This window comes from Embiotoca jacksoni, unplaced genomic scaffold (assembly GCF_022577435.1).
Source record: "Embiotoca jacksoni isolate LCO1_2020_lvr unplaced genomic scaffold, fEmbJac1.0.p SCAF_3, whole genome shotgun sequence".
NCBI lineage: Eukaryota > Metazoa > Chordata > Actinopteri > Embiotocidae > Embiotoca > Embiotoca jacksoni.
The window spans coordinates 3,851,801-3,923,666 of NW_027185381.1; the positions used below are offsets into that span (position 1 = coordinate 3,851,801).

Below are 71,866 nucleotides of genomic sequence, written 5' to 3' on the forward strand. Positions count from 1 at the left end.
TACCGTGCCATTACAGGTCTCAGATGGGTTTCTTTTGCTGCTGATCTTCTGAATGTTCAACAGTCTGTACAGTTTCCTTAGAATGGTATGACAAACAGAGAGGAACCAGTGAGCAGCAATTATGGGGACAGAAAAAAAAAGCCTTTTCGTTGAAAGTGGTCAGAGGAGAATGACCTAACTGGTTGGAGCTGACCAGAAAGGCTAAATGGCTACTTCCAGCGGGGTAAATAACCAACTGGTTTCATGAAGATAACAATGAGTTCAGTGGCCTCCTCAGCCACCAGATCTGAATCCAGTATACAGCTTTAGGAAGTAGTAGAATGGGAGATTGGCAGCATGGGATGTAGCAGACAAATCTGCACACACACACACACACACACACACACAAACATTAAAGCTATCATTAAATGTAAAAAACCCAAAACAAAACAACAAAAAAACTTAAAATGTTGCACTTTGTGAAATTATCAAATAAATTTCCCCTTAAATTCGAATTAAAATATCTTAAGACATCGACAAAAAGGTTAATTTATTCAGTGATTGTGAAATTTCCAGGATGGTTAGAATGCTATTTAGTTAATTTCACATTTTCAATTTTAAAACATAAAATAAAGTGCAGACTAATAGATACCTCAATGGCACCAAACTAATATGTAAAATAAGTATAATGTTGTTTATGAAACATTCTTAGTTTGAATGTAAATACAGTATTACATCTTTTTTGAGGTTTAGTGTGTTTTCTACAGTAAATAAAGATCATTAGAATATAAAATGGAATTTTATGAGTTTTAAACCAAATCCCCTGTGGGATTGAAGAGGAACTTTCAGTACAAAAGCCTTGGACTCTCTGAAGTTAAAACATGTTGGAGGGACATTTTTTGCAGTGTACAGTGATCAGCGCATGGTTCAACTGAGAAACCCCCCCCCCCCCCCCCCCACACACACACACTCATGAAGAAAACAAAACCAGGCAGGAATCATTAGAGTCAAAATAAGGGACCATCATCTGTGGAGGTACTGATGTACCTGAGAATCAATATATTATGCACTATTTTCTTTAGTCAGTATTAGATACTCAGTTACTGCACCCATTTTTTGAGAATACAGTATAAACATGTGCAATTTTAATCAAACTCATACAATTTAAGTGCCACTATAAAGTGCTGGCAGTGTTCCCCATTATCCAACCCTGTTTCCAAAATGGTTGGGATGCTGTTACCCATATTTAATTAAAAATATACCAAATGTTGACATTGAGAAATGTTAGTTTAAAGAAAATGATATGCTCAATTTGAATTTGAAGCCAGCAATACATTGGGACGGGGAAACAAAAGACTGGAAAGTTGTGAACCATCTCCTTAAACATCTCACAACTAATTAGGTTGATAGGCAACAGGTGAGTAACATAATTGTGTATAAAAAGAGCATCCCAGAGAGGCAGAGTATCTCAGCAGTGGAAATGGGGAGCAGCTTACCGCTCTGTGAAAGACTGCATGGACAAATGTGCAACAATTTAAGAATAATGTTAATCAACATAACAAATAATTTGGGGCTTTTATCGTCTATGGTACATAATACTACTAAAAGAGTCCAAGAATCTGGAGAAATGTCTGTATGCAAAGGACAAGGAAGTGAATTTTGGGCCCACTGCATTAAAAACAGACACAATTTTGTCGTGGAAATCACTGCATGGGCTCAGGAACACTTCTGAAAACCATCGTCTGTGAACACAGTTCATCGCTGCGTCCACAAATGCTGGTTAAAACTTTACCATGCAAAGTAGAAACCATTTATAAAAATGATCCAGAAACACCGCCGCAATCTTTAATTCCAAACTCATTGAAGTTGGACTAAGTTGAATTGGAAAACTGTCCTGTGGTCTGACAAACCAAAATTTGAAATACTTTTTGGAAATCATGGACATCGTGTCCCCTGGACTGAAGAGGAGTAGGACCACCTGAATGTAGTGGTTGTTGAGTAGTTGTTATTGTGCTGATACACGGCTGGGGTCATTGCTGAGTGGTTTCCATGGTGTTGATGCATGGATGGAATAACTGCTAAGATGTCACTTTAGTACTGAGTGAATGTTGATGTTTTACTGATACATCAACATTCAATTCAATTCAGTTTCATTTGTTTATCACTAAATACCAATTTAAATTGTGTAAAGACACTTCACAGGGACTACAGCCTCTACAGGGCAACCATGCTGCGAATAAGCTGGCACACGATACAGACAAGATTGATTGTGGATAAAAATGGAGAGAGTCAGCATTGATAACATTGATTGTAGAGCAGAACAGATACGTGGCTGGGGTGGAGGCTGAATGGTTGCTGGGGTGTTGATAGGTGTCTGCGGTGATTGCTGCATGGTTGCAGGGGGGTGGCCACGTAGTTGCTAAGGTGTTACACGTGAATTTGGTGGCTGCAAAGTGGTTGCTCTGGTGTTAAAGTGGATACCGTAGTGTTGGTACATGACTGATGGGGTTGCTGTGTGGTTGCTATGGTTTCAACATATAACTGGGATGATTGCTGGCTGTTGATACATGGCAGAGTGGTTGCTGAAATTTTTGGGGTGGGTTTTAGTATTATCAACTATTGCCAGTTGTTTTCCAACATCCTGGTTAGGTGTTACTTAAGCAATATTACAGGAGAGGTTGTGCTTTCAGTGATGCTTATGGTCCTGACAGCATCACTGTCGTGCCAACATTGATGTTAAAGCACACCCTCTCGTGCAATATTGTGAATATTCAACAAGTTACCAACTAAATAAAATATGAAATCAAAATGTTTTCAAATTGTGGGGCAATTTGCTTTTTGTTGCTAACTTTTTGTTAGTGTGATCTCCGTTTCACATGGGGTATGACTAACAACTGGAAAACAATCTGTTGCGTCAGCAGACGCGAAAGTAATGTATGCAATACCACTTCTGGAAGTAGGCCGACCCTTAGCAACGACCATAGCAACAGAGACGAGATCTGGTCCGTTTTATCGCTTTCTAGAGTTGGTTTCTCAAACTGAATAAATACAGCACGTAGAAACACTAAACTGCTCAGCTATAGCTCAGTCTGGTTGTAAGTAAGATATCCAACAAACAGAGATATTAACGGTTTTCACGTAAAATATGTGGAAGAGCTGGATGGTGATTACATTCCAAACAAAAATGTGTCTCTTTTAGTTGTCCAACAGGAGGCTGAAAATAAATCTCAGCGTGATGGAGGTCACACTGAGTTCCTGAGGGAAACTCTTCTGGTCAGTCAGCGGGTGTCCATCGCTGTGTTTTATGTTAATCAGATGTATGAAAGGTGGAGTTTGTGTGATTTTTTTTTTCAGATCCAGAGTGTTTGTCAGGAGGTCAGAGCACAGCTGCTGTTTTTCTCTGTCAGTCAGAAATCATTGCCGCTAGTCAGACTGAACATCTGAACCTCAGTCTGCCTCTCAGGACACGGAGAGGAGGCAGAGATGACATCACCTGATTCCAGGTGACACTCTGTGTTCAGTCAGGTTTTTTTTTGTAAATTATCGCCTTGGGGAAAAGGAGCAGCTTTAACCAGTTAGACAATGTGATGTAAAAATGATGATCATCCTCTGCAGGACTGATTGGACTTCATGTAGCTGTCTTCAATAACTAACCATAAAAACACAATGGAGAGTCACGTTGTTGTATATCTAGCAATTTGAGGGTTTCAATGACCTAAAAATTAGTGGTCTTTTTAGGCTAAATTCAACTTTTTTTTAATTTTTATAGCAGTTATCTTTAAATGTAACCGTTATTAGTTCAGAAAAATATTATGAATGGATTCAGCATATTTTGGCCAGTGTGTCTAATGTACTGTAGATACATTCAAAGTAAACAGCTGAATCAGTAAAAATAAATGTATCTGAGAAAGAGATGGATTTTGCTTGGAGATAGTTTTCTAGGACAGGAAAAAAATCTGCTCCATTAGACCAAGCAGTGCTGAGGTAACAGCTTGTCTCAGTGAAAACCAAAATCTGTTCAGTTTCCTTCACAGTCTTGCTCTGCCAGTCAGTATTTTCAGAGTGCCGTTTTATTACAGTTATTTTCTCACTGCTGCTGCCCCTTAGTTTGCTTCAGGATCCAACAGATGCTTCACCAACCTCCTCCTCCTCCTCCTCCTCCTCCTCCTCCTCCTCCTTCATCACATCCCTCCATCTTGACCTCCCTGCCTGTGGCTGAGAGTTGAAGAAGCAGAGAAAAGAAAAGAGGAGAGAGAATATTTACTGCTTATTATATGATATTTTTCCTTTTTACACGCCTGAACTTGCTGCAGAGGAAAGTTATTCTTCGCTGAAACTGAACTTTCAGGAACCCTGTTGCTCTTTGGTTTGAGGTTCTAGTTTATATTTTAATATAATGGTGTATATCTGATTCATGATTCACAGCAATAAAAAGGTGATAGACTGTTTGACAGAACGATTAAGTTAGCTGTTGAGAGACATAACAACAGAACAAGTGGGACTGATATTATTATTGCTTTTTTCTTTATTGCTTTCTTTTGGATCCATGTTCCTGCTGGTGTCACAACAAGTGATCACATCACTTCAGTTTTCAGTTTGCTGTTTGCCTGCAGCATTTTAATCCCTTATTTTTCTATAATTGAATTAGATCTTTTTAATCTTTCCTGCCCTGTTTGTCTGTTTGTTACATTTCCAAGAGTTCAGCCTCCTTCGCCTAAAACACTGCTGCTGCCTGGACTGTCGTCGGTCTGAAGGTGATGAGGTGATTTTTAATTTGAGGTCTTGTATTCTGCAGTAAAGATGGATCAGCTGACGAGTGGCGCCATCCAGACCTTGAGGGACGACGACGGAGCAGCATCGGGTGTGTCTGTCTCTGGAAATACTTCAGAAATGGCCATTTATAATTTAGTTTAGATGCAGCCTGATGCAGACATTAGTCTAATTTTCAAAAATGATAAACGTCAAACACAAATGTTTCATAGTATCGTAATGAACCCATCAGTCCTGAAGAGAAAATCCCGGTATTTTTCAGCATGGCATATTTCCCATAAATGATTTGTAACTTTATGCCTCATGCTAAATTTGCACTTCCCTCCTCTGTTGTATTTTGTCCCAGATGGAGATTCCTGTTAGCTAACAAAGCTAGAAAATGAATATATAATTATATATCAAATAATTTCAATCATGATTCTAATCAAACCAACAATTAGATTAGAGATAGTTTTCCCACTCAAAACATTGGCCATTATCATTGATTGGTGGTAAACTGAAAATAGTAGCATTGTAATCAATTCAATGAAATTGCATTAGCTCCAACTTATCCAGTCAAGATCTGCCTGTTAAACAGCTCAGAGAATTTACCTTAACATGGCACTGGGGTGAAATACTCTGCAATTTCACCTTTAACATTATTGTAAAGTCACAAGTTACATTATGCCTGTGTTGTTGTTTTTTCCCCCTTTAAAGCCACATAATAATGATAAACTTTGTTTGTATAGCACCTTACATGCAGGAAATGCAGCTCAAAGTGCTTTACAGCAGGAAAATGACATGCAGTGTTTCACTTAAAAACAGATATAAAGGAACATTTGAAAAATATAGAAAATAAATCAAATGCATAAGAACAGATAAAATGCATACAATTAAAACACAAGACATAACAAAACACATGAGCCTGAAAAAGGACCTCTGGCAACTCCCACGGAGTCACTGGTACCTTCTCAGTGAGAACTAAAGCCTCCTCAGGGAACCACTTTCAAGGACTACTGAAACCTCTTCAATGCAGTGTTAAAACTTAAAGACTCTTTAAGGAGATTACCCTTTCTATGGACCACTGGCGCCACCTGACAGACCCTTTAATGACTTATATAACCTTTTCAAGGACTTGCAGGATCTGTACAGACCATTGGGATTTCTTCATGTCACACAACCATTATGTAACCTCAAGATGTGTTTGTGTTGGGGAGGCAGAGATAATGGAGGCGGCATCCATCAGTCATCACTCTCAGAGAGATGAAGAAATAATGTTTTCTGTTCCTAATCACTCAGACGATATATACCTGACAGCACCGGGCTGCTTGATTTGACTCGACGTGTTTTAATTTCCGGCAGCAGAGATGTCATCAGCTCCGCCGCTGTTTATTTTTACATCCTCTGATCGCTTAAACTGATCATATGAGGCTGTAGCACTGATTATATCCAGAATATATTATTATTTCATGTTTGCGACTGAGAATTATTTTCCAGAGACCTAAGAACATCAAACAATCATAATCAAGCAAGCACACAATCGGCATATAGACACATCATAACTAACGGCAGGTAAAGACAATAAATAACAGAACAATTAATCATCAAAACATCAGGTAATGGTACGTTACAGGAGCAATTGCATTTCGGTGCTGAAATTTGAATGGGAGCAGATGTGATGTCGTTTGGAAGCTTTAACAATAGGGCTTTATACAATCTAATGAAATGAAAATGTCTTAATGTGTGAAGAAGTCTATCCAACGTTGTTTGTGACTGTGCAGAATACACAATCTATAAATGTTCATATGCAGAGAAGTTAAAAAATAAATAGTTTTTATGGTTTAAAAAAAGACAGAAAATAAATATGTTTTAGTCTGTGCAGGAAGCCTGGTGTAATATTTAATTTTGGGGACAGATGTTGGATATCAATCTGCTGTCCAGCCAAATTTGGAAGTGAATGCAAGACTTGGCATGGGTGACATAGAGACCGTCTTTAACTTGTAATGGTTAGATAATCAGTGTCACTGGTGGAAACCATGTATTTAGTCTTCTCTGCATTTAAAGCTAACTGACGATTGGAGAGAATCAAATGTAAACTGCGGGTGTATAAAATTGTGACATCTACAAAGAAATTGACATTGAAGAACTGGGCAGGAAGGATGGTATTTATATATTTTGAATAGTAATGGTCCAAGAATAGAACCTTGTGGCACTCCATTAGTTAGGGTAAAAGGGCTTTACTGAGTGTCATCAGCTGAGTCTGAGCTCTTTTTCTGTGGTATGAGTTGAACCAACTGAGTGGGATTTCACAGAGATCCAACAGTATTTGATGCCTTTACAGGATCAATAATGAGAACAGCACAAAACTTTATTTGATCCCGGAGCAGGTTTTTTCTCAAGTACTGAAACTGCAGCTGTTCTTGCGCTGTAAGACGGGCAAAAAAACAGACTGATGCATTATCTATATAGATGTATCAACAAAATCTTTTTAAGGACAATTATACCACAGACATTATAAAAAGAAAAGATGCTCCAGTTCCACAAAGATCCTGATGTAGTTCAAGTTGGCACATTTTGGTACAAACATGTTTGAAAACAGGACACACTGGAAATCGATGAACATCATACACATTGGAAAAACCTTTGTGGAGGTAGTTTATATATCCTGTGTATGTATATTAGGATTGAAAACATTATATGTAATATTTTAGGAACTTATGATCAGTATCAGCAAAACCTATTATCGTAGTATACATTTCCACCCTGTCGCGACACTACTGTATATGCGTGATTGCGAAACTGGCAATGTATACATCATAAGGCTGTTCATAAAGGAACTCTGTTTGATCACATGACACGAATGGTGGGTTTCTTAAAGCAGAACTAAAGGCAGCCTGCCTACATGTGACCTGTACTTACCTACGGACTATTGTCTGTTCTAGGAGTGAATGATAGTTGTTTTGTGTGATGTATTGTTATCACAACAATGGGTGTTTGTTAAATGTATGGACATATGGCCAGTCAGCTGGCATCCATGTGTAGACCTATGCTTAGTCAGGTGACACCTGGGGCACAACAATTGTACCTATGATAGGGGCGTGACTGATTGTGAAAAGTACGTTCCACCACATGACTGTGCAACGGGAACGTATGAAGGCTTTACGTTTTTCTCAAGAAGTTGGAGAACTTTGCAGCCCAGCAAGCTGTGAACTTCTCACCATGCTGCATGTCCAATAAAGAAGTCTTCTGAATTAATCTTCGACTCCATCCTCATCTGTGACCTGTCTCCCGAAATTGACCACCACACCTTCCAATGGATTTAATAATATAGATTTTCTATAGAAAATGTATCCTTCTCCGTCAAAGATTCTGCAACAGAAGCCCACTCGGGTTGGTCATTTTCCATTAATTTTTGATAAACTTGATCCCATCCACCTTGTTATTTTATTTTTGTTTTCTTTGCCTCTCCACCAATCATTAATGAAACACACTCACACCTGTATCTACACAGAAAATTGCAATTCACTAATATACATGCATAACGTACAGTACGTACCACAAACCCCTCCCCCCTTTCTCTTTCCTTATTCTTCATCGATTCACACTAAAACTTCACACCAGACTGGTTGTTTAGTAGACACACACACACACACACACACACACACACACACACACACACACACCGGCTACACTAACAGCATATTTACAAGAACACACACAAAACACAACACAACCTGTAACTGGCCTGTATTGACTGCTCTTGTTGTCCTTGTGTTGTTCCGTTAGCGGATTGTCTTTTGTGTTGCAATTAAGAAAAGAAAACAGGGCATTATTATGCGCGTTTTTATTCAAGTAAGTTCATTTTTTCAAAAATATTTCTGTTTAGCTGATTGTCAGGAATTCAATGTCTTCTTTTTCTGTTCCAAGGACCCTTAAACTATTTGCAGCAGCTCTTCTGAAAGAGAGTGTTTTAATCTACTACGCCGGCCACTGTGAGCCTCTGCAGGTTTGACTGACTTAATCTCTCTGCTGCCGCCTGCTGGTCAACTTTATACATCACAACAAGAAAAACACCACACACGGGAGAAGGCACTTAATGTCAACAGATTCAGAGTCCTTTAGTGGGAAATCCACTAGATTTTGAAAGCATACATGGGCTTTTAAATTAAAACAAGAAGAGTTTAGTTTCATGGGTAAAAACTTAACAGTAAAAATAGGATAATGCAACTGTTTGACATAAATGAGGGACTACAATAAAATGGCAGTGATGGAATTAGTGCTGTGAAAGTTCACATCGTACTGGAATTGAATTGCTTCTTAATGGAGAGGAATGAAGAATAGCATCTAACACTAACCAGCCGAGCAATGGAGCTGTAAATTTATGATTTTATATGGATAAGATAAAAAATAAATCACATATTCAAAATGTATTTAAAAATGATATTACTAAATAGTGTTTTCTTTTAATTAAAGCTTGACATTGGTATTAAAATATTTTAATTGCTATTAAATTATTTTTATAAACAAGGTGAAATTGAAGTTTAACAACTTTTTATATATCTGTTTTCAGTTTCTACTGATGCTGCCAGAGAGGAGATAAATCACTTTTATGTTTGTTAAGGTCTTAGTGTGTGTTGTTGTGGACTGCATCATATTGAAATGTGAAAACAAAACCTGAATCTATAAGCATAATAAAGTAGAGGCTTTGTACTGGATATTATAAGACTATACTGGTTTACATAGTGTAGTCAAATTAAAACTAAATATAGAATAAATATGTCAAAATAAAACATCCAACATGAAATAAAAAACTGTTTCTTAAAAAACAAGCCAATTTCTAAATATTTCAAAAATCTTTCATGATATCAGAAAATATTCTTCTTTTAAATTTTTTATTTTGCAACAACAAAGCAACTTACACATTTACTCAAATTCAAAATACAAATTTAGACTGTCAACACATGAACACATTTATACAGTGGGGCAAAAAAGTATTTAGTCAGCCACCAATTATGCAAGTTCTCCCACTTAAAAAGATGAGAGACGCCTGTAATTTTCATCATAGGTACACTTCAACTATGAGAGACAAAATGAGAAAAAAAATTCCTGAAAATCACATTGTCTGATTTTTAAAGAATATATTTTCAAATTATGGTGGACAATAAGTATTTGGTCAATAACAAAAGTTCATCTCAATACTTTGTTATATACCCTTTGTTGGCAATGACAGAGGTCAAACGTTTTCTGTAAGTCTTCACAAGTTTTTCACACACTGTTGCTGGTATTTTGGCCCATTCCTCCATGCAGATCTCCTCTAGAGCAGTGATGTTTTGGGGCTGTCGCTGGGCAACACGGACTTTCAACTCCCTCCACAGATTTTCTATGGGGTTGAAATCTGGAGACTGGCTAGGCCACTCCAGGACCTTGAAATGCTTCTTACGAAGCCACTCCTTCGTTGCCCGGGCGGTGTGTTTGGGATCATTGTCATGCTGAAAGACCCAGCCACGTTTCATCTTCAGTGCCCTTGCTGATGGAAGGAGGTTTTCACTCAAAATCTCACGATACATGGCCCCATTCATTCTTTCCTTTACACAGATCAGTCGTCCTGGTCCCCTTGCAGAAAAACAGCCCCAAAGCATGATGTTTCCACCCCCATGCTTCACAGTAGGTATGGTGTTCTTTGGATGCAACTCGGCATTCTTTCTCCTCCAAACACGACGAGTTGAGTTTTTACCAAAAAGTTCTATTTTGGTTTCATCTGACCATATGACATTCTCCCAATCCTCTTCTGGATCATCCAAATGCTCTCTAGCAAACTTCAGGCGGGCCTGGACATGTACTGGCTGAAGCAGGGGGACACGTCTGGCACTGCAGGATTTGAGTCCCTGGCGGCGTAGTGTGTTACTGATGGTAGCCTTTGTTACTTTGGTCCCAGCTCTCTGCAGATCATTCACGAGGTCCCCCCGTGTGGTTCTGGGATTTTTGTTCACCGTTCTTGTGATCATTTTGGCCCCACGGGGTGAGATCTTGCGTGGAGCCCCAGATCGAGGGAGATTATCAGTGGTCTTGTATGTCTTCCATTTTCTAATAATTGCTCCCACAGTTGATTTCTTCACACCAAGCTGCTTACCTATTGCAGATTCAGTCTTCCCAGCCTGGTGCAGGTCTACAATTTTGTTTCTGGTGTCCTTTGACAGCTCTTTGGTCTTGGCCACAGTGGAGTTTGGAGTGTGACTGTTTGAGGTTGTGGACAGGTGTCTTTTATACTGATAACAAGTTCAAACAGGTTCCATTAATACAGGTAACGAGTGGAGAACAGAGGAGCCTCTTAAAGAAGAAGTTACAGGTCTGTGAGAGCCAGAAATCTTGCTTGTTTGTAGGTGACCAAATACTTATTTTACCGAGGAATTTACCAATTAATTCATTAAAAATCCTACAATGTGATTTCCTGGATTCTTTCCCCCCATTCTGTCTCTCATAGTTGAAGTGTACCTATGATGAAAATTACAGGCGTCTCTCATCTTTTTAAGTGGGAGAACTTGCACAATTGGTGGCTGACTAAATACTTTTTTGCCCCACTGTATATATATAGAAACAACAAACAAAAAATAAAATAAAATTCCCACATCTGTCACAACACAACCATTACAAAACAAAGAGGAGCATTAAGAAAACATGAACAAAATTTGAATTGAATTGCCCCTTTATTAAGAGACTAATAGAGGTGGGCGGGGCTTCAAGTTGGATCCCTCTTTGATTCTTGGCTTAATAAGATCAAACAGTTTGTTCGAACTGGTATTAAACTATAAGTTCATTCTGTTTGGCAGATTGTTTTTAAAGCATCGCTTGAGTTTGGTCGCGATGTCATCAGTCCTCCACGGCGCCGAGGCCGTCACTGAGCAGGAAGTGATGTCTGAGCAGGGACAGGATGGGGCCACGCGGGGCCCCGGCCAGGCAGTACGCCTCGTCTGCGCTGACGCCGAGGGAGCGTAGCGTCCGCAGCGCCCCGCCGCAGCTCTCCCTGCCTCCGCCCGACGTCATCAGGGTGATGCTGAGAGGGCTGTCGAGCACGCCGAACCTCCGCCGCATCTCGCCCAGCTGAGCCGAGAAACTCTGCGCAGGAAAGAACGTGAACTTATCCTTTAAAACAACTTTAAAGCAACACACACCCACAAAAAAAGTAAAGATGACATGAACAGGATGTTGCTGTTTGTACCTGAGCGGCCCGTTTGCTTGCTGACGTCGGGCCGGCGTCGGGCCGGATCACGGCGTCTCCGCAGAACAAAACCCTGAGCTGTTCTGATGGACAGGAAGCGGCGGTCTCATCCAGCAGCGCCGAGAGAACACCTGAACCAATGAGAGGGAGGATGATTCACCGTCTATCATCACACTCATCTGGATTCCTGTCACTATATCATCCAATCTTATCAAAAATGCTCTGATATCTGGTTGAACTGTGAGCTTTTACCAGAACAACAATGTCATAGAAAGACAAATTCATGTTATTTTGACAACAAACTTATTTATTGTTTACTCAGTTGATTCCAGTCTGCAATCTCACTGCTAGAAGTCACTAAATCCTACACACTGCTCCTTTAATACGTGGAATGTATAACATTATTATCAGCCTTACCTTTACTTTGTGGTTAGCAGCATTTTTGAAGCCTTGGGATACACAGCACACAACATATGACCCCTGGAGGGCGCGTTGTATTTTTGCACATTATTACCTCCAGGTAGTAATCTAACTGGTCTAGCTGTCTTAAGATAATGAACCTGTTTTGAGATCATGTTTTTTGGGAAACATGTGTTTTGGTGGCTCTTCACTGTATTTTTAGAAACTGCTTTAGAAAATTTGAACAAGAATACATTTCTAACTGTTGTCCCCTGATTATATCCTCTTGAACTAAATCAGGATTTTTTTTTTTAAGCTCCAACATCTCAGAGGCGGTTACTGGCAGTAGCAACTCATCAGAAAACCTCCCAAAAGTTCATGTCTATCACAAATGCGCTGTAATAAATGACAGAGAAGAAGAAACTGTCTGACCTTTCTGTGACGCCTGCGACGTCTCGTTTCTGTCTGTAGACAGAAAGAGCTGCACGTTATTTTTCAGCAGACTCTCGATGAAATCCTCTTCGCTGGAAAAGCATAACCTGCTGACTTCAAGACCTGCAACAGAGTGGCGGATGATATCACAACAGGAAGCCGCTGCCGATTTCAGAACTCCAACACGAGTCAGCCGCACGCTGTAATCCGACTCCTGCAGGCTAAAGTTAGATTACCGTGTTGTCTGGTGCTGCTGATGATGCGGGAGCTCTGCTGCTGCTGCTGGCTGTCGGTAGTAATCAGGACGACATCAAACAGCAGCGACTCAGCAGGATTTTCCTCCAGAAGACGTTCATTCACTCTCTGAAATGCCTAAGGGAACGCCATGCATATAAATTAGGGATTTGAAGTTTGTCTGGTGGGATTGTGCATTTTTTTTCCTCTGTGAAAAAAAATATCATCTAGACTGCCCTGCTCCGTTTTATCCCTTTCCCACCACGGCAGTCTGAGGGCCGGTGCGTTGCTCGAAAGGAGATATGTCAAGAGAGACGTAATGACGCGTCTCTTCCAAGTTAAACCAAATGCAAACGGGCTCTAGCATCAGCCCAGAACCAGAACTGGGTTTGTGCAGGTGGAAAAGAAGTATCTGTGGGTCTCACCTCCAATCACACTAGTTTCTTACTGTAGACATAAACGAGTAAAAACACCTCACAAACACATAGTTGCATTCAATAATGGTCACTGTAGGTTTCAGCAAAACAAACGCTGACAGGAGGAAAAAGTGGATTTGTTGGGAACTATTTCTGTAATTAATCCTCATTTGATGCCCTGGTGATTATTTGGGGCAGCAGGATGTCGTAGGAGGGATTTGAGTTCAAATAATCTGCGCTGTGTGTTCACCACAGAGTACAACCGTGTTACTCAATGAATAGTTTTAGGACAAAAAATAGTGCCAGATTCATACTTAAACTAATTGACAATTAATGAGACTGGTATGAGTCAATATCACTACTAAAAAACTACAGCTACATTACATTTCATTTAGCTGACGCTTTTATCCAAAGCGACTTACAATAAGTGCATTTCAACCATGAGGGTACAAATTCAGAACAACAACAATCAAGAAAGTACAATTTTCTTCAAGAAAGCCAAACCTCAAAGTGCTATCAGTAAGTGCCATTTTAAGTGCTACTAAAGTGCTTCCTATTCAAGGTAAAGTCTGAAGAGGTGTGTTATTAGTTTGCGGCGGAAGATGTTCAGACTTTCTGCTGTCCTGATGTCATTGGGGAGCTCATTGCACCATTTAGGAGCCGGGACAGCAAACAGTCGTGATTTTGTAGAGTGTTTAGCTCGCAGTGAGGGAGCGACAAGCCGATTGGTAGAAGCAGAGCGGAGTGAGCGGGCTGGGATGTAAGGTTGGACCATGTCCTGGATGTAGGCTGGACCAGATCTGTTCGCAGCGCGGTACGCAAGTACCAATGTTTTGAAACGGATGCGGGCAGCTGCTGGTAACCAGTGAAGGGAGTTAATGTGAGTGTTGTGTTCTGACCTGCAGCAGTGGAAAAGCAATGCCTGCTCCGTGCACACCATCGCTGTCCTCAGCTCCTGATTCGAACACCGCACGGGACGTTACTGCCACAACCACAGCGCGGTCGGCATCCTTCTGCAGAGGTGACACAGAACCTACATATTCATCCCATCTTTTCATATGCCACTTTAAATCAGACAGGACGGCTGATGGGGTAACTCTAAATTAGGGTGAACACAAGTGTAAAGTAGCCTAACAAATAATGAATATAGTCAAGAAAAGAACAAGTATCTCAAAACAGTACTCGAGTACAGTACATGAGGGTGCTTACCACTGATTACAACACAGACAGAACCAGCACAGAACTGACAAGGAACCGAGAGAAAACAAATACAACATGACCAAAAGGTAGACACAGAACCAGCACCCTACTGAACAATTTTCCTGTCACCGATAAATGATGTTTTATTTCGTTTCAGGATTTATAAAATCCATGTTAACACTTCTCTGATTTAAGCTTTATATTATCCAATCCGAATTCTCATTACAAAACTATGTCATTTTAGCATCACTTCGCAAAATGGTGAAGTTACAGCGGGTCACAGTTGAGAGACGACTTGTGCTTTAAAGTAGTAGGTGCCTGTCATAAATTCGGCAAATACCACAACCATTATCAAAACGTAATTTTACTTCAAACAAGATTTGTCAGTTTCAGCTGTGTCCCATCCTGACGGGACGTTTGTAAGCTTAAATGGTTTAAACTTTGGTGTCATAGCAAGTATATTATTTTAATATAAATAACTAATAACTGAGGTTATAACATGTATGTGATGCGATAGTGAAATAGAGGAAGGTGACATTAAAATATGGGTTTATTTGAATGGACTCTGGTGGGAAACCACAGGAACCAAAGAACGTGTCTAATTTTAGTCGGGTCTTACTTGTTTAACGTCGGTGTTCTGGACCGTGGAGACCATGCTGAAACTCTGCAGGTTTTTAACAGGTGAATTTTCTAACCTGTTCACCGTAACCATCACATACACCTCAACTAATATACTGTACTCCGAAGTTTCTCCGGAAACAGGGGGCTGTCTGTTTTGGTTCCGCCTTGGTTGAACCCTGACGTTCACTTCAGGGGCAAAGCGTGATGGCGTCACTTCCGCCCTAGACTGCCGCTGGTCACCCCGCCCACAGCAGTGATTATTGTGTCAGGTGGAGAAACACGGTCCGGTTTAGTCCCGAAAATCCCCACATCCGGAATACTTGTCGGGACAGAGGACAGAGAAAGGTCTGGAGCGTTTTTTCAGAGGAGCTTGGTCCGGTTTGGAGCGGTGGTGGAGCGGGGTTGACCCGGTTTACCGCCGGCTGGGACCGCAAGGAAAAACCGAAGAAGGGGAAAGTTTGCTTCATCTTTGGTTTCAGGGTAAGACACTTTTGGTTTGTTCATTCTTTCCTTCCTTCCTCACTGCAAATATACTCTTTATATCGGTCCTGTGAGATGTCCAGGTGTCCAACCTGGACCCCGCGGACCGGCTGGGTTCCTGTAGCTCTTGCTTGAGGTCTGCAGGTAGGCTCCAGCTAATTGGCTGTCACCGGTTCAGGTAGGAGGGTCTTAGAGGTCTTGGGAAGACTTAAAATCACACAAAACTCACACAATATCAAGTGTCATATCAGGCTACTAAAACCAGTGGGTACCAATTTGTGTTTATTTTTTCCATGTGCTACTGACTGAAATATAACTTCAGATTGATTCATAAAGGGTTTATAAGCTGGCTTTGTTCATTGCTTCTCTTAACATTGTATAGATTTTACTTTAAAGATCAGCTATAAACCATTAATAAGATGATTTTTGGGGGTTTTGCCAAGTTATATAACGTCCTCCTTTTTTCTTTTTTCTTTTTAATTGATTAGAGAGACCTCCCCAGTCCATTTGTTAGGAAAAATGGCTGCAAGTAACACACACACACACACACACACACACACACACACACACACACATGTATATATATATATTATAACTGTATTATTCCTGCATACAAACTCATAGGCATGTTATCACCAAGCATTACATATAAACGGGGCACATTGATGCAAGGGAGTTTTCATTTGAATATAAAAATGGGAATGTATTAACTTTAAAATGTTGTGAAACCTTACCATTAGCATTTCACACTTACTGTATACCTCTATATTTATAATACATAATTATTGCACATAAAAACATTTAGTAAACCTCCAAGTAAATGAAATGACATACTATCATGAGCCAGCAGCAAAATGCTAACAATGAAAGGATTTTGGTCCAGATGTCCTGCAACCCTTTTCCTGAAAAAAAAATCCAGTCTCACAACTAGTGTACAAAAGTATATTTTATAACTGCTATATCAAGCACAAGTACTTAATTTAACAAATAATAATAAAGGCTTTAATTAGCTACCCCTTTGAGACCGAGAAAGCAAACATTTTCTTTGCAATCGTATTCATGTATACTTTACAATTTTATTGTGTTTATTGTGCAACTTTTCACTTTCATACCCATCGTGGAGTTTCAGGTGAACGAGAAGTTGCACAAAACGGCTCATATTGGGGCAACACATGCGCGGATGAATATGCAATGTGATTAGGTCAGACAGCAGGTATTACCAAATGACCTCGAAAACATCAGTTTAAAATGATGAATGTAAAAATATGTCTGTTTGGTAAGCTGCAGGGAGTTTGTGCTATTTTGCCCCAATATAGGGTGTTTTGTGCCACTCTTCATTTCCCCGAATCAATAAAACAAAGGCGGAGAATGCAAAGTTAGCATCGCAATAGACACGTTAATGGGAAATACAGCAGGTTGAAATCAACCAGAATTATCCTCTAAATGGGTTAATCCATTGAATTTCTGCTGCTTATCTAGGCCAGGTCACAGGTTATAAGTACTGAAAAAAATTTGATATAATAGTAAATACTTCTAGGACCTTTTATTTCTACTAGGTTTCCTTCATAATTAGATACTTTTGGACGCTATCGCAGGTGTTACATGTAATTCTATGGTACACTGCAAAGTTCATAAAAAGTCTTAAATTTCAGTTGATGCTGCGGAAACCATGAGGTTGTGAACAAAAACAGAGGGAGACTGTTTCCTGTTATCAGAAGAGCCAAACAGCCGGAGACCAGATGTTGTAACAGTCATTTTTTCTGTCGAAAACTTGGAAAAAAAAAATCAAGAGGGTGATTAATTAAAAAGCCTTTGATCAGTCGATCAGTGACCACTGACCAACAGCTATAAGGAACGGCCCAAAGGCAGCTTATTTGTACCTGATGCCCTGATGAAGGCCTTAGAGGCTGAAATGCGTTGGCCTGAGTTTTTGCTGTGATTGAACAGCCACGGCTGATTAAAGGCTTTTTAATTCATCACCCTTTTGAGTGCCTCAGATTTCTTCAAGTTTTCAACTCAAATGGTTTGATCCCCAAACTGAAGAGCACCAGAGGGACAACAATTCTCCCACCTGAGCAGCAGTCCACGCTGACTGAGTAATTGTTTCTGTTTTAGTAGCTCACCTAAAGATACAAATCTGTTGTTCAGTCAGTCAACAGTCTGTAAACCTGTCAGGCTTAAATCTTGTGCTGGAGTACTCACATGTTCAGTCAATCTTTAACTCACTCTGGCTGTCTCTCAATCACTAATCTGTCAGTCAATCAGCGAGTCACTCTGACAGTGCAACAATCATTAGAAGCAAGCAGACCAGTCAGTGTCTTTGTCAGTCAGTCAATCAGTCAGTCAGTCAGTCAGTCGTACCTGTTCACACAGAAACAATCAGAAGCAGTCAGACCAGTCAGACCGCTCAGCTCCATGAATCCACACTGCCGGCGTGGACGGTCATGCCATGTGATCACACTATATTATTTTATACATTATGATATGTTATTGAAGCGAATGGGGAAAACTTAACGTCTCCACAAAGTCAGGACAGTTTTTGAACATACTCATTCTGGTGTTGCAGACGTCTGAATTTCAGAATACCAGTATAACTAAGCAGATATATATTTGACGTCATGTCAACGTGTTCAGACAAGCCTATGTTCCACTCGCTTCTCTTTCTATTATTTCTCATTTGGCATTTCTGTCGTTGGTTCTCCGTATTTGAAAATAAAATCTCCTCCACCACAGCAGTTGCCATAAGAGTTTGAAGCCGTCATCATTTTTACAAAGTTACATAATGATTGTTTTGTTGATCAAAGGGGAAACTAGAGCAAGTGCTTTCGTCATCGGCATATCAATGGATTTCACCAATGTTTTTTTATAAACTGATTTCTTTAGCCTTGTAGTTGTACTATTTCCTCTCTGTCCCACTGTTATTACAGACACATCCGCACTATCGGCCTTATTTCAAGTTATGAACGAAGCAACGCATTAAGAAAGTGGCTGTTTCGAAGGCTGTTTTAAAAAAAATAATTATTCATCACTTTTCTTAACTTTAATTCAATTAATTTAGTTCAAAATTCATAATAGAAAGAGAAAAAGCTGACGTTTGCAGTTAGAAGTGTTTTGTTCACAGTGGTACAGATTTTTTACTCAGTACTCTGAAAGGTCCCTAAAGCTGAGCAGCTCCATCATATCGAGCTCTCTTTTAGTTACCAGTCATTTTGTCGCGGTACCGAAGGCCGTCAGCGATAGATCGATTTTAACTAATAATTAAAATAACAATCACATTTGATAAGCTTGTAGATAACTGGAGAGATTTCAAAGTTTTTTTTTTTTTTTTTTTTTAATACAGCCATATATTTAACACACAAATACGAAAGTGGTATTAATCCTCTCGGCTATTGCGGTATGCATGGTGTAATACTTTGTGGTTCTCACTTGCTTGTCACATCCCAGCCTCTTTGATCAGATAAGGAATTTCTGGATCAGCGTCTGACTGAGATGAGGAATAATAAACTCACCGTCCAGGTTTTACATGTACCTTCAGAGACTATTCAGAATCTACAGCCAGGTTTTATGGTCCCTGTTTCAGTCTGAAAAGCAGATGATGAAACACTTCTTCCTCCCTGAACAAACACTGGTGAGTTGTAAAAGTCTCCATGTGAGTGGGCTGATGTGTTGACAGCGAGCTCTCCCTGGATGAACACAAGCTATGAACGCGCAGATATAATGGCAGCCTCACGCATTTACATCATAAGATTCATTAGAAGAGGACACGTTTTCATCAGAGGCTTTGTATAAAAGTGTCTGTGGCTTATGGGTTTAAAAAATTAGGCCAATGAGGAAGTGCCGTTAGCTACAATACCAGTGAGTGCCACTAGACGTTGACTCCAAAAACTCCATTGACAACCAGATGGGTTTTTATGGGCTCTGTTGTGGATCCATTCTCAGCGTATCTGTTTTCCCGCTCTTCTTCCAGACTCTGAAGCTCGGCTATGTTCAGGTAGAGCCCCCGACTCCGTGGCGGCCACCATGTTGAGGCGTCTGGACAAGATCCGGTTCCGGAGCCAGAGGCGGGACGAGTTCCTGGATCTGGCCGAGTCGCCCAACACGTCCGACACAGAATGCAGCGAGGAGTTCGTGCTGAAACCTCGCGCCTCCCTCAGAGAGCCGGAGGAGCTGAGGGACGCGGAGGGAGAGCAGCAGGGTGACTCGCAGGTGCACAAACACACGGACAAAATCCAGTTTTATTTGTCTTCATTTAAGTCGGTTTAGTTTCTTGTTGCCGACGGTGTTAACTGTCGTTGTCTCTTAAGGCTGGTCCTGGACCGTTCTCTGCCGCTCTCCAGGATGACCAAAGGACAGATTTGAATGAGGTCAAAGGTCATTTGGAAATTGCTTTGTTAGAGAAACACTTCCTGCGTGAGTATTCAGGGAATTTCATGTCCATGTTTTAAGTTCGGTGTTCTCTGAGGTTTTATTTTGAAAAACAACCGATCAGCGACAAATCAACCTGGTCAGATTAAAAACAACCAAACGGATTGTTTCTCAAGTATCTTCCTCCTCAATCTAGTTGACCATAAATTTAGATTATTTTGTCACACTGCTACTGTCTTTCACTTTCACGTATGTAAAATTCAAAATTTATTGGTAAAGTGTCCCTTAAAGCTGTGCAGGAAGTGCAGGAAGTGCTCCTCTTGATCGGATGTTGGGTTGTCACGGCTCCTCAGTCATCACTTCATCACAGTCAAACATCCCACAAGATAATAGTATTATTTCAATAAAAGAAAAGTATTTATAGGAGTTAAATGTACGTTTCTATCTTCTGGTTGAATACTTCTTACTTCCAGTTGCAGCAGTCTTAAGTCAAAAGCGTCAGTTTGCTAATAATTTCTCAAAGCTGGAACACACTTTTACAAGAAGGTTTTATGACCTCGCACAACCAGATCTACGACAGGTAAAAGATGAAATAAGTCCATCCGTGGTGTTAACCAGCCTACAACTAGCTCCACTAACTAACTGTTTGTTGTAGCTGCACCTTAGCTCAATTTTTGGATGAATACATGGATGGATGGATGGATGGATGGATGAATACATGGATGGATGGAAGGATGGATTTATGGATGGATGAATACATGGATGGATGGATGGAGGATTGATGGATGAATACATGGATGGATGGATGGCTGGCTGGATGGATGGATGGATGGCTGGCTGGATGGATGGATGGATGGATGAATACATGGATGAATGAATGGAGGATGGATGGATGAATACATGGATGGATGGAAGGATGGATTTATGGATGGATGGATGGATGAATACATGGATGGATGAATACATGGATGGATGGATGGATGGATGAATACATGGATGGATGGATGGATGGACAGGTGGGTGGGTGGGTGGATGATGGATGGATGGATAGATGGATGGATGGACGGGTGGGTGGGTGGGTGGATGATGGATGGATGGATAGATGGATGGATGGACGGGTGGGTGGGTGGGTGGATGATGGATAGATGGATGGATGGATGGACAGACACTTTATTGATCCCGCAAGGGGACATTTTTTCTTTATATGTATATAGTATATGGTATAATGATGCAGGTAATTGTTAATGATATAGATTATAAGTTTGAAAACTATATAAAATAAAATAAAATTGCGTTTTTGTCCCAACAATCTTCACTCAGTAACCCATAATGAGTCTGACAAACTTAAATCTCTCATGTACAAAGTATTCAGACCCTTCGCTGTGGCTCTTCCAACCGGCAACAAATCTCATCTCTCATCATTTCTAATGTTTTTTTTTTTAAATATTTGTGCTGTTATGTGAACTTTGTGTTGCTGCTAATCTCGGTCAAGTCTCCCTTTATAAACGAGATCTTCTGATCAGTGGGACTAAAGTAGTTAAAAAAAGGCTCCAAAAATAAAATAAGATACAATCAGATTCATCCTGTTTGCCTCAATACCAATACAGATGTGTCTAGAACTTCTTTGGTACGTCCAGCTGTGGCAAACTGAGCTGTTCGAGTATTGTTTAGAAAGGTGCACATGTGTGTCTGTCCCAGAATGCACAGAGCTCCTTTGGTGTAAACACTTTTTCACGGTGCTTTTAGGCAGCGAGCGGCTGCTGCTTGGTTTTCCGCTTCATGCCATTGATGGTCTGTGTCTTGTGGCAAGTCTTTCAATTTAGTACAATTTGGTGGTATTTACACAGTTTTTCTAATATGTCCATTATATTTCCATCTTACAGGGAGAGATATTAATTATATATAATTTAATATAGCTGACAAATGCAGGAATTACCATTTGTTTTTCAGCTTAAGATATTCAACACAAATCTGATAAAGACAATAAAGTACCAAATTGAACGTGAGGCCGTGATTACTTTTCCTTTTGCTCCTACGTTGAGTTTGTTTTCTCCTCCCAGAGACTTAACTCTGATCAAGAGACACATCCTTCTGTTTCAGAGGAGGAGCTGAGGAAGTTCAGAGAGGAGTCCAACGTGGATTCACTGCGACAGGAGCTGGAGAAGGAGCGCTGCAGACGCGTCGAGCTGGAGCAGAAGCTCAACGACTCCTTGAGATCCAGGTGGGTTTTTGATTCAAACATTTCTGAAATGACCTGGTCTGCCTGAGACGGACTGGAGGTTGTGGGAAGGCAGACAGAGCAGACTGCACCTGTGGTTTTATGCCTGGACTGATGTAATTACAGCCTTGAAGACTCCCCTTCTATGACTCCTAAAGCCCCGCCCCCTCCTGTACCTGCAGGCACCAGTACAGGTGAGCTACACTCGCTCACTTTTAAGAGCTGTTCCGCCTTTTTGTTCACCTCTACTCGGAATCATTTGAAGTGGGGAAACACTAGAATTTGTCCTGTATTTTCATCACTCTTTGGTTTTCCTCTGCTCAGAAAAACAGAAGGACACTCTGTCCAACAGCTTCCTGAAATGGCTCTACGATCGTTTCGGCGTTTATATAGAAGATTTCCGCTTCCAACCGGAGGAGACGACGGTGGAGACGGAGGAGCCGCTGAGTGCCAAGAGGTGAGGAGGAATTCAGAAAGTGTCTATTCAGCACACTGCTGAACCGCGATGCGAAGAAGCTTCACTTTCTGAGTCAGTTACTGAAAACTAATGCATCAGATGCTTTTACCATGACACTGATTACAAATGTAACTCTGAATCAGCCCCCTGCATTTACTGTTTTCCTCCTTTATTTCATTATGGAACTTTTTAGAGCATTGTTTAGTGGGCATATTTAAACACAATTACAGACATTAAATGTGGAGCATTATATTTCATATATGGAGTGATTTAGGACAGAGTCTGCATTTATTTGATTGTGTTAAAGCTGTAATGATCTGATTTCTGATCCGCAGGCTGACTGAAAACATGAGGCGACTCAGTGAGTATTTTCTTTAACTTAACAATTAATTTAACAATGTGTAATTTGGAGGCATTTAAATGTATAGTTGGGTATCATTTGCGTATATTCCACCATTTTAAAATGATTTAGTTTGTTGTTTGTTATATTTCCTGGGAGTTCAAGCTATTTACTGCATGTAATAAACATGTTTTAGCTTCAACAGTTCAATCAGTTCAAGTTCCTCATTCTAAACCATCTGAGGCTTCTGATAGACCCACATGATGAAACACATTATCAGTTTCCTCACTGGATGAGTTTAACAGATTTTATGCAAATCCTGAGCAGTCGTAACACTTTAACAGTTAGAGAGATGCTTTGGGAAGAATATATGTCTCCTCCTGGAGTTCATTTGGGAATTATGAAGCTTCTTTTTAATTCAACATTAAGGCTGAGGAGGTTTCACCCAACACATCGCATTCACAGCTCTAATGCATCAGACACTGAACCTGGAATGGGGCTGTTTGTACACTTTTGGTCCGATTGCGTTCCCAGGCGAAGCACCTTCACTGCTTTTTTTTATTGTTTAACATTTAAAAAGTACGAAAATGACGGCTGGACAGAGCCGATGCTGTCATGAGAAATTCTCAGTCTGCAGTTGGTCAATCGGTTTCTGTTTTGCTCCCAGAACGAGGATTCAGACCTGTGACCAACTTCATGAGGAACCTCTCTGCCTTATCCAGCTGGTACTCTGTCTACACATCAGCCATCGCCTTCATTGTGAGTCCACACACACTCAGGACACATGTTTAATGTTCATTGTTCTTCCAGAGAAGGATTTTAATACACCCACCAAAAAGTAATTCCAATAAACAGACCTGGAGCAGCTCTGTGATGAAACACAGAAAGACGCACTGCCTTAAGACTACGTGTGTGTGTGTGTGTGTGTGTGTGTGTGTGTGTGTGTGTGTGTGTGTGTGTGTGTGTGTGTGTGTGTGTGTGTGTGTGTGTGTGTGTGTGTGTCCGCGCGCGCTTGTGTTCTCCACAGGTCTACATGTATGCAGCGTGGCACGGCTGGGCCATCCCCGTGTTCCTGTTCCTTGCCATTCTCCGCCTCTCCTTGAATTACCTCATTGCCAGGTCAGTGTAAGCTCCGCCCACTTCCTATAAACCAACCACCACAGCCAAAATCAGAGCCAAATTGAATCAAATTCACACTCCTGAAGTGCCAAATCTGGTGTAAACTCAGCAATAGGTGGAAGTCTAACACCTTTTGTTTCTGTATTACAGTGTTCAAATGTCACCACATGTTGTTGTGCATCTATTCCAGAGAACAAATCTGACAACAGGTGGTCTTTTCCAAAATATCAAAAATGTATTGACAATAATTTGGCTCCAGATCAGCAATACATATTTGTAGCTCTATTTTTCCCTCCAATATCATTCTATATTATTCTCCAATCAGTGTACCATAATTGGTGTGTACATCCTCTGTAGTTTGGTACGTATATTCTCCTGTATCGAAAAAAAAACAACCAAATATGGAGAGAGTTAGACAATGTTTTAGACAAGGCTTTTCACTCTCATGCTGCCATCAAGTGTTTTATCAGGTTTAGACTCGGAAATGAATTTTATATCGATTGCTCTTGGCATGAATTGATGAGTTGATATGTTTTTAGTTTGTTTTCAAATATTGTAATAATGATGTAAAAACGAGTGTGTTTTGGTTATAAAATGTTTGTCTTACAGGCCAGTGGGTGATGCAACTGTTGATTCATTGATTTAGAATCAATGAAATCTTAGACTGCAACATACAATCACATTAACATTATGACCACCCACAGAACATTATTAAAAAGAAGAACAGTTAGTTCTCTTAGTCAGTGGATGTAGGAGAAATGAGCAGGTGTAAAGAGCTGTACGCTGTTGACAAGGTCACGTGATATTCAGAGGTCTTGCAGAAAAATATTTTCACCAGCTTTTAACTCGCAGTCTGTACCTTATATGGATTAAGATGTTAAAACTTAATCCTTGAATCAAAAGGATTTAACTGTTTTAGCAGCACAGGAAAGACCAACAACATATTAGGCAAGGCGGTTCATAATGTTTTGCTCACAAGTGTAGAAACTGTATGTAGCGAGAATTTCATATGTACCTGTATGTTTCTACTCCCAGAGGCTGGAGGATCCAGTGGAGCATTGTACCTGAAGTCTCGGAGCCTTTGGTGAGAAACAAGCACTTCATCCTCAATCCAGATTTTCTTTCTGTCTTCAGCATTAACATTGAAACGTGAAAATGATCCATTTAAAACTGGCCGACGGTCCGAACAGGGAGGCTGCAGCTAAACTGATCGTCAGGCTGCTCCCCCTGTTGGACAAGTTTAATCATTGCATGTCCATCTAACGCGAGGAACAAAGTTGAATGATTGGTCACAAGTTGCTCCTTCAATATTAGATGTTTAAGATGTTGTGCGGGCAGCAGGTATTGGTGTTTTGTACATTTCCAGCTCTGTCTTATTTTCTAGGAGCCTCCTAAAGAAGACCTGACGGTGTCGGAGAAGTTCCAGCTGGTTCTGGACGTCGCTCAGAAAGCTCAAGTGAGACGAGACAGAGGCTTTACGTCTCAGCCAACACTTTCTGTTCCGTCATATTTAATTCTGTTTTTCTTCTTCCTGTTTGTTACATCCTGACAGAATCTGTTTGGTAGGATGGCCAACATCCTGGAGAAAATAAAGAAGTGAGTTGGTCTGCACACACTGAAAGAAATGGATGTTTTTTTGCACAGAGCAGCTTAATACACTGTGTGTGTGTGTGTGTGTGTGTGTGTGTGTGTGTGTGTGTGTGTGTGTGTGTGCGCGCGCGCGCGCCCGCGCAGTCTTTTCATATGGGTTCATCCGGAGTTGACTCAGAAGCTGTACGTTGGACTGTGGGTGGCCTTCATCTCTTCGTGCCTGCTGCCGTACAAACTGCTGGGATTCATCATAGGTACATCGCACATGAAATATGCATTTTAATTTTGGCTTTTAAAAAAAAATTTTTTTACAATTAATTTAAATCAACATGACATTTAGCTGTCATCTGCAACAAAATAAAATCCATCCAATGAGGGAAAAAAATAACAAGACCAGACAACCATCTGACCACTGACAGAAAACTCAACATAAACATTATGTCCCAATATTTGACCTCTAAACATTTTCTTAAATTGCCTAATAGAAGAAACTTGAGCTGCATCCATTTTAGATTATCTTCATTATTGATTCATTTTGATTGTTTACTTAATTAGCTAACAATTTGTTGTCTCTAAAATATCAGAAAGTATGACACATTCCCATCATAACTTGAATAAGTTGAATTCTTCAAATGTCTTGTTTGATTTAATTCACAATCCAAAACACATCGGCATTAAATTTAAATTTACTTACTGAGGAAATCTGTACATTTCCTCTTAAAAAAATCATGACCAATATTGCTGCAGGAGTAGTTGAACAACCTTTTTAATCAGAGAAGCCCCATTTGACTCCACACAATGAAATAAATGTATATGATTTAAAAAGTTAGTTCTTACTATGATATGAACAAGTCTTTACACAAACAGTAAATGCAAATATTCAGGCAATAATCACTGCAATGATATAACCATGTAATAAAGTCTGTTGGGTCGTTTTGCCGTCAAATCCGCCATTTATTATACAACCCCCTTTCCACAATGAGACAACATTGCACTTTCAAAACTCCAGCAACTGGTCTCCCAAGTCCCCAAACATTTCCAAAGTTTTGTTAGAAGAAAAAGTGACGCAACGCAGTGATAAACATGCTCATGTCCCAATGTTATTGAGATGTGTTGCTGGCTTCAAAGTCAAAATTAGCAAAAAATTTTTTATACAACAATAAAAAAAAATTGTTTCAACATTTGATATGTTGTCTTTGGTCTATTTTGAATTAGATATGGGTTTACATAATTAAAAAACAGCGTCCTACTTATTTCTCTGTTATGTCGCAAACCCACTGGACTCATCTTAGCTCTTTATGTTTTGCATCACACCTCAACACAGTAGATAAAATATGGTAAAATGTACTCTAAACACTGGTTCTTCAAAAGAAGCTCTGTAACAACTCCAGTTCTGTTTTTACGTTTCTGTTTATTTGCATTTGTGCAAATTGTTTCTATTAAATGCTGAGCTGTTCATATATACAGTTTATCCAAAGCTGAATTTGACATCTATCACCGGATTACTCTGATGCTGAAAAACATTTTCAAGCCACTTATGAAGGTCTAAGGAGTATCTTTTTAAATAAAAGCAGAATTTTAGACATACATATGATATCTTCTGGAAATGTAAGTTACAGTGAATCTAAAAATATGTGTATCATATGTGTTCCAGGTTTGACTGAGTTATGACTTAGTAGAAAATTGCAACAGTTCTGTGAAAGTACATTCACCTGATTTGTTCCTATGAAGCAGCAACTGGTCTCATTTCATTTGGTGAAAATCAAACTGCAGGAAGTTGTTAGATTAAAGTTTCATGGAAAGATTTGGGGCAATTTCTAATAAATAATAAATAGTAAAAAAAATACTGCAAAATCAAGATGGCAGACTCTCAGCTGATGAGTTCATGAAATGATCGCGTTAAAGGATTTACACAGACAACCTGATCAACCCACTGGAGTCGTGCTTGTGTCCAGTATTCACTCAGACTGTGAAGGAGTTCATGAGTGTGTGTGTCTAACCAGAATCTTCCTCCTCCTCAGGTGTGTACGCAGGTATCAAGTTCTTCATCATCGACTTCATCTTTAAGAGTTGTCCCAAGCTGAGGAAGCGCTTCGACACCCCCTACATCATCTGGACCAACTTACCCACCGACCTGCAGCTGAAGGAGCGCAGCAACGTCCCGCTGAGCAGACGGGTCAGTAACCCAGAGACATCCTCACGCAGAGCTCACAGACCGCAGCGCCGGCCAGGTGTGTCACATGACCAGAGAGAACAAACCCCTCGCTGCTGGGACCTCGTATCTGCGCTGACACAAGCTGAGACTGAACTTCCTGTTCCTGTTCTCAGAGTGGTACTGGTTCTCACTGGTTTCAGTTGTCTGAGTTGTTGTGTTTTTCTCTCTCAGCTGTCTGAGTGTGAACAGGTAGGATCCTGCTGTGTGTTTGTTATATTTACAGGTCAGTAGTGTGTGCTGTAGTTAGAAATGTAGAGTCAATAGAGCTTTTGACTGACATCAATGAATGTATCAGTCGGGTTTTTTTTCTGCTGTCTTACTGGACTCTATCAGCAGTGATAGTCTGTATGTCTGTCTGTCTGTCTGCTGAAACTCTAGCGAGAGATCCCGACACCTGCCGGTCAGATAGTCAGTGAAACGTCCTGATCGCCATCCTCCTATTTAGATTACAGTGACCCCGTGACCGTTCCTCTTTCACCCTCATTTAGCTGTATGTAGACAGCACGTGTAGCGGGAGCAGAGCAGCCGCAGGTCTGCAGGAGTTCTTAGTCTGTACTTGTGTACAAACTCACTATTTTGAGTGCATCAATGTGTTCACACTGTCCAGTACAGAAACATGCAGTACACTACAAGTATCAGGATGATGCACTCAAAACGGTCCAAAAAAAGAACAGTGGCACACTAGACGGTCGCCATCTTGGCTCCGTAGAGGAAGGGGGCGGGGCCACCGACATAACGAATTTTCAAATTAAAGCTCTGAGGAAGCTGCAGCTCTTCCTGAACACAAAGTGTTTCTTTTTCACTGCTGCTGCTGGACAGAAGAATCAGTGTGTTTATTGAGTGTGTTAAATAGAAGATACAAAAACATGTTGATTTCTGGGTAAAATAATTAAAGCTGCAGATATTTTGGAGGGTGACGTGTTCACATGTTGAGGTTATTTCTAGTCAGTGCAGAACGGCAGGGTGTGATTTGAAACAACTCTACTCTGTATAAATTCCTGCTCTACACAAGTAAGAGTCCTGACATGAAGAATACTTTTTGTTAGTTAGTTAGTTAGTCTGTTTGAGAACACAGTATGTGTGTCTACACAGAAGGCGTTCAGGGACTGTTGAGTTTAGGTTACCTGTGTTTTGGAGGTGTTCGGTAAATAATGACTAGTTATGCGTTAAATGGAGAGAAACAAAAACGTAAAACCCTAAAAATACACTTTGGGTCGTGGCTGCGTGCTTGTTTGACATGGCATCACCATCTTTTGTCTCCTTAACATTTGAACTCCTCCTTGATGACTAACTTTGATCAGATCTTACTTTTTTTTTTTCAAATTTTTATCAAAATTCATTTCAAATATGGAGGTTTTATGGAAATATTAATGTTGGCTCTTTCCTGTAGCCTACCGAACTTTAGGACAAACTTTACATTCACGTATAGTGAAGTCATCAGGATGTTGTTTGGTCCTAATGAACACTGCAGCCTTTCACAGAATTTCCCGGCAGACATTAACAGAAACAAAATGAAAATGAAGGTGAATATTGATGTTGTGACCCAGTCTGTCAAACAGCTGTTAGCACACCTGGACAGGTGAGTTGTCAACTCAGCACTGCGTGCAGCTACACTGCTACACCTGGCTGCAGTAATGCTTCGGTTGCTGCCACTGCAGCACCTCGCCGGCTGCAGATTTGCTCATTTCTGCCCCCCCGCCCCTCCTCTGTCCACCTGCTCAGGTTACTGCAGCGGGGGGTCGAAGCAACGTGGCTGCTGCAGCTCCTCTGGGTGTCAGCCGGGATGAGGATGGAGGACGATACTACAGCACCAAGAGAGGAGCTTTTCACGAGGTGTTCAACCTGCTTGAGAGCGAGCGCCCTCTGACAGGTGGGTGGGCGGGTGGGGGGGTCTTTAGGAGGGGGAGGGGGGAAACAGTGTACACAGAATCCATCTACATTTTAGTCTTTAAGACCTAAAAGTAGAAAAGAAGTGCAACAAAGTGGTTTGTTGATAAAGATGCTTTATTTTTCAGTGTATAGTGAAACATCAGTTTATTCTTTTTTTGATTCCCTACAAAAATGTTTCTTAAAATCCTCAGAAAACTGGCTCAATGTGTCTTGTACAGTAACTTAAGAAAGTATTCAGACCTCTTCAGTGTTTTCACACTTAATTTAGGTGAAGATTTAATTTGAAATGGCTAAAATTGGCATTTTCCCATCAGGCTACACTCAGTGGCTCAAGTGAAAACGTATTATTTGAAATGTTTGCAAATGTATTCAAAACCAAAACCTGAAATCCCTCCTCTACAAAAGTATTCGGACTCCTTTTTTTGTTTTTTTCTCCCCCCCCCCCCCCCGTTCTTTGTCGAAGCCCGTGAGGCAGCAGTCTGACCAGGTGTGTTTTAATCGCTGCGTTGTTGTTTCAGTGTGCGAGAGCGGCTGGCGCTGCTGCCTCATCAACCGAGACAGGAAGACACCGACGGACTACATCCGCAACGGAGTCCTCTACGTCACCGAGAAGTACGTTTCACCAGACAATCTGTCACAGCTGCACTGAATGTCACAACATTATTCACACGCCGTGTTTTAAGGACTGTAAACATGACATGTCGGGCTGCAGGCCAAAGTTGTATTATAATGTTGCAGAAATGCAGCTAATTATTGCAACCGGTAAAACAGCTAAATCGAGATCTGAGGCAGAGATGTGTACGGTATAACAAAGTATTTGGACACTTGAGTCTTTCTTGAAAATAGGTTTCATTGCATTAGATGTCAAAGCAAATAGCATCTATTGGGAAGAAAGACAGCACGAGGACGAGGACGACCATCTCAGCAGAACTCCATCAATTCCTCTACAGTCTATCGTTAACTAAAAGTCAAAACTAAATAAAACTGAGTCTCCTCTGTCTCGACAGTTACCTGTGTTTTGAGAGCTCCAGCTCCCGGTCCGGATCCTCCAAGAGGAACAAAGTCATCAAACTGCTCGACATCACCGACATCCAGAAGGTACGAGTCTGCTTCAGAAAGGTTCTGCTGCAACTTCCTCTCAACCTCAATCTAACTCTGTGTAAAATCTTATTGAGCATCTTTGATTGGTCTTTCTGAAAATCATTTTCCTATCATGTTCTGAGACAAATCAGCTCCACTGATTTGAACAAAGTCAGACTTTAAGCAGACAGAACTGGGCAGCGCCGGTACTTCAACCATCGTCCTTACGTTTCGATTTTTCGATTTAGATAAACAATTTGTTTGCGTGTCACATTTTTGACTTTGTAATTCATGTTCTTTTCTGCCGATGTTATTGCAGACATGTTTGGCAGGTGATAAACTCGTGTGATCCGTGACGCTCGGTGGTCTCAGCTTTATTGGGAAGGGTGTGTTTATGGCTCCTAAAACAGCAATATTAAATAAACAACAAAGTTTTACTTTTCTTTTTTTTAACTCTATCCTTACCTAGACCTGTGAAGTGAGCCACATGACAAACTGCTAAGAAAGTCTTTGTTCCAAGCCTGGATGTTTAGTTGTCAGCATAGATACAAATGTCAAAAGGATTTTGAAGGAGGCAGACTGCTAACACTCCAGCTCTTTGTTGTCCTGTGTTTACTTTGTTTTATTTCCACAAACGTTTGTCACAGGATTTATTGAAATGAAGTTGGTTTGATTTTGAACCTTTTCTGTTTCTCACAGTACAAAGTTTTGTCCGTGCTACCTGGATCTGGGATGGGTATATCGATAGCGACGCCATCCACCCAGAAGGTAAGAGCTCAGTTTTGAGGGGAAAAAATGCAACAAAGACACCCAGAAGGACTCCTTAGATCAGCGTTCTCCAACGCTAAACTCGCGAACTACTAGTAGCTCGTGGCCCGATTCTGAGTAGATCGAGGAAGGTTGGAACAATATGCAGTGTTTCCCACATATAGGCTTACATTTATTTGGTGATCAATTTCAGCAATTGTGCCATCAATGCTCTGCGTCAGTGCAGCAGAGGTTGAGCTCCACTCACAGCGTGACACACAGAGATCAGAGGACAGAAACACAGCAGAGACTCTCACACTGAGCTGGAAAGAAACGGCTGCTCATAAATTAGGTAAATAACATTATTACAATATTTTCAGCTGGACCGCGAAAGCGGGGCGGAGCTATAAAGAGCGTCTGTCGCTGAGTGAGTGAGATCAAAGTTACACCGCAGGTCGGCTGAATGCAGCAACTTTTCAAATTAAAAGCCCTCCAGTTTCACACAGGGTGCAGCCATATACTAGGTTTTTAATTTTTTTTTTTTTATTATTAAATCTTGTATTACAAACACTTTATTTGACACTATTTAAACCAGTTTGGCCAAACAAGAGTTGCGTGCACCGCAGTCGGCATTTAGAGAACATCTGTGTAATTGTAGATACAGAAAAGAGTACTATATGGAAGTGTTATATGTATACATTACTGATTAGTTACTGCTAATGGATTCAATTATTATTAGCATTTTAAGCTTGTCTAACTACTGTACGAATACTGTATTGTAGTTGAATCAAAATGAATGCATCACATTTCATAAGTTATCACATATTTTGGAGCTACAATTTGTATTTTGTTTGTACATATTTCTGTATCTTAATTTATGTCGACTAATCTGGCGTCTTCTCTCGACGGTGTGAAAGTGGACAAAACACACATTCACATAAGTCAAAGTCAACTTTATTGTCAATCCACTATAAGTACAAGACATACAGAGAGATTGAAATATTGTTTCTCACAGTCCCACAGTGTGTAAAAATACAAACATAAAAAGATAAGATATGAATATTCATCAGACCCAGCAATAAACAAAAATACATTGTTACAAGCTGTCAACATAACCTACAAAAAACTAAAACTAACAGCACATACTACAGAGGTTTATTCAAACAATGAATCATTAAAAAGTAACCCAACTCTGCATATTGACTGAATTGTGAAACGTGTGTACATCTGTAAAATAAATATTATGGAGTAAAAAAATACAATAACAATTATTTAAAGTTGCATAAAATAAATCCTTAAGTATAGAGAATGTACCTTGAACGCTACTTGAGTAAAGTAAAGCATCCTGGTGTTGTGAAAAGCTTCCTCTTTGTTGAGGGTCAATCTGAGGTTCCTCTGTTCCCTCTGTTCTGTTGCAGCCAATGGTATTCGGCGCGATGATGCACAGAGACGAGGCGTTCGATGCTATCTTCACCCAGTACACGAAGATTGTTACCATGGCTACAGCCACCGACCCAGAGACATAGGAACACCTCCACGACATGAACACGAACACCGAAACTTCTTCAACTTGCTCACCAGTGACCTCTCTGGAACAGCTGCTGACTTCAGTTTTAGCCGCTGGTCTGCTTTCACGTGATTCTCCTCATCAGTCATCAATCACAAAATCGAGTGATTTATATTTAATCAGCGGATTCCAAACAATCACTGATTTCATGTCGAAATCAGCAAATCCGATACTAATTTTAAAGAAAGCTCCCACAAGAAATGGCACGATATATCAAGTGTGAGTGTTAGTTGACCATGAATTGTCAAATATACGAAGGTGTATCAGAAAGTTTCGAGTCGCAGCAGCGATGAGCTACAACATTGAAGTAAGTGTTCCAAGTTTCATTCCTTGATTAACACCAGCACCTGAGTCACACACGTTTTCCTTACACACCTGAAAATGAGAGCACACATCAAAGTTTGTGTCAAATTATTAGGGAAGAGAAAGAAGCAGCTGGGAGCCAAATCCTGGAGGAGGGGCGAGGATTGTGTTGTTGTGGGCCAGTTCGTAAGCCAGGGGTTGAAACAGTAGCCTGCACAAATAAAAGCTTGAGGGACTTAATCCTTTCCTTAGGTAGGTCGGCTTTTAATGTGAAACATCTGCAGGAAGATTATATAAGTACAACCTTTTTCTGTTGACTTTGTAAAAATTCAATGAGGGTTCTAAAAAAAAAAAAAAATGCTGCATTTAGCTTTTATCGCCTCAGCTGAACACCTGCAGTCAGCTGGTCACATGACTTGTTGCAGGTTGTGTTATTTCATTTAACTTCCACAGAGGGTATATTACTCTGGACAGTTAACTAAACATATGTTTGTGCTGCAATTATACTCGATTAATGAAAGATTTTGATAATAGTTTAATAATTTAGGTTACAATCGAAAAACGGCAATCGTTTTTTTTCTTTCTGTAGCTTCATACATATGAGAATTTGGTGCTTTTCTCTGTTTTGTATTTCACCGCAAACTGAATTCCTTTTTTGACCTGTAAATGGCAAAAAGCATAAGATCTGAAGACTTTACCTCGCACTGTGAGAAACTCGATCATTTTTTACTATTTTGTAATGTTTTAGAGATTAAACAATTCCACGTTTAGCTGATTAAAGACGCAAAAGAATTGATAGAGTAGTAGACACTGAAATTATTCTTAAAACAAAAGTGTCAACAGCAGGAATAACGTTACTTTAACAAACTTTTAACCAACAGTTATTGTCATTAATGATCAAATGATTCTAGTTTGCCAATATTTTTTCATTTAATTATTTGGTAGAGAAAGTTAGAAAATAGTTTTACAGTTCCAAATAATCACATCGGATTGCAAGAAAAGTGGTGCATTGTATTTTGAAGAAGCCGTAACTTGGTCTTTTTATAAAAAGTTTCTTTCTGAAAATAAGTACTAAGAAATCCAAATAACACAATGCAATCCGGGTGTATACTTTCATCACCACCAATATTTCTTCACCAGTATATATGTATTACACTACTAGCATATAAACATGTTTAAAACTCATTAGTGTACATTAGTGTCTTAAGGGGATCATATAAAACTTAATTATATGACTCTGTGTTGTACTACTGCAGCTAAGCCTTACAATCAGTTAATATAAATGTGTATTTTTTATGCAATGGTTTAAAGTGTTTCTTTCATATGTTAATCTTCAACGACTATTTTCTGTGACATTTAATTCACTGTAAACCACAAAATTAACCTCCTGTTTTACCTTTATCAGGTTTTTTTTCTTAGCTAAACACTTAAAGGCTGTAACTAAGAAAACCGATTTAATCTTTCAAACTGATTTTTATTTTTGAGTTTTTGAGTTTTTGCTTTAATTACATGTTTCTTCTACAGTCAATAAGCCACGGAAATAAAGCTAAAAAGCAAACAAGCAAAAAACAGAAGATACAAACATTGGAGACAAATATTTTTGTTCAAATGACCTCAAAGCTAATCTGTTAAAGCAAAACGATTGGAAACATGCAAGTTCTTTTCTCATCAAGAGGCTAAAAAGGCTGAAATATTAACTTCCCCCCACAGTTTGTTCCAACTTTAACTTTTCTCTCACATGAAACCTCATTGGATAAAAGCAGAACAATCGATAACGGCAAAACTACATGAAATGCAATTTTGTTTTCTTAGCATTTTTTTTTATTTTTATTTTTTTATTTTTTTTAGCTCTTCTAGCTTAAGCTTTCTTTGAAAACTGACTTTTCCTGATCTGCTTACTGTAGATTCAGTTTAAAAAAAAAAAAAAAAAAAAAAAAAAGCTTAGCTAATTGGCTAAAGCTAAACAAGACAATACAAGTTTAGCTTCTGTTTAATAGAGCTGCGAGGTGTCAGAATCTTTTTTTTAAAAAGTGTCCACTGGTGATCTCAAATTGATCATTTGTCCTCCACATTGCTGCCCATCTTATATTTAAAACGTTTGAATTAGGTCAAGATATGTCATTATTCTTTAAAAGTGGTTTCGGGCATGCTTTCAAACAATCACTTTTATATTTGGTGACAAATGTGTCCAAATTATATTTTTTTCTCCACGACATCTCTCAAGCTTTTTCAGTTCGACACTACTCGCATATTCCTACTGTTTGCTTGCTGGCTTACAGCTACGTCATTGTGTGTAGTGTCTCTGCTCCTGCTGATCACCACCAGTCTGTAACTGTGTTGCACTGAATGTGTAAAACCGCACATTAAGTACACGGTTTCACTAAGTCTTCCCTTTCACTTTTTGGTGTGATCAGCACCTCTCTAAGCTAGCTTTACATTTTATTATTTTTTATTTTTTTACCGTCGATCATTTATGCAAACTTGATACCAGTTTCTAAAGCCATGTTGCCTCTTTTTGACATTTTGCATGTGTTTCTTGATTTCTTGGTTCCTTTGATTTAACTCTCTTTGGTTGTGGTTTCTCAGGTTACATTGTTGTCTTGTTCATGTGATCTTTGTGAATATCTCTGTTAACCTGCAGGTCTGGACCTGTGTCTTTCTGATTAAAGGGTTTTATAAAATGGTGTCATGTACAAATAGGTGTAAAGTTTTTAAATGGTATTATTTCTGTTGTTAATATGTGATGTACATTATCTTTTTATTTAAGTAAAATCAAATATCCTATCCGAACAGTATGTTGTTGTTTCTGTGCAGTACCTGCTTGCGCCTGCTGGTGTCTCCAGCTTCATGTTGGATTCTTTCTCTATCGTTTTTTAGAGGGCTCTATTTACACAGCAAAAGTGCACCGGGAGCGCAAGTCGGCGTGGCCAACTAGTTTGGTAGTTTGGTGAACACGAGCACAGGTGCAACTCAGGAGGAATAGATCATTCGAAGGTGTCCCACACAGCTGACTTCAATCATGGACAAGCAAATCAGCTTCTCTCATCTCCTTTAAAACTGCTGTGGCGCTGCGTATTGTCAGTTTTCTAATGGCTGAAGAAGGAGCAGACCGACATCACCATCCAACCTTAATGCTCTATGAAGCTGACATACTTGTTTTGGAGGTTCGGGCTCGTAATCACAGAATTTTTGGTACTACGAGTCGGCCCCCACAAACTGATGATGTTAAATCAGCTTTGAAGAGGTAACTAATATTAAAAATGCTGCTCACCCTGGTATCATGAGAACCGCTGCCCAGTGTAGGAAACGGTTCTGTGCTATAAGACAAAATCCTCCCTCTTATAGATGCAAAACCCTGGCATTTATCAAATGTCAACGTGAGCAAAGAACACTCATCCCATACAGTGAAATCAGGTGCTGGAACGATGTTGAAGAGTGAGCATACGTAAATTAAGCACATTTGAAGCTCCCGGCACTTTCAGTGTGAATAATTTACTTTCCAATCATTAATTAAATGACCTTCAGCTGCCGTGTGAAAACCGTTTTAACCTTTTTTGTCTAAATGACACAGATTCTCCCTCCGTGGTCTGACACAGCTGGTAGATCACTAAACCAGATGAGTAGATGAAAACAATTTTGAATTGTTTCTCCTTTATATATAATTAAAATGCATTTCATTTGTAGTTAACCTGAGTAACTTTTATATTTTATGGCTGAGATCGGCTGCTGCGTCATGACACGCACCAACTGACTGATTCACATCCAATTCAATAGATAAGAGTCAATTACATGTTTTATATGATTACCTAAATTGGAAGATTGCATTAAAAATTATTTATAAAATATTATTTATGTAAGTGGGATTAAATAGGTTGGACATCCACCAAACCCGTCTGTGGGATTTTGAATTGGTCTCTTCATGTGTGCTCTGAACACTGAAGCCACAAAAATAAACTTGTGCCAGCTGCACTGCTCTTAGACCTGCTGTAAATGATTCACACTTATATAACACTTTATCACCTTGGCAGTCACAAAGCACTTTACACTGTTTCCCTGTATTTTACACACTAATAGAGCTGCCATGCAAGATGCACGCTTGCCATCTGGAGCAATCACTGTCTTGCCCAAGGACAGTTTGATATGGCTAGGAAGGACCGAGGATCGAACCACCATGAGTATGGGCATCAAAACTGTGTGTACATAGTTTGTAAGGCGTACAGAAAATAAATAGAAAAAATATGCAACTAGGAACACAGCTGTGGTTTGAGCTGGTGGAGGCGCAGGCGCAAGTTCACTTCGAGATTAATACCGAAATTGAACTGCACCTGCGCATCTTTACCAACACACCTTCTGTTCACATGAATCCACAAAAAGTTTAAATATAGTGCAAGTACGGAAAAAAAAAAAAAAAAATCCCCTCGCGCTTCGTGCAAATGTTGAGGTGCCTGTGCAGAGCTGGGTACATACTGTAAATAGGGCCATAAGCCTCCACATGTTGGCCTGAGGACAGGAGTTTACCCGGATTTGCATGAAGCACATAGAAGCTGTAATGTTGTACGTGTGCTGGATACTGAGTTACACCTTCCCTCCCACTACTGTGTGCAGTGTTGTTTTTTTAGGACCTTTGAAGTTTGTTGGCCGAGCATGTCAACATATGAAAGGATTCCTTCTGTCTCCACCACGTGTGAGTCTGGACAGACTTGGAGGTAAACTGCAGCTTGACTGGTTGGCGGAAGCAGTTCAACTAATTTCTATTAGCAAATGTATTTGAGGCTGTCATGGCTACACTGTAGTGCCAAAGTCAGCCACGGCATTAAGGGCTAGGATATGAAAAATAGCACGTGGAAATGACAACAAGGGTCTCTGTTTATCTCTGTTAGAGTGACCATTGGGTTTTTGGTCTCCTTCCTAACCAATGGTCTTCATCGCTTACTCAATCTGTCTTGAAGACCAAATCAAGAAAGAGTTCTGGTTCTGATGTTGTTTTGGGGACCACGACAAGGTTTAGAAATGAAGTTATTTCTTCAGTTCAACTGCTACTGAACATTTCTGATAACCGCTTTGAATTATTCAAGAGAAGATCAGAGTTCTGTCAGTTTCTGTAATAAAGTTTTACACTCGTCAGTATCAGCAAGGAGGCTTTAATTATTAAGACGCTAACAACAGGTGATATGTTTCTGTTTTTATTACCTGCCATTTCTCTCTGCCCATTTGTAGTTTTATTGACATGCCAGCATTGAAAACAACAACACAAACAGTTAATAATTAACCAATATACCAGTAACTCCAATAAACATACCAACAAATCTTGAATTCTTTTAGCCAAGACAGTTTTCAGTGATCAGTACAGTGCTAGATTATGTTTTTTTCTTTTTTCAAAACCCTTCCATGATAGACCCACGATCAACCCCCTCAGCAAAATCCACCAGGCCTCTACACAACAAGTGGTTTCAATTCCTTTATTTCTACCACTCTCATCTCGGCCTCAAAACTCAGAGATTAATATTGTTAATTGGGTTTTGCTACATTCATTATGACATTGACAAAAGGCTGCAAAAATTTGAATTGACTTAAAATGTAAACCTTCACAATTATCAACAGTATTTCTAATTTAAATAATTCAGATTCATAAATGGCTTTATAAACCATTCCATAAAGTGTCCTGCGTGCTGCGTAATGGACTGATAAGGCGGAGTGTTACAAGAGTGACTGCTGACTTAATCATCATAGGATTTTATTATGGGTGGTTCCTTCCGTGTCCTCATCTTATGCCTCCTGTCACAGATGAACAGTCATTTCATCATCATTCTCTGAGTCGTCTGTCGGATAATCCATCCTCACCCCGAGTCCGCTGTCCAGATCTGCATTGGCAAAGAAGACCTTCGGGGGTTTTATCGACTGGTTGCCAGCTTCGCTGCCTCTGCTGCTGGAGGACCGATCCTCATCTTCCTCCTCGCTGTTGCCCTCTCCGTTGTCTGGGATGATGACCACCTCCTCCTTGGCATTAGGGTCAATGTCCTCCTTGAACCAAACTGACTTGTATCCCTCCTCCATGCGCCGCTCCTTGGTCAGAATGGGTTTTACCTCCTTCTCGCTGTCGCCCCCGTCCGAGCCCATGTCGCTGTTGTTATCAGACAGCAGATTGTGCAGCGGTGCAGTCGCCCTGAGGATGGCCTCCTCGCGTGAGATGTCCCACGCTGCTTTTTGTGACTCTCCATCAGTCATCACACTTCTCCCGTCTGGACCACCTGAGCCCATACTGCCTCCATCTTCATCCTTCTGGAAAGCCTCGTTGGTATACTGAATACCCTTCTTCTGATCACCTGAGCCGTGACCCAGCTGTGGAAGTACAGTCAGGCAGAGAAGACAGGTACAAACAAGATTAACAGTCTGAAGTTCCACTGGTGAACTATGCTTCAATTAAAGAGCAGCAGTATGAAGTCCATATGAAGGTGTTGGACAGAACTAACAACCTAAAAATCCATTGAGCAGAAATTTTTCCAATACACTTTTAGATTTCTTCAGTGCATGTGTACATACATTATCTTCTAAAGATAGTCCTAAATAGAGTGAGGTGAACATAATTAGTCTTCTTAGAGCCATGAACACTGACAACAATGTATGGAAGCCCATTTCCATCAATGTGATGAAAAAAAAGATCACATAAGTCATTATAATGAGAACATTTTGAAAACAATGACTTAGTATGTCCAAACAATAGCTTGGTATTTTAAATGTTTGATGGAAGTCATTATTTTTTGAAAGTTTCTTCTTACTTAAATAATAATTCTCATTATTTGAACAATGATACTCATTATTTTGAGTTGTTTCAAAGTCATTATTCTTAGAAAGTTTTTCATAATTTGATATATTAAGTCATTATTCTTAGAAAGTATCTTCATGATTTAGAAATACCAAGTCATTCGTTTGAGGAAGTTTCTCATTATTTTGAGATACATTTCAAGATAAGTAAGATAATGGTCTTTTTTTGTTGTTGTTTTCATCACATGGTGGGAATTGGCTTCCATTGTATTGTGACGAGTTGAGATCAAAGAGTTGGACAGGGATAAGTCTGGATGGTTAAGGTTTCTTTGGCCCTCACTTTGAGTGCTGTAACGACCCTTCAAACTTACAGAACTTTGAAACATGCTGGCTTCATAGATCTTCTTCCAGTCTGCTTTCCCCCGCTGCAGGCGATAGACAAGTACCCCAATGAGTACCAGACAAACAAACAGCAGAACACCCAAGGTTGCACCGAGTGCTGCCATGTCTGCGACCCGGTATCCACTCAGGGGGAGGATCCCTGCAGGAACAAAGGTCAATATGTACAGGCGTCACCAAAAACCAAGGGCAGTGCATCTTAAAGTCCCTCTCCTGACATTGATTAAATCCCTCAAAACATACATCTGTCATCAGAATTACACATTCAGAAGTTTTATCCAAGAAAAAATATCACCTACTGCCTGGTTTAGATTTAACCTGACACTTTCGGGCTCTCTATCTTACACCCAGCGAAAAGGTGCAGTGTAAGTGTCTGATTTCAGGCTGACACTTTTCATTATCTGCTGTTAAGCTAGCAAAAGTGGATTTGTATCGTAAATGCACATCCACCGTGCGCTTTCGACCACGCATAATAATAATATACAGCCTATTGCCTTCATTCATTGTGCGTGGATCTATGAATATGCAAACAGTCCCTGCCTCTATTTCATTCTCTCTATTTCAAATCTGGTCACACCTTTTATAGAACTAACTGCTGTCACAAAGCAATGCTCTGTGGTTGGTCGCTTTTAATGTCAACAAGACCTTTTCTAGTCCAAGGTGGCCTTCAACACTCACAAGAAGTTGAAAGTAGACTCGTGTCTCTTGGCTTTGTTGACACTTTGCACTTAATAGAACGAGAACGCTTCCAGATGTCTTTTGCTTCGCTTTGTTTTTGTTTTATTTTTCTTGTCATATCTTTTGTTATAAAAAATAAATCTATTCTGGGAACTGACCACTTGGTTGAGCTGTGCTGGCAGTGGAGAAGCTTCCTTCAGTGGTCAAAGTGGAATTAGTGGTTGAAATACTGTCTTCAGTGATCGAGCTAGTGGTGGAGATGGTGCTCTCGGGGGTTGTGCTGGGTTTTGTAGTTGAGATGCTGCTGTCGGTTGAGAGACTGGGGTTGGTGGTTGACACGATATTGTCAGTTGTCTTGCTGTTGGTGGTAGATTCTCCTATAGATGTCGTGGTCACAATGTCTGTAGTGCTCAGAGGCAAACTGGTGGTGGTGAAACCTGGGAGGAGAGCACACTGTTGAAGCTGAGGGGTTTCATCTCATGTTTTCTCCGAACCTCAAAAGATGCTTCAGACTGAAGTGAAATTTTGCCTTGATTTATTTGAAAGAATCTGACTGCTGCTTTATTTTTGACCAAAATTTGCTTCAAACAGGCAATGGATCCAAAAATACCAACATGTGCTCCAACCAACTGATGAGAGCACTGCCAATCGAACAGTGTTTCACTACGAAGGTTGCGGCATGTGACTCTTAAGCAGACCAACCACAGGACATTGTCACAGTGAATATGTGGCAAAATTCAAAAGCATAACTAAACTCAACTAATAGGGAAGATTAGTCTGTCTCACTCACAAGATGATAATTTGAAATATAGGTAAATTGCCTGAGGAGCAACCGAATAGCTAAGTGGCTGAGATGTGTATCACATGGTTGCAAATGGCTGGAGCAGTGAGTCCCTGGCTTGATCCTCTTCTGGCCAAACCTTGACTGCACGTCACTGCACCGTCACCGTCAAATAAAGGCACGGAATGCAAAAAGAGAAACGGTTCTTTGGCTCATTCAAAACTAAAAAGCATTACTTGATGTTTTGGTCCTGTGAGCTACCGTACAAGCAACAGCCCTTTCATTGTGGCATGCATATATTTTGACGGTCATGCAGTACATTGCACGATATTTCTGAGTTCAACCATAGAAGAAACAGAGATGGAAGCTTTATTAGTTTTTTAGTTGAGATGTCTATAAAGGTTTCGTCCTACCTAGTTTCACTTCCACTGACAACTCAGCTGTTGCTGTGTCATCATTAGAAGTGTCTAGGGCCAACACCTGGAGGTAAAAGATGGAGTTTAGTGCTCAATAAAAAAAATACTGTTCAATCAATTACTAACATTTAAGAGATTTCTAAACTCACTTGCATGGAGAGTGTGTCCTCTGGTAGATTCTTAGTTATGAACAAGAAGCCGTTAATAATGGAGAAATCACTGCTTCCGTTAATGGAGTAAGTGATGTGTGGATTAATACCCTGTTTAAAGAGATATGAAAAGGTTAGTGCTGTACATTATATAGACTGAAAACTCCCAAAACACTTTATCAGTCATCAAAGGTGTAACCGATTCAATGGGTTGAAACTGCATTTTCTTCTTGGAATATTAGTAATTCTGAGAGATATTGGGAGTTTCTGACTGCATCTCCAACTTGGTAAAAAAAATATCTACAGACATGTTCGCAGTTAAATCACTTATGCAAGTTAACTTATGCTCATTTTATACACTGTTTCATTGTATTCGCTTTCACTTGGTAACTGGTACAAATCCATAATCCAAGAAAAGTAGCAAATTTAGGATGTTCATCTGATGGGACAACCATGGAATAATGTGTAACCTCTCAGCTCAAGTTACAGGTGTTTTTTCCATCCTTTTGACAAGCATAAATGCTGTAGGTGTTCCCAAATCTCAGGTATTAACGTGGTACAAGTCGTTATTACAGATAGAAATGATTCTTCATAGAAAAAAAAATACATTTAACTTGTAATAAAATGCAATTTAACAGAAATTGGATGTCTGAAGCTTGCAAACTTTAACAGAATTCCACAGAAATTTTAGAAAGCTATGCCAATATGAGCAGGTGGTTCATTAAGATAAACAGTTGGTGATGCTAATTTTCCATTTTTGTGGCAGTAAACCACTTCAGAAGATTTTACAATAAAATACCTCCAGGGTTCAGGCTTAGATTTGAGGGAAACAAGGTATTAGCTGGTATTAGTTTGTTACACACACCTCATCGCTCCACATGTATATGATGTATTGATTCTGCTGACATTTTTCATCTCTCTACTGGATGCCAAATGTTTGTGTACATTATGATTCATTCTCCAAGTCGGGTTTCTTTGCACTTTCCTTGCATAAACCTTTTCTGCCTGAGACAAACAATTACAGAGGTTTATAAGGGTTTGGAGTCAGTGATTTACCCCAATGGCAGCATAGTCCTCATCCGTGGCAAAAATCTGTAGCGGCTCATCCTTGTTTGTCTGGTCCATCGCCAGGGCAAACAATGAAGTGACAACACCATGGTACTGACTCTTCTGAAACGTAGGGGGGTGGAGGCCCTTTACCTGGACGCTGATTGAGACGGTGGTGGTGGCAAATTGATCACTGTTTATCGTCTGAGCTGCCTGAGACAGAAAAAGATACCTGATTAAAGCTTCAAACAATAAAAACGTCTGTTTTACAATGCAAAGATTTAGACTTTAGGATATTAGAAATACTTAAGTAAATTCCCTCAGCAGCACTTAGCTAATAATTTTTGACAGCCTATGCTCCAATATCTGTATTTTAGGAAGATGACTAAATTTCATTTAGAATTGATTCATTTTACAGTTTAGTAAGATTTCTAGCCAATTTTATCTGTGGGCATTATGATTCCAATTATGGTTAAAAACCTTCTCAGAGTTGCCATTTAATCCTAAATCGGTTTCAGTTGAAGTAACTGTCACAATTTAAACTCAAATCTCATTTATTAGTCATAAATTAGTCATTTGATTAGTCGATGAACAGAAAATAAACCGATATTTTGGACAATCTGTCTCAGCTGGCTGAAGGTGCATGCCAGTTTCAATGTTTGATTGAAGTACAGTATATAAGATATACATTTCTCAGATAAAGATCTCACAGCATGCTCCGGAGGGTAGACAGTGTCTGGTTCGGGGACCTAAGAATTGTCTCTTTGCAGACGATGTGATGCTGTTGGCTTCATCACACTCTGAACAGCATGCACTGGATCAGTATGGGTGTAAAGCAGTTGGGATAACTATCAGTACCTGAGGCCATTGATTATCTGCCAGAAAGCTGTGTCGCTCCTTCCAGCTTGGAAGTGAGTTTTCAAATTACCATGGAATACATTCATTTGGAAAAATACAATTTACGTGGACTTGGAGCTGATATAGTGTAAAAACATATTAAATTAGCTGTTGAAAAAAACAAAACAAGTGTAAAATGTTTAATCTTAGAATGTTAACGCTCACTCATCTCATTTTAACAGAAGACGAAATATAACAACAGACATCATCTTCGAATCTGAGTAGCAGCCAGATTCCACTAAAGAAAAGACAATATATGCGTTTAGGCTGAAGCCAGACTGTTACATTTTTGGGTTGTTTAGGTTAAATGCTAAAACAATGTGTTCCTGTTCGTTTTATCTATTACAAACCCAAATGTTTGGTTACAGCACAAGTCACAGATAACACCATCAATTGAAGGAATTGGATAAAGCACATCAATGATTGGTCTTTACCAGCACTGTCAGGGTGATTGTTCCCAACACGTCAGCTGGCTTCAGCATGCTGATGCTCCCCGTGTTTGCGTTGATCTCAAACAGACCGTCTTCATGTCCTGAAACAGAGACATGTTAGGCTGCTTCTTCCTGCCAATAATGAGCAACTTATTCCTGAGGATGCAGATGCCACACTGGAAATAGACCATTGTTGTTCCTATAATCCAAGATGCTTACCACTTAGGAATGAATACGTTATCGCCGCATTTAGTGTGTCTCCGTCAATGGCAAATAGAGGTCCTGGTTTAAGTGGTAACACTCCAGTCTGCAGAGAAAAATAAATTCTTATATCCCTACATGTGTAATCAAGTGCTTAAAATGAAGAGGATTTTAAGGCTGTACTGAGGCCTCAGTGTGCATGAGATAGTCTTTGTCAGGTAATATAAATGTGTTTTAAAGCTACTTAAAGATGGCTGCATCTTACAATTTTAACTTACAAGCTTTTCACCCTGCCTTCTAATATATTAGACAGACTCTCCAGACCTTCAGGCAGTAAGCTCTCTGAGTGGCTGCTTACGATAAATGACTTCACTTCAGGCAAGATATCATGACTTCACTCCATCGATAATCAACTTACAATTCCATATCAGTACTGGAATTTCAAGATGACGTCCTACCACGATGAGAGTGACCCACCTCTTGTTCATTTAAGTTAACCCTGCCGGTGTAGCCGGCACTCTGGCAGATCACAACCCCACCCATTTCATGTTTGATGCAAGGCTGGAACCACGGCGGTCTGTTGTCCACGTCTACGATAGTGACTATGATAGTCGTGGTGGCGGTGAACGATTGCTCACCAGCATTCATTGGTGTGTCCTAAAAACAACAACATTTGAATGAACATGCCTAAACTCCAGAGACGGAGAGAAACATTTCATTTCACTGAAAAAGAGATCATTGTGTGGAATCTGCAGAGCAGTACTCACTTGCACAGTCAATACTAGTGTGGCATTTTGGATTTTGTCAAAGACAAGACGTGTTTCAATGAGGACTTCAGGGATAGTAGGTGATTTCAGTTTAAAATCATTCTGCAGAAATATAACATGACAATAAAAAGAAAAGTTTACTGAGAATTCATATAAATGTTGGCCCAACCGAGAAACAAAAATAAATAAATAAATAAAACCCGAGGTCTTACAGATTCAGATGTCAATGTGTAGGAGAGGCCTGAATTTCCATCTGAATCTGTGGCTGGGAATGTGCCCACAGTTGCGCCTACAAAAGACAGCTGTAAAGAAAACAATAGAATTAAGTATAGCTTGTGTAAGGTAAGATATAATATAGTATATTAAAGTGAGAGTTTCAGTTTTATTTAACAAAATAAACCAAAACATTTACAGCGATGAATAAGAATTAATGTTAAGTATTTATCAAACTCTTACCTCATTGACAGCAACGTGATAGGAATTCTCACCAAAGTTGGGAGGGTTATCATTCATGTTGGTTATTAGTACATGAACTGTAGTTCGGAACTGCAAATAAAGACACAGTACTTGTTAAGGTGATTTATTGTGCTCCAATTTTACATCATTGTTTCATGAAACTTTTATTGCATCTTTACTAAAACTTGAATTATGACCAAAAAGTAAATGCAAAGTCAATGTCTGAAAAAAAAAATACAGGATCTAAAGGTTTTATGTCTGCATAAACTGCTGAAGAATGTGGAACAACCGAAACCATGAAGTTTCTCTGAGAATCAGCACAACTTTAACTTTAGCACCTGAACAACATTCTTATGCACCAGGAACCTTTTGAACCACTTTCAATATCACCTGTATCCACCACAACTGAACCTGTAAAACTGGCTTTGTTACCTGGAGAACCTCCACCTGCACCTGTACAACCTCCTCAAGAACCTACAGTATAAATACCTGTACAACCTCTTGAAGAACCTTTACAACACCCTCAATAACCTGTAAATCGTCTTCAAGCACCTGAAGGAGCTTTTCAACCACTCATACGACCTCTTTACGAAACAATTTTTTTTTCCTTAAGACCTTCTCGTACATAAGGAACCTTCTCACACATAAGGAACCTTCTTACAACAGAACATGACGAACAGATATTATTACCTGCAAAATGTCCTTCAACACCTGAAGAACTTCTTCAAGCACCTCTACAACCTCCTGAAGAACCCATGCTGCCACTTCAATCAACAACAATTGCCTGCTTTTTAACAATCTGTATAACACCTCAAGCGTCTGTAAAACCTCTCCCAGCACCTATTACCACCTCTGCATGCCCTTGTACAATCCCCTTAAAAACCTGTGCGTAAGGAGCACCTTCACAACATTTAGAGAAACCTTTACCACCCTTTGAGGAAGTTATAAAAACATCCTCCAAATTGAAACCTCTGAGCATCAGTATTTTTTGAGAAGCTGTCATCAACCCCCAAATAACCTCAGAGGCAGCCTTTATAACTGTCACAAGACAAGCTTATTCAAAACAAATTGGAAGTTTAAATGAGAATAGAGCAAATGATAATCAATTACAGTTGAACATGTTTGGTGTATGAGGACAGTTTTACCGTTTCTTCTGTGGAGGTCATGGTGCAAATGATGCCAAGCGAATAAGTTTGTTCTCTCTGCAAACATAACAAATGTCACATACAACAGATTTTTCTGTGGGATCTAAACTGAGAGATTTTTTTGTCATTTTCTAGCTTTTAGTCATGAAAGACCATACCTCATAGTCTAACACCTCTGCAGCGATGAGCTGGTTTCCTTCAAACCTGAATGCGGTTTGTGTGTTCGTAAAGTCGATGGTCACCCCTTCCTGGGTTGAGATGGTCATCACAAGGGCACCCACCGTGTTGTTTTCTTTAAAGTTGACCGCCTCTGGTGGAGGAGAGCAGACTGTTGGGAGAGAAGAAAAACAGTTGTCACAATTACAGAGAGACCAAAGTCAATTTAGTAAATGGATATCAGTTTCATCTGTTTTTTAAATCCGAGATAGTACTGCTAACATAATACTTGAAAACAAAAAAAACAACATGTATATTCATGCAAGCATGGATACTGCTGTTACCTTATCCTGATCTGTTAACCTTACCTTACTTCACCATATTCCTGACAACTGTCCATAACTTAAGTGATATGCCTAATCACAAAGGACAAATTTGAAGGGAAACACTGTTTGCAAAGGGAGAAAAATAATTTGACTGGTGCGATTCGTAGTTCTGCAAACTACATGGTAACTACAGGTAAATAATACAGTTACGCTCTGTAATTCTACTCTTCCTATGCATATTGTAAATTAGCATGTATGTTAAATCCCAATGATTTAATTAAGAAAGGTATCCATGCTGTGACAGTAATACTAAAATACACACTCACCAGCTATTTCTTCTCTTTAAAGCTAAAATTATATATCTAATCAGCCAATCACGTGGCAGAAACTTTGTGCATGCAGGCATGTCAACAAAGTCAAGAGGATCTGTCAAATTTTAAACCAAGCTCGGATTGGGGACGATAGGTGATTTAAAGATAATGTAAAGCATATTCCAAGATTTGCTTCTCAGTACATTATATACGTGTGAAATGAATTGCTGGAAGCATATGCAAAGCTTTTAAACTTTGTCGCACTGAAATGTGGAGTTAGACCGCTAAACAGTTTCTCACCCGTCTTCAGCTAAGGTGTTTTTTTTAGAAAACCCAACGTATCTACGTCACAACAACCTATCTATGTCAGATCACAGACAGTTTATATAACCTTCTGCATGGCTCCTCCTCTCACACGGTGAAATGCTATAAAAGCCTGGAGCTCATTTGCACAAGAGGTCATCCCACTCGACTTCAGTTCTACTCCTGCCGTAGTCAGATTGTTGTTGTACATCAGCTAGCTGCTACATGACGTCTCCCTCCACCCGCAAGTGCATCTTTCCCGGAAGCAAGAACCTCCAAAGCAGCGCTGCATCACTATTTAAATTCCCTACTGATGAAGGAAAAAGAGGTGGATTGATTTCGTGAAGAGCCTCGCTAAAGGAGACGGTAGGATTAACACCAATAACCTCCGCAGGGACCATTTCACGGCGGATAGTTTCAACTTGGACCGGAGACGGACCGAGTTCACAGACGCACCGCTTCTCCTGCAGCGCAGAGCCGATCCGAGTTTCACCCTCACGGCCGTTCATCTTCCGCTCGCACCGGCACCGTCCACCGCCGCCGGACTGGACCGCGCCGCCGGCCGTGTTAACAACCCATACTTCTGTGGTGTGATGAACTTAAAACTCATTTTCATTTCTACTTTACAGCATCTTTAACATGGCTGTTGGTGCCAGTTTTTTTTTCACGTTTAGGGTCTAGAGAGAATGGCACAGCAAAGAGAAAAACATCCAATGAGCAGAGTTTCTCTTGGAGAAAATGTGTTGATGACGTCTTTAGTGGTGAAATGTCCAGACTGGTTTTAGCAGATAAAAAGGCAACAGTAACTCGATAAACCACGCTTTACATCTGAGGTATGCAGCACAGCATCTATGAATACACAATACGTGGAACCTTGAATTAGATGGTCTACGGCAGCAGACGACCACACTGGATGCTGCTCCTGCCAGCAAAAACAGGACCACGTGGTGCCAACCGGTATCACGGCGAAGCGTGAAACAGACATGTAAACCGAAAGCAAACCGTGACATAGCTACGCTTGGAAACAAAACACAACTCAAGAAAATGTTTTTGTCACCTCCTGGATTGGTAGTCTGTGACTAATGCCTCCAAACCACCCCTCTAGTCTCGTAATACCGCCTAAAGATGTCCTTTGTACTTGTATCCAACAAGGGGAATTTTTTCCCGCTACAGCAGCATGCAAATATACAGGGTAAGCAATAAAAATGACAGAATACAAATATAAAGTATAAAAATGTAAAAATGAACAGTTTATACTCAATAAAATTGAATTATTTAGTGCAAATAATTATTTTGTCAGACAGATTTGGCCAGAGGTGAGCTGTTGTAACGTCTTATTGCAGTGGGCAGGAATGATCTCCTTTACGATCACAGTCTGCTAACCTTTATGATTGGGAGTGCTGCTGTGTGGCAAAAGCGAGTTATTTCAGCCACTGTTTTCTTTTCTCTCCGAGAATTATCTTCAAATTTTAATAGAAATGTATTCACAGATCGGCACATCTTTTTTTGAGCCACACCTTTTCATGTAATGTGTCGCCTCACAATGTATTCTCTCCCATGTCAATTTGAGACATAACTCTGGCATAACAAAGACACCTTCCACCGGCTTCACTTATAAGTAGTTTTCCGGTCTTTGTTGTAGCTGCATTTCCTTTATTTTTGTGGGTCTTTCAGTCATATTTGGCAGAAATCTGATTAGTTTGTGACTTGGTGCTGACTTGCAAATTTGTCCTGTTTAGTATAGCGTTGGTAGTACAGATGGTGACGCAGCCTCATGATAACAGCCTTTCCTGCTTCCTCACAGCCTTTGGAAACAATCCAGATATGAGAAAACCACCAGCTACAGCGGTCACAAACTCACCAAAACTTGACAATGAAAAACTGCAAAAACATCGCCCGGTCTGACGTGTCTCGTTTTCTGCTGTGACTTTCAGGTCAGAATTTGGTGTAAACAACAATCAAGGCGCAGATCCTACATTGTGTCAAAAAACGACCCGGGTGGTGGTGTAATGGTGTAATTTTTTCAACTCCTTGTCGAATCTATGCCACGAAAAATGGATTAAATTCAACATAAAAAAAAAAAAAGTCTCCACCCCTCAACTCCCCAGCCTACATACTCATACTTTCCACTACGCTGTGTCGCTGTCACACTACTCCCTGCTTGTCACTTACACTCTTCCCTCTTGTTTTGTTCCACTTTTACAATATTAATCAGATAGATACAAAAAAAGAAGGTAGAAAGCAGCAGAAATCAGAACTCACGTTGGCCGGCCGCACTCGACGTTTGATGCAGAATCAGAAGCAGCAAGCTGAAGAACGTGCTCGCGGTGAAATTAATTCCGTCCATGTCCTTGTCTATCCTGTCTGAACTGAGCCAAGTCTGTCTCTGTTTTCTGCTTATCTGCTCGCATTTATGACTGCAGTGGACTTTTACCCATCATAAAAACACACGTCTGTTTGCTGGGAAGCCATATAATATATTTTTCTGTAACATATTATTGTCTTTTATTAGACTTATCTGACAAGAAACATATATGATAACGTGTTTGCACATATGTAGACGTAAAGATAATTAATGGAGTGAATCAAGTGTCCTTTTAGCTAATGTTTCCACATTGTCCTCTACAATCCTCCGCTCCATGTCCTCTTCCTCATGAGATCATGTGGGATGATTAACAGTTATGGTTGACAACCTTGGAACAAAAACAACAAACAGAAATAGACACCACAAGAACAGTCGCTTCAGAAACTGTTCAGACTCCTTCCCTTTTTTCACATGCTGTAAATTTAATTCTAACCATTTTACATGTTTTCCAATCAATCTTCACGTAATAAACCATAGTGATAAAGTTTTAAAAAAAAAATCAAAAACTGAAATCTCTCATTTATAAAGGTATCCAGAGCTGGATTAATTACTTTGTAGAATCCCCCTTTGGTAGCAGGCGAAGCTTTCAATCTTTTTGGGGAAGTAGCTTTGCAGATCTGGATTTGGGAAATTTATTCCATTCCTCTAAAGTAGCGTCAGGTATCTGTGAACCTCCACCTTCAGGTCTCTCCTCAGATGTTCTGTGGTGTTAAATCTTAAAGTTTGTGCACCTAAAAGTTACATAATCTGAGTTTTACATCAATCTACAACATAGTGCCATTTAGCTTCTCTATTATTGGCTGACGTCTTATCGATGAAAAATGATGGTATTTTCTCTCTCCTGCTAAAGCTTGTGTGCTGTTAAGCATGTTCTGTGTCACTGACTTTGAGGTGCCAGTCAAGATGAGACATCGGGGGACACTTACAAAAACATTTGGAAAAACTGACAGGATGACTATTTTTGACAATAATGTTTGCAAAAAATTTCCATGCAGATTCATGAGTAGTCTTTTAATTATTTTGAGCACATAGTTTTCTCTAAAATAGATGACATTTTAATGAGGTGTAATTTTACATAACATACATAACACATACGTAATATTTATTTTTGGCCCATGACCCTCCATCCTAATTCATTTTTGGCCACTCCGGTGTTGTCATGGCTGTTTGCTTTGTGGTGAAAGATGAACTGTTGTTCCAGTCTCAGGTCGTTGGAGGTCAGAAATAACTGTGGTAAATTGAAATGGGCTTGGTTTTTGCCCTCTTTATGCAGTGGGGATTATTTCAAATGTATTTTTATGTCCAATCAGTTGGTGTTGCCAATCAGGTGTGGACTCCAATCAGGGTCTAATCAAACATCAACCACTGTTAAAGCAAACAGGAGGCATCCGACTAACATTTGGTGCCACAACAAAGGTTCTGAATACTTTTGTAAATGACGGATTTCAGTCTTTGATTTTCAGTAAATTTCCAAAAGTACAATCTGTTTTTGCTGTTTTTCTCACCATTGTCATTGAGGCATGTTAATTTCATCAATGCAGACTTACATCTACAACACAACTAAGTGTGCAAAAAGTGTTGTTGCTTATTATGTAAAAATGTGTTGCTCTGTCGAGATCAGCAATTATCACACCCACCTCATCATCTGAACAGATCCACCCCATCAATATACCATATTAGGGTTGCCAACACACAGTTATCCAGCAAAAAGGTTAAATGGCTCAACAGAATGGGAGTAACTTTCACCCTTACACCTGCAAGGTAAACTTGGCTCCTGAAAATGGCTGACAATGCACGAAGAAAAACGTTTTGAATTTATTTTCCATTTATTTCAGTTCAGTTCATTTCAATCTGACCATTCTGTTAAAACACACTGGTTCTTGTATAGCTTTTATTTGGGTCTGGTACACATGTGCAATAAGCAGTACAGGATTCAGTGCTTTGCTGAGATTTACTTTTTTTTTATGCATTTTGCATTTTGCTTTGTTTCAAGTAGCCAGCTTCTACGTCATGAGAATTAGGCCACCTAAATGCAATACATAAGGTAACACAAAACGTAGGACAGCTTTGCCTTGGTGGGTCATCATGGTATTTTAGATGGCAGCACATTTTTTGTGAGTACATCCTTTGCATCACTTCACTGATGTAAGCCTCCTGGTACCTGGTGATAATGACGAGGATGCCAACATATAAAGTACAAATTTGGCAGATGCAAATTTCAATTAGTGAAATTTGCATCTGCCAAATAAATCGTTTTATGTATCTTGGTGGGTTATTTTAAGATAAATATTTGTCTTATTTAATCTGTTGGCATCGTAAATGAATATAGTGAAATAAAATAGTAATTCAGTCAAATTATCATGCAATGATTAACAAGTCACAAATCATATGGTTTTCAATTTGATATCCACATACAGTATGTTAAAGTATGTGTTTGAAGTAATAATAATATGCTCTTTTTACATAGCACTGATTGACACAGACATTTATGGATCCAGGCTCATTGAAAGATTTCAGGGCTAACCCTGACCTTAACCCTGAACCGAGAACTGCCCCTGCTGCAAGGGCACAAGTGTAAATGGACTCGGTTGCTTTCAACAGCATGGTGGAAGATTCAGATTCATCATGTAGAAAATAATATTATTAGAAATCTCAAAGCTACTTATTTTTATAATCAGTCATTTAGCAGCAGGTCTGAGGACGGCATGCAACCAGAAGAGGAAAGACAGCTAGACTCTCTTTCCTTAGTCTGTCTTACTGAACTCAGTGTACCTGTCCTTATTGGTACTATATTTGTTCATATCCATTCCTCCAACGGAGTGCAGTTTATAAACAATGTTTGAATAGATTGAACACACGAGTCCAGAGAAAAGCACCTCTTCAAACATAATTTATTAACAAAGATGTCTGTGTTTCCCACATTAAATATGGTAAGAGCTGCATGTACAAATATTTATTCAGAGTATCAGTAACACGTTGGTCCATCTGACTTCAGATTTAATCTCTCTGTCTCTGCTGAGTGTCTTCTACAAGTCGGTCGGCCAGTTGTTGTAGACGGACGGACACATGTACTGTCTCTGCAGCAGGCTCAACCTTTCCATATCTCCTCCCACAGCACTGCAGACAAGATGTTGTTAAAACGTCATTTGGTGTTGTTAGAAAGACAAAAAGACAGTGTTGAACAAAGTGATGACAGGAAAACTTTATAAAGTAAATTCTCAAATAAAGTAAATTCTCAAATAGTGCCCGTTGCCTTTACCTTGCGTGCCAAGAAAACGGACCTTTCATTTATGATTGTTTCACATTACAGACAGGCCTTTATATTTGATCATAAAAGTCAGCAATAAATGAAAACACTGTGCGAGAAAGAGAACGTTTTTTCAGCAGGTTGGTGTGACAGGATGCCAATGGAGCTGCGTAGATTATAAACTATGCCATACATTTTTATGCTTATATATTCCATCTGTTGTCTGTTGTCTATCTGCATGGACATCATATGAGACTTATCTTGAAAAGTCAGAAAAATTAGATAAGTTAGTCATTACAGCTCTTAAGTAAGGTATAAATTATTAAAGTATTTTGTTTCCATTTTTTAAAATTATAATGATAGTGGATTTGGTGGTGGGCATAAAGTCAGAGGTTCTTCAATGGATCTATATATCTATATCAATGTAGGCAGTAATAAAGTACAATCAAATTGATTATTGAGCTTTTCAGAATAATAGTATTATATTAAAAAAAAAAATCACTTGTGATAGTGAGACGTGTCGCCTATCACTGTTGTTCTGCTGCGCCTGGAGTGTCACCCACCTCTTCTTGACTCCCTGCATGCGGCGCAGTAAGGCGCAGATGGAGCTGTGTTTGGCTTTCGATCGCAGAAACTCCGCGTATCTGTTGGAGAACTCGATGTCTCCCAGCTGCCTCCGGCGGTCCAGACCTACAGACAGCAGCTGCCTGAAGCGCAATCACATCCTTTCAGTTTTTTATTTTCGTTTTCAGCAGTTACACAGCAACAGCATCATTCATTTGGAGTGTGATGAATGTTAAGCCCAATATTCACTTTGTTCAAACTCCAGGAAATATCAAACACTAAATGCTCTAATGTGTTCATCAGCTTTAGTCTCAACTCTTCACTGATTGCTGAAGTGGCTGCTGAAAACTACAATAAGAGAACGGTGAGAGTGAACCAAAACAGTCAATTTGTGGTTTCAGTATAAAACTGTGAAGCAGATGGGAACAGAAGATTTAGGTGATAATTCTCTGAAAAGCTCCAAAGCCTGACTGTATGTGTGACATGCAAATTCTGCAGTAAAGTAAGGGATTGTTTTCAGGGAACAAGTTTATTGTTAGTGTAAAAGTTAAGTAATAATCTTCGGTGTAAACTCACCTGAGTCTGGCCTCGAGCAGAGCATCTGCAGAGTTTCCTGATAGAGACCATGGTGCATTCAGGTTTCTCACTAGATTCAGGAAACTCTCCGCCTCACCTTCATCCCTAAAGACACACATTTCAAGAAACACAAAGAGGAGGAAAGTGTGTATTTTTTTTTTTCATCCTGCTGTCAGTTCTGAATATGAATCCCTCTGTCGTCTGTATTGTGGAAGCGAAATGTCCTCGTTAAAAGAAACCGTGTAGTTTTTCATGTAGTCCGTAATTTTGATTTGCTCGTGTGATGGTACCTGACAGGAAGTGATGTGGTGAGGTGGAGGAGGGCCAACAGCAGGAACACCTGACTGACACTGATGGATGGCATCATGAGGGGGATGAAGATGACAACTTCCTGAAGAGACAAATAGATTTCTTTTAAACCTCTTTTAATACACTTTGATCTGAGTCTGTTTTTCATGGTTTTCTTATGATCAAAAGAATAATACAAACACAAGACAACATTATGACCCAGTGTGGTGTGGAGACCTTAAATGGTCGGCAGGCTTACTTCACCCTCACTCGACACTTTTAGGATGAACTGGAAGAAAGACTGTATCAGCCAAACTTGTGCTTTTTGTCAGCTGCAGCTTTGGAATTTAACTCTCTTCAAAAATGTGCTTATAAAAATAAATTTTTATGTCACCTGTTAGCTTTTCCATTTTTTACCCTCGTAAATGTTATTTACGTTTTTATTTGTTAACGCTCCTGTACTGGTCTGTGCTCGCAGATTTCATTTTTTTTTATGTTTGAACATGTTTCAATGACTTTTCGAGCAGTTACAACCAACGCAATCATACGGTTTAATGTCATATTGTAAAGATTTTTTTTTACTTTGCTTGTCATAATTACAACCGGAAATCTGTGAACATGGAACCTGATATATCAAACCCAAACAAGTACCGTAATGTAGGCTAAATTAACCCCACATGATGTGATATTGTTATTATACAACCTCCTGATGGTGAGAAATTGAAAGTATTTAAAACAGCACCAGGTCGCTTATATCAGTCGTAGTCACAGCCTACGGTATGCCTGCCGGCAGTTTTAGGAAGCATGACCTGCAACCTGAATTTTAAGACTTGGACTATGGAGAGCGACGAAATGTTCAGGAAGTATAAAAATAAAAACAAGTTTGGCTCCAATAGTGAGAAACAAAAGTGAAGTTTTCGATTGATCGATTAAGTCTCTCTTCTAGCTCTTCTCCTACAGCTACACATTAGATCACTGCCCACAGTCTTACTTTATAATCATGCACAATACAGATTGTAGTTTCAGTCGTTAACAAACATTATTGGGGTGCATGGAAGAAAATATATCAGTTCATTTATATCCTATAGACACCTTCCGAACCAGTGATCTCTTCCTCTCTAAAGAAAAAAAACCATGTTGTGATTTTTCATTTATCCAGTTGAATAATTTAGAATTTGGTTTCTGTACTACTTGGAAGAAATAACATCTTAAAATGAATAAGATACAATAAAAAAGATTGCTAAAATGAATAAAGATTGCTAAGACGAGGTAAAAAAATGCTAAAAAGGAACAAAAGCTCTGAATAGTCGCCGTATTAAGAGACTCACCTGGACCGATCCTGCTCAGAAACCCAATCAGACCTGCAGACTGAGAGTCAGAGTCCACGTTGCCTCCTTTTGTACCTCCTCGGGTATCGACTGCGCGACATCCTTCTGACTTTATGGGAGTAATTATTTATCGGGTCAACACGTTGAGTTTGGAGTCAGATTTTCCAGCCACAGAAGTGCTTTGTTGACATCCTGAGATCTTAATGAAATTATTGGATCTGACTTCCTTAATGACACCTAATCACCTGTGAGAGCTTCCTGCTGTTTTGTCACGCAAAATCATCCACACATCGGTTCAGAATATTGATCCAAAAACAAACATTTATTTATTTTTATAGCTGTGATTCGTGCTTCTGTTTGCTCAGTCTTGACTGCCCTTCAAAGATTTGGGCGGCCTTGTGGATTTACACTCAACTTATTATTACTGAAATAACAATTTACATTCTTGTTCTTTTGTCACTTGGTTCTATCAACCTTATAAAGAGCTGGAAAAAAATTATATCACACCTGGTTCTCTGTCTCAGGAGTTTACTTTCTATATTGCAAGGCAAAAATGATTTATGATTTTAACAAAAGTTTAAAATCAAAAAAGGTTTTGTGACTTAAAAAAAACATGGTATAAAAAGTCATTGTATAGTATAAAATTTTGTATGACTTTTTGGACCTCTGGCTGTAGCTTTATCCTTAACAAGCACTCATGAGTATCATACTTCTCAACCAATTCAGCATAGAAACGTACTTCCTAAAATGATTGCATAAACTACATTATTATTATTATTATTACTATTATTATTATTATTATTATTATTATTATTATCATATAGTATATATATAATAATAATATAACATAATTTTGGAGGAACTCTTGATTTTTATTCCTTCTTTGTAAAATTTGTATTATTACATAGTATTTTTTTCTTTCCTATGAGCAAAAAACTATAATTAAAATATCGAATTCCTGTTTGTGAGTATCAGCTTGTTTAAACCCTTCATTAAATCTATATGTTCTGACTGAAATACTCAAACACAAGCTTTTATGAAGTGAAACTTTTTTGTCATTTCATAACGGATTTCTTTCTTAAACCAAAACTCAGTATTTTTTATGAACCTGCCATCAAATGGAAATATTCTAGATGTCTTGTGCATCATTTCACCAACATTCAGCATCACATCTTTGCTGTCTTTACAAACTTTCGTATCATGTTATGAAGTTATAAAGTCTTCATGTCTTTGGAGGATGAAGTTGTGTTTGTACAGATTAGATTTATGACCTCAGTGTTTCTAAAATCTTAACTCTGTCTGGGACATTTGTTCCTGGCAGTCCTGCATTACAGGAGTTCCTAAATAAACTTAACACTGTTTTGAAGTTTACTCTTCTTCTCCAGATGTGTAAACATGCAAAAAAAAGCACAGAACATAAAACAGAGCTTTCAACTGGAAAACCTTTTTAAAATAAAGTGCAAACTTTGTTCTGTTTTGGTGACTGAAGCTGCACCCTGCAGACCTGTGATAGTTTGTACTGTGTCATGGCTGCAATTAAAAGTCCAAAAAGTAAAGCAGGACAGTTTTCAGAAAAAGTTAAACTGCTGAATTCTGAATGTGTTAAAATCATTTCAGCTGAAATCATGTGTTGTTTTAAAAATGATGTTTATACTGAGTGTGTGATATTACTAGCTTCTTAACTTACATCATAGAAGATGAATGCTGTGCTTTCATGAACATGAATCAGTGCAATGAAGCAGTAACATTGTATTTCTTTTTTTCATTTATTTTTTATAATCATGACTCATAAATTCAGTCTTCATCAACATGAGGCAGGACACTCTGGGTGATGCAGCGTTAGAGGTCAACCAGTCTCCTCCAGAAGTAGAGCTGCTGTTGGGGGGGTCTTAAACTCCACCACCCCCTCCATGGTGGTCTGCTTGTTGTCTGCAGCTCAAAATACATTTTATTCTTATTTTTTACTCATTTATTTCTTTCTCTTTTATCCATCGATCTATCATCTACACCTGCTTTACCCTGAACAGGGTCACGAGGGGGCAGGGCTGGACTGAGACATAAAATCAGCCCTGACACTCCTGTACATTCAGGTCCAGAAATGTAGGAATTCCCAGACAAAGATGCAAAAAGCTGCAGCCTACAATTCAATAATACGATTCTGGTAATGATCAGAAAGTTGTTTCTTCAAATAAAGCAGTTGTTCCATCTTATTTCATTACTTATCCAGTTCATACAGATTTGACGTAACCAGTGATAGATCACCTGTTTGTTTTACTATCAGAGAGTAGTTTTATCTTTGTATATGACAGGGCAATTAAATCAGCTGTGTGCTTGTTTGTTTGGAAGTTTGACCCACAGTTCACAGCATGAAGGAGGACATTCAATGAACAGCAGCACCAAACAATATGAACTCAATATAGATGGAGGGCTACCAAACAGATATTAACATCAGTAATAAAGACCTTAAGTGCTCATAGTTATCACCATACCTGGCTGACAATAAACACAAGACAGTTTGCCTGTTGTTGGAACTGAAACATTATTTTCTTATAGACCCAGCAGGAACATATATTAGCTCAGAGGAGCTTCAGATGTGATATTTGAATTTTAAGTGACCAGCAGATATGTGACGGTCTCTCTTTGTGATAACTTCTCTTATTACCATGGACATTAATTCAAGTAAACTGCGTGGTTCGCTGTAAGTGACTGTTAATGTTTAACTGCCTGTCTGTCTGCAGTGTTCATGGCTCTACTCTCCTCCTTTAAGTGCCTGTTGCTGCACAGTGTCGGTGCTGCAGCTGACGTTGAAGCTCCTGCAGCCCCGGCAGCAAACATATCGGTTATTTTGATCAATTTGGTGACATCTGCCTCGAGAGTTTGGAGAGGTTGGAGCGTATCCCAGCTAACTTTGGATAAACAAACAGGTGGATGATGCAATCAACATGGGACTGCACTACATCCTGCAGCACCTCGATTCCACAGGGATGTATGCGCGGATCCTGTTTGAGGACTTCAGCTCGGTGCTCAACAACATCATCCCAGACATCCTCCCCACCAAGTTCACCCAGCTCACCGTGCCAGCATCCACCTGTCAGTGGATCACAAACTTCCTGACTGACAGGACGCAACAGGTGAGACTGGGAAACTTCACATCCAATCAGCCTAGTGCCTCCCAGGGGTGTGTGCTCTCCACAAGGCTCTTCTACTGCTACACAAACTCCATCATTAAGAAGGCTTCTTTTCTTTCCTCCTACTCTTTAACTGACTCATACCTCACCATCTTTTTCTCTCCCACAGCTGTTTTTTATTGTCTGTTGTCTCCATTCAGTTCCCTCGCTCGTGTAGTTTCTCTTCTTTCTTTTCCAGATGACCCGTCATGGAGCTGCATGTCTCTGCCCTGCGTTTGTCGTCTCCACCAACAGTTATTCTCTTCTATCTCTATGTTGTCTTTTTCTCTCTCTGCTCTCCTCTCACCCCAACCGGTCGAGGCAGATGGCCGCCCACCCCTGAGCCTGGTTCTGTCGGAGGTTTCTTCCTGTTAAGAGGGAGTTTTTCTTCCCTCTGTTGGAGGTTTTTCTCCCTTAAAGAGAAGTTTTTTCCCTCCGAGCTTACGTGGGAATTGTTGAATTGTTGGGTTTCTCTGTATAATATTGTAAAGTCTTGTTGTAAGGACTTTAATGTGTTAAGTGCTATGAAATAATCTATGTTGTGATTTGGCGCTATATAAATAAAATTGAATTGAATTGAATTTATGACCTCAGTGTTTCTAAAATCTTAACTCTGTCTGGGACATTTGTTCCTGGCAGTCCTGCATAACAGGAGGTCCTAAATAAACGTAACACTGTTTTGAAGTTTACTCTTCTTCTCCAGATGTGTAAACATGCAACAAAAAAAAAGCACAGAACATAAAACAGAGCTTTCAACTGGAAAATAATTCAAAAAAAAATATTTCAGCTGAACTCCTATGTTGTTTTAAAAATGATGTTTATACTGAGTGTCTAACACTTAATTTAAACTTTGTTATTTGTTTGCAGAGAACTTATAATTCCCCTTTAACACAGCAACACAGGAGTTTTACATGCTCCTCATATTATTCTGTAAAACAGGTGACACTAAGAGAAGACCAACATACAGTGTGTGAGGAAGGTGTTTGACCTCAGAGCGCCTTTCCTCCAAAATATATTCTCTTGTTGATGACGGTCTGTCAAACATGTCGCTCCAAAATCTCCCAGAATTCAGGAGGGCTGAGATTTGGACATTTTGATTTCATATTCTGTCTGAAAACGTATACAGTCATTGTGTTTCTCTACTTTTTCTTGAAGTTGTTTCTCATCTGTGGATGAAGAACTTCTTCTCCTGCAGTGTCATGTTGACAGTTTGAATATGGAGGAAACAAGTGATATTACCAGCTTCTTAACTTACATCATGGAAGATGAATGCTGTGCTTTGATAAACATGAATCAGTGCAATGAAGCAGTAACATTGTATTTCTTTTTTTCATTTATTTTTTGTAATCATTATTGATAAATTCAGTCTTCATCAGCATGAGGCAGGACGCTCTGGGTGATGCAGCGTTAGAGGTCAACCAGTCTCCTCCAGAAGTAGAGCTGCTGTTGGGGGGGTCTTAAACTCCACCATCCCCTACATGGTGGCCTGCTTGTTGCCTGCAGCTCTGTCTCAGCACACCACTTCACCAGCTGCTGCATCTCCTTCCTGTCGGCCATCTTGGTGATGAGGCCTTTCACCATGGTGTCAACTTCATCATGCCTTTTGGACGATCTACTTTTAAACATCTGTGAGACAAAGCTGCTTCACTTGAAGAAAAAAGAAACTGTTAATCTGTCATGACTTGTACAATATTTAGCCAGAAGAAGGAAATCAGTTCTTAACAGTTAAACTAAAGATCTTTGGCTTCTGACTGAGCTTGATGTTTCCATCTCCCTCTTCTTTTCTTTTCTCTTCTCTTTTTTTATTTTTTTTATTTTTTTATTATTTTTTCTTTTATATCTTTGTTTTGTCTATTAGGAAGTCTTCTACTTGAGTCCCAAATGGACTCGCAGTTCATTTTGTCCCAAACTGTCTCTTTATGAACAAACATACCAGCAGCTGCAGCTGGAGTGGTAACAGAAAGAATAATAACACACAACAACAACAAATTCTGATCGTTTTAAAAGTGAGCAGTTATGAGATGGTCGGCTGATCCCATGTCGGAGGAGCTGCATGTCAGACACATTTCTTATCCTTGATGGCTACACTGCCATGTTTTAAACATATTTTAAGGGCTGGTAGGGTGTTGTGTTCAGGCTGAGCAGCTTATTTACATGTAACTTTAGTTTCAGTCAGGTCTGTCCATCCCCAATGTTCTCTGTTAAGATTTTACTTTCAGGGGAACATCCGACCCTGAAGAAGAGAGGCCGGTGATGCGGCGTGTCTCCCAGTCCCAGGTATCAATAATCATGCACCATCTAAAGTGAGGCACCCACCATGTCCTCCTCAAAGCTGCGTGTTGGACAATAATATCTGTCCTGTTTCATCTGTCAAATCAGGTCTTGTGTTCTTGTACAAGAACAGGAGACATTGTGTTGCACACTGTGTCTGCTCACAGTGTCAACTCGGCCAAGTACTCGTGGCTGTGCCTGCCTTAGGTTGTCCCCAGTTTCTTCAGGGGGATCTTACCCGTCATCGGCGAACTAGTCTTCCATACTTGGCCTGCTTTGATTTTTCTTTCAAATATTCTAAATGTTTTATTTTAATCTTTCTATCTCCTGTCAAACCAGGTGTTTCTGCACATTGTACAAAAACACCAGTGACAGCGTTCATGCACACTGTGTCTGCTCACAGTGGCGACCAGGTCAAGTACTCGTGGCTGTGCCTGCCTTAGGTTGTCCCCAGTTTCTTCAGGGGATCTTACCCGTCGTAGGCGAACCAGTCTTCCATACTTGACCCTTCAGATGTGATATTACTCTATTTGGTGTCGTCTGAACAACCAGGAACATATCAACAGCAGCTTTGAGGAGAATCTGTGACGACCTGATCAGTGCATAATGAATACTTATGGGACTTAGGATTCTCCCCAGCAGCCTTACTTCCTTACTTCAGTGGTCGTATGTATCAAAGAGAGACATGTGCCTGGTTTTCTGTAATGCTTTTACATTCATTTGTTCTTACATGAGTATGTCATGTTGAAACATTACTTCACGTTCAGTTTACTTATCAAGAACATTTTCAAACATATAAGCAGGAATTGAACTACCAACCCTGAACCACATCCACCCCTGAACAGTGATGAGCTGGATTCAGGCCTGGATGGGTAAACAGGAGGAAAAAGCAGCAAGTTCCTTCCCATTGAAACTCCAACATGTGACTGACATGCAGGTTCCCTAACTGGACTCCGACTCGCTCTCTCAAAACTGATGTCGTAGTTTGTTATGTATTTTTTTTCCACATACAGAAAACACTTTTTTTTTTTTTTAGATGTTTTTATACTTTTTTTTGCATTTCCTAATTTTACTGTCTGACAACTTTTTTCTACCTATTTTCTTTTTGCTTGTCTTTCTGAATTTGTTCTCTTATTTTTTTTCATGTTTTTATACTTATTCTATAAATCCCAATTTTACCATTTTTCTCATTTCTCTTTTTGAAGTCAAGGTGAGGGTAGGTTAGGCTCTGTGCCCGGATTGGGCCGGTACTCACACGGTACTGACAAGGTTGGGTGAAGGCTCTGTAAATACTCCCTCAAATGTGGCGTACGGAAAACTGCTTGCCCGGTGTATCTAAGGGGCCTGAGTCCCTCCAATCGAGGCTCAGCCTGTGGACAGTGAAGCCTGTAACGGCCCCCGTCACACCAGGGCCCGGTCCTCTCTGGGTCGGGTTGTTTTGGACTGCAGCCGAAAGAGGATTTAAACTCCATCTAAGACTAAATACTGGCATGAGATCGACAAGCGACAAGTAACTTAAAAGTTGAAAAGAGAGTTCAAGAGGGCTCGAAACCATTTTTCTTTGTTTCACTTTTGATGTTCACTTTTCAAAATACTTTAGTTTTAGATTTGGTGAAATTTGCTTGAACTTTTTTCCACCTATTTTTTTTTCTTTTTGTCTTTCTGCATTTAGTTAGTTTTATTTATTTTTTTTAATGTTTTTTTATATTTCCAAATTTTACTTTTTGACAACTTTTTTCTACCTATTTTTTTTCTTTTTGTCTTTCTGAATTTTGTGTATTTGATCTTTTTATGTTTTTATACTTTTTCTATATTTCCCAATTTTACCATTTTTCTCATTTCTCTTTTTAAAGTCAAGGTGAGGGTAGGTTAGGCTCTGTGCCCGGATTGGGCCGGTACTCAACGGTACACAGTACTGACAAGGTTGGGTGAAGGCTCTGTAAATACTCCCTCAAATGTGACATACGGAAAACTGCTTGCCCAGTGTAGCTAAGGGGCCCGAGTCCCTCCAATCGAGACTCAGCCTTCCTAATTTTACTTTCCGACAACTCTTTCTGAATTTTTTGTGTTTTATTTTTTTAAAATATTTTTACACTTTTTTTTTTTTTTTTTTTTTTTTTTTTTTTTTTTAACATTTCCTAATTTTACTTTCTGGCAATTTTTTTCTACCTATTTTTTTTATTTTTGTCTTTCAGAATTTTCTCTCTTTTTTAAAAAATATTTTTATATATTTTTTTTATATTTCCTAATTTTTCTTTTGACAACTTTTTTCTACCTATTTTTTTCTTTTTGGCTTTCTGAATTTTTTGTCTTTTATTTTTTTTAATGTTTTTATACTTTTTTTTTTTACATTTCCTAATTTTACTTTTTGACAACTTTTTGTAATTAATGTTACTCATTCACTATTGTCAAATTTTTGCACCCGAGTGCGTGACCTTCTGAAAGTCTTCAGGTTCATTGCGAACCCGAACCTGCTACCTTTTGGCCTGGCGTCCACTTTTGTCCGTTCCCCAAAGAGTCGTATTCCTCTGTGATACTGTCTCCGCCGTTTTTTAATCTTTTGGGTATAACTGTCATCTGAAAATAAGAGTACAAGAAAGATTAAATCTGGAGTCCAGTTGTAGATTTCACCAACAGGAAATATTAAACAGACCACAATTGTATAATTTGTTGTGTGTTAACAGAAAACGTGTCGTTAGCTATCTTTGGGCTCAGCTCAGGTTTTCTGATATCACAGAACTGGCTCACTTTTAACTGAGGCAGATCACCGTGTCTCTTCAGGGCAGGCTTAGTTTAGATCTTATTGAGAACAATAATTGTTTAATTCATATCCAAATAGAAACAATTTGTTTTAGGGGGAGTTTAGAGTCACCTGTTGCTACCAAAAGAATGTCATTTCCTGGTAAGAAAGTCCAAAATTTAAGAAGTTTATTGAAACTTCATTTACAACTGATTGGCAGTTTAATTCAGGATGTCACTGAGCTTCTGTATTCATGTACATGAACACCAAATCCTGAGCCAAGCTCCATTTTAATCTGCTGAGATCTATTCATGTCGTGAATTTAAAGTGAATTCACTTGATATCTTAAAACAAAATGTCTAAAAAAAAAATCCAACCTATCAGATGTTATCATGAACAATTAAATGTGCCTGTATAAATACTTAAAGACACTTAATGTGAAAGTATGACAATTGATTTTCTTACCTCCAACTTCAATGTTGTGATCCTCCTCACGGCTCTTGTTGATGTCGTTGATGAGTTTCCTTCTCCTCCATTTCAACCACTGAAGGTAAACTCCTGTAGTCCAGCTAACATTTGGAGACTTGGACTGACTTCTGTCTGCCTCTTGTATGTGCTGACCGTTGGTCTCCTCGTCCTCTCTCTTTTGAATTTGTCCTTCCTCCTCCCTCTTTTTAGTTTCTTTCTCCTTCCTCTTTTTAGTTTCTTTCTCCTCCCTCTTTTTAGTTTCTTTCTCTTCCCTCTTTTTAGTTTTTTTCTCCTCCCTCTCCTGTTTATCTTTCTCCTTCTTCTCCCTTTTCTCGCATTGTTTCTTCTCCTTTTCCTCTTTTTCTCTCATTTTTTTCTCCCTCTTCTGTTTCTCCTTCTCCTCTTTTTCTTGAATTTGCTTCTCCTTTTTCGCCCTCCTCTTCAATTCCTTCTCAGTTCGTTTCTCTCTTTTCCGTTCCTCCTTCTCCAGTAATTCAATCTTCTTCTTCTCCCTTTTCTCTCTTTCTCTTTGCTCCTTCACTTGTCTTATTCCCTCCTTCTTGTCCCACTTCTTCCTTCTCTCTTCCTCTTTCTTCCATTGTTTGCTGTCTTTCTTGAAATCTGCAGTGGTTAAAGGCTGGTCTTCAACAGATGAAGGGCTCTCACCCCTCTGAGTTGTTGAAGTTTGGTCTTCAACAGATGAAGGGCTCTCACCTCTCTGAGTTGTTGAAGTTTGGTATCCAACAGACGAAGTGCTCTCACCCCTCCGAGTTGTTGAAGGTTGGTATTCAACAGATGAAGGGCTCTCACCCCTTCGTCTGAGCCTCTTCAGGATGTTAAAAGGGCTGATGGTGTTGGTGCCTCCACGAGACAAAGGGGTCCCACCCCTTTGTCCGTGCTCCTTCCCGATCTGGGGAGGTTCGATCTGGGGAGGTTCGAGGTCTCCAGGAGATGAAGGTCTCTCACACCTCTGAGTTGTTGAAGGTTGGTATTCAACAGACGAAGGGCTCTCACCCTGCCGAGTTGTTGAAGGTTGGTGTTTAACAGATGAAGGTCTCTCACCTCTCCGAGTTGTTGAAGGTTGGTGTTTAACAGATGAAGTGTTCTCACCCCTCCGAGTGATGTTCCTCCGTGTTGTTGAAGGTTGGTGTTTAACAGATGAAATGCTCTCACCCCTCCGAGTTGTTGAAGGTTGGTGTTTAACAGACAAAGGGCTCTTACCCCTCCGAGTGAGGTTCCTCCGTGTTGTTGAAGGTTGGTGTTTAACAGATGAAGGGCTCTCACCCCTCTGAGTTGTTGAAGGTTGGTGTTTAACACATGAAGGGCTCTCACCCCTCTGAGTTGTTGAAGGTTGGTGTTTAACAGATGAAGGGCTCTCACCCCTCTGAGTTGTTGAAGGTTGGTGTTTAACAGATGAAGGGCTCTCACCCCTCTGAGTTGTTGAAGGTTGGTGTTTAACAGATGAAGGGCTCTCACCCCTCTGAGTTGTTGAAAGTTGGTGTTCAACAGATGAAGGACTCTCACCCTGCCGAGTTGTTGAAGGTTGGTGTTTAACAGATGAAGGGGTGTCACCCCTTCGTCTGAGCCTCTTCAGGATGTTAAAAGGACTGATGGTGTTGGTTCCTCCACGAGATAAAGGGCTCCCATCCCTTTGTCCGTGCTCCTTCCCGATCTGGGGAGGTTCGATCTGGGGAGGTTCGAGGTCTCCAGGAGATGAAGGTCTCTCACACCTCTGAGTTGTTGAAGGTTGGTATTCAACAGATGAAGGGCTCTCACCCCTCTGAGTTGTTGAAGGTTGGTGTTTAACACATGAAGGGCTCTCACCCCTTCGTCTGAGCCTCTTCAGGATGTTAAAACGGCTGATGGTGTTGGTGCGTCCACGAGACAAAGAGCTCCCATCCCTTTGTCCGTGCACCTCACAGATCATGGAACAGCTGGTAGCACAAGAAGAACGGCTCTCACCCCTTCTTCCGTGCCCCTTCCTGATCTGGGGAGGGTCGAGGTCTCCAGGAGATGGTCTCTCACCTCTTCCATCGTACGTATTAAAAGAAGAGTGGATGTCTCCTGAAGACAGAGGTCTTAAAAAGCAACGTAGTCTACGATGCATGCTCTCTTGTTGTAACTGCACACACAAACACACACAGAAATCAGTGCTCTGATATTCATTATTTTTCATACAACACACAGAGAATTTTTTTTTTTCTTTACTGACTTCCTACTTTGACTAAACTTTATAAATGTACTCAAAATAACTGAGCAGAATTACTCTGGTCACTGCTTTTTATTACACTGCACATTAAGAACAAAAATATTCATTCAGTCAACTTATTTTTAAATAAAAAGCTGCTGTGTGTTCTAAAAATAGATTTCACAAACTGTTAACTCAGACTCTGAGTAAACTAAACCAGAGATATAAAACTGATCACAGTTCGTTTTATAAACTCAGTGAGTCTGCTTTTTAAAATACAGTCATGGTCCACAAAAAAATTTCAAAATAATGAATTGATGCTCAATTTTTAATCAAGTATAGATGAACAACTGCAACAATACCCATCAAACTTCATCATATTCATTATCATAGCATCGTTGCAACAAATACAGTTAATTGAACAAATGATACTGAACTCCCACTGTTACCAAATTGAGTTACAATACATTTAATATTGGTAATAATAACCACCAATGTTGGTGATAAAAATCAGGAAGATTAAAACATACAATGAATCTCAAAGCTACAGTAAAAGCTTTGTTCTCCACAAGTAGTTCAAGAAAGTTTTCTGTAACTTGACGAGATCACGTTTTTGTTGTCAACAAACAGTACAGGGATTTGAGAAAAGCATTCAGTCATATTTAGAGTCATATTTGATCAAAGAAACCCATGAAATAGACTTGAATTCTCATGTAAACTGTAAAAATAAATTGCAGAGGATCTCAAAAAGTGCATTTACACCTCCTCATCACACCAACAGATTCACATCTTACTTCAATGTTATTTGAAGTTTAACTCATGAAGAAAGTCATTTACTTGTGAAAGTAATGCTGGAAAATAAATGTAGTCTTTGCACAACACAACACAGAACAACTAAACAGAAAGGTTGAAGAACAAATGAGTTTGATCTCAGCAGAAAAGCACAAGATGTCTTACCTTGTCAAAGATTGATTTGTGGAATGTGGTTGGAATTCTATCCTCCTGCAGAGAATGAACATGGTCCATTGTGATGTCATCGTCGTCATGGACAGCAGAACTGAAACATTCTCATACTGATGTCACTCAATTAAAAAAAAAAAACACACTCATTCTCTTTCACACCAAAACTTATCCTGCAAGTTCAGGAATTTAACAACCGACCGTCTGGTCCCAAGCTGCCCCCTCTATCGTCCGGACCCTCATTAGTGCTGTTCATTCTGCAGCAGTGGTGTAGCACCATCATCTGGAACCTGTACATGCAAGCAGCCAGAACAGTACTGCTCAGTAGTTTAGTGTCGGGGTCTTCGAGGCCGCTGGACCCAGAAACAACAGGCATTTGCTGTTTTACGTAAAGGAACAAACCTTCCTCTGTGTCAGTTTTCATTTTACAGTTTATTTTTAGACATAAAAGACACAATTTCTAAACCACAAGAGAGTTGACCTGATGCTCTGCAACCTTAGAAAAACAGCTTCTTGCAGCTTTTATATCGGGCCAGGTTTCATTTACAGCTTCAGTTGAGTTTCTAGCAGAACTTGTCAGGTTTTGGTGTGCGCCCTGTGGATGGATGCACTGATGGTCAACAGTTTCAGAGGGTACATTTCATTGCAGAAAAGCCAAAGATGACAGTTTTGCCACTGACAGCAGCCTCTGAATGCACTGCAGCCACCAGACATTTGACTCAGGGCTGTTATCCTCTTCTTTTTAAACTGAGGAGGAAAACCTACTTTCTACAATATAACCAACAACTGAACATGAGTTCAGATGATTTCTCAGGGAGTTATTCAAAACGTTTGGCAGAAAATGATTCGATGACTTGATGAAATCTAGAATTAAACATTACAGATAAATGATTAATATATCTGTAACAGCTCCTGTGCTACGGATGGTGGGTTCCTCTGACAAAATACGCTCCAGCAACAGGTCTCTGCTTTTAACAAAGTTTATTTACATCAATATTACTCCCGGTCCCCATGCCCGTGCTCTGCTGCCGTGCCCCCGAGCGCTGGTCATGTCCTTCTGCCTTCACCCCTCCTCAGCCTCCTTCTCTCTGCTCACTTTATAGGAGAGAGATCATTAGTCCCTATCCAGATCAGCTGTGCTCATCAGTCCACATTCCCGGCACCGTTCCCTGAACCATTCCCTCACTCTCTCCCCTCTGCAGCTGAGTTAAAACCACACCCCGCCACCACAATATCATTAAAACTCTTTATACTTCACTGACCAGTGAACATTTCATTACAAATGTACAACCCTGTTTCCAACAAAGTTGGGACTGCAGGAATAGTTACACACCAACAATTTGGCTGGAAACAGAAGAAGAGAACTACACTTGAACATCTTCTGGAAATAGGAAACAATTAGAACATAATCATCAGATTAATTAACAAGGAAAACAATCATTAACTGCAGCTTCAAACAAAATCTATTCGGGTACAAACTGGGTGTTGATACGTTTCCTAAACTTTGCTGCCGGATATCAGATTTTTCTTATTGTTTTTCTTGAATTGTGTGACACAAAAGTTAGTACTTGATGGAAAAAAAAAGGTATGAAATTACACAATAAAGCAACATTTGCAGGTTGGAAGCCCATCTGAACACGACCCAGGATGACCCATAATGAATTGATTGACGAGGGTTAATTCAGCTTTTCATGGGACATGGAAGAAGCCGCAAAGAACAGTGGTTCCTGGGCACACGGAAAGCAGTTTAAAGGAAGGCGTGAAAAAGGTGGAGAACACGTGAAGGCGAGGGAGCCTCCTCTTCTCTGCCATTGATGTCGACAACAGGTCGCCAGAATGGATCTCCTTGGCCCCTACTCCCATGAAGGGGAAGCGACGATCACTGGATGGTTCTGTTGGTGGCAGAGAATGATGGAGGGAATATTGGAAAAACTGTTTTAATATGATGGCTATTTGGTGGAGAAAATCCACCACCATAAGGACCCCCAAAGATTGGCAGAAGGAACAGCATCCGTTCGGAGCCGAAACTTGGCCGGGTGGTACGGTCAATCACAGAGGTGACACCGTTCCAGTTGGCAACGAAACGTTGCCTTCGTCTTCCCTTTCTTTTTCCTCTCTTCTCTTTTTTTTTTTTTTTTTTTGGTTACTGCCCTGGATAAGCCGATAAGGGCGATGGGTTCAGAGCTAGGGATGCAGATGACACGAATGAGAGCGAGTGGCGGGAAGGAACGCCCAAAGTTAACCCTATTTTCATGCGATATCAGTTCCATGAAAAGATACAAAGGGACTGTGAAAGTTTCGACCAGTTCGTGACTGAGCTAAAGCTGTTCGTAAAAAACTGCAACTACCCTAATGGGGATGAGATGATTAGAGACCAGATCGTTTTCGGTACAAACTCTCCAAGAGTCCAGGAAAACTACGCTGTCACGATCCGGATTTAACGCTCGGGAAAGCGATTCACATTGCACACTCACATGAGCTATCACAACAGCAGCTAAGGACAATTGATTTGATTTGATTTTATACACACTTTGTTAATCCCCGAGGGGAAATTTCTTCACTACAGCAGGGGGGCTCTCAGGGGGGAGCTGCTGCAGCAGGCTGCCACTAGCGCGGCGCCAGGTAACCTGACCTGAGGTGCATGTTTTTGGATGATGGGAGGAAGCCGGAGAACCCGGAGAGAACCCATGCAAGCACAGGGAGAACATGCAAACTCTGCACAGAAAGGCCCAGGACTGGATTCGAACCTGGAACCTTTTTGCTGTGAGGTGACAGTGCTAACCACTGCACCACCGTGCCGCCCTGGGTTCCCGACAATGGGTTGCCCAATGGGTTGCCCCGCTGCTAATACAGCCAGCCAGT

General features: G+C 39.9%; 3 protein-coding genes across 4 annotated transcripts; 1 reads left to right on the forward strand and 2 right to left on the reverse strand.

Moving 5' to 3' along the window:
- Positions 1–9,601: 9,601 nt before the first annotated feature.
- LOC138206053 (cytosolic 5'-nucleotidase 1B) lies at positions 9,602–15,433 on the reverse strand. Of its 2 annotated transcripts, none has more exons than XM_069162508.1 (6): positions 15,245–15,433; positions 14,325–14,438; positions 13,012–13,147; positions 12,776–12,898; positions 11,945–12,075; positions 9,602–11,868 (listed from the first exon to the last, which is right to left on the reverse strand). In XM_069162508.1, exons 1-6 carry the CDS (start codon positions 15,335–15,337, stop codon positions 11,596–11,598), a joined length of 870 nt encoding a protein of 289 aa, XP_069018609.1. In that variant the 5' UTR covers positions 15,338–15,433; the 3' UTR covers positions 9,602–11,595. The 2 variants fall into 2 exon arrangements, with proteins under 2 accessions (XP_069018609.1, XP_069018610.1); XM_069162509.1 differs by having other exon boundaries at positions 9,602–11,841; positions 15,245–15,429.
- A 112-nt stretch (positions 15,434–15,545) lies between these two features.
- LOC138206052 (GRAM domain-containing protein 4-like) lies at positions 15,546–36,401 on the forward strand. Its single transcript, XM_069162507.1, has 19 exons — positions 15,546–15,726; positions 19,694–19,932; positions 20,031–20,136; positions 22,192–22,312; positions 22,436–22,503; positions 22,634–22,766; positions 23,102–23,127; positions 23,774–23,865; positions 24,134–24,225; positions 25,261–25,309; positions 25,610–25,681; positions 25,778–25,821; positions 25,960–26,069; positions 27,837–27,991; positions 29,753–29,900; positions 30,439–30,532; positions 30,928–31,018; positions 31,700–31,768; positions 33,166–36,401. The coding sequence occupies exons 2-19, from the start codon at positions 19,747–19,749 to the stop codon at positions 33,271–33,273; spliced, it is 1,764 nt and encodes a 587-aa protein (XP_069018608.1). The 5' UTR covers positions 15,546–15,726; positions 19,694–19,746; the 3' UTR covers positions 33,274–36,401.
- A 2,419-nt stretch (positions 36,402–38,820) lies between these two features.
- cdhr5b (cadherin-related family member 5b) lies at positions 38,821–49,248 on the reverse strand. Its single transcript, XM_069162803.1, has 14 exons — positions 48,931–49,248; positions 47,905–48,074; positions 47,747–47,803; positions 46,602–46,691; positions 46,358–46,447; positions 46,146–46,247; positions 45,856–46,035; positions 45,397–45,484; positions 45,181–45,278; positions 43,859–44,062; positions 42,803–42,913; positions 42,651–42,717; positions 40,751–40,920; positions 38,821–39,956 (listed from the first exon to the last, which is right to left on the reverse strand). Exons 2-14 carry the CDS (start codon positions 48,010–48,012, stop codon positions 39,396–39,398), a joined length of 1,926 nt encoding a protein of 641 aa, XP_069018904.1. The 5' UTR covers positions 48,013–48,074; positions 48,931–49,248; the 3' UTR covers positions 38,821–39,395.
- Between the last annotated feature and the right edge of the window lie 22,618 nt (positions 49,249–71,866).

What these genes read in the sequence shown, in the direction of transcription:
- LOC138206053 (XM_069162508.1), bottom strand. Translation starts at nt 15,337, where the DNA reads ATGGTTACGGTGAACAGGTTAGAAAATTCACCTGTTAAAAACCTGCAG. An exon ending in CAGCAGCACCAGACAACACG is followed by an intron (nt 12,899 to 13,011) that starts GTAATCTAACTT and finishes ACTCTGTTGCAG; the next exon opens with GTCTTGAAGTCAGCAGGTTA. An exon ending in CAAGCAAACGGGCCGCTCAG is followed by an intron (nt 11,869 to 11,944) that starts GTACAAACAGCA and finishes GTTGTTTTAAAG; the next exon opens with GATAAGTTCACGTTCTTTCC.
- cdhr5b (XM_069162803.1), bottom strand. Translation starts at nt 48,012, where the DNA reads ATGACCATCTCAACCCAGGAAGGGGTGACCATCGACTTTACGAACACA. An exon ending in ACACATTGACATCTGAATCT is followed by an intron (nt 46,248 to 46,357) that starts GTAAGACCTCGG and finishes ATATTTCTGCAG; the next exon opens with AATGATTTTAAACTGAAATC. An exon ending in CACTAGTATTGACTGTGCAA is followed by an intron (nt 46,036 to 46,145) that starts GTGAGTACTGCT and finishes TGTTGTTTTTAG; the next exon opens with GACACACCAATGAATGCTGG.
- LOC138206052 (XM_069162507.1), top strand. Translation starts at nt 19,747, where the DNA reads ATGTTGAGGCGTCTGGACAAGATCCGGTTCCGGAGCCAGAGGCGGGAC. An exon ending in GAGCGAGCGCCCTCTGACAG is followed by an intron (nt 29,901 to 30,438) that starts GTGGGTGGGCGG and finishes TTGTTGTTTCAG; the next exon opens with TGTGCGAGAGCGGCTGGCGC. An exon ending in ACATCACCGACATCCAGAAG is followed by an intron (nt 31,019 to 31,699) that starts GTACGAGTCTGC and finishes TGTTTCTCACAG; the next exon opens with TACAAAGTTTTGTCCGTGCT.